This window comes from Gymnoscopelus microlampas, assembly GCF_963454915.1.
Source record: "Gymnoscopelus microlampas genome assembly, chromosome: 12".
NCBI lineage: Eukaryota > Metazoa > Chordata > Actinopteri > Myctophiformes > Myctophidae > Gymnoscopelus > Gymnoscopelus microlampas.
The window spans coordinates 20,134,131-20,192,698 of NC_139949.1; the positions used below are offsets into that span (position 1 = coordinate 20,134,131).

At 41.7% G+C, this 58,568-nt stretch overlaps 3 protein-coding genes across 5 annotated transcripts; 1 reads left to right on the forward strand and 2 right to left on the reverse strand.

The window, feature by feature from the left end:
• Positions 1-7,729: 7,729 nt before the first annotated feature.
• On the reverse strand, positions 7,730-17,134 carry sod1 (superoxide dismutase 1, soluble). The gene is made up of 5 exons (XM_084074963.1): positions 16,975-17,134; positions 13,361-13,457; positions 13,175-13,244; positions 9,681-9,798; positions 7,730-8,187 (listed from the first exon to the last, which is right to left on the reverse strand). The coding sequence occupies exons 1-5, from the start codon at positions 17,044-17,046 to the stop codon at positions 8,080-8,082; spliced, it is 465 nt and encodes a 154-aa protein (XP_083931089.1). The 5' UTR covers positions 17,047-17,134; the 3' UTR covers positions 7,730-8,079.
• A 1,805-nt stretch (positions 17,135-18,939) lies between these two features.
• scaf4a (SR-related CTD-associated factor 4a) lies at positions 18,940-40,478 on the reverse strand. 3 transcript variants are annotated; one of them, XM_084074961.1, is made up of 19 exons: positions 40,334-40,478; positions 36,201-36,284; positions 35,999-36,043; positions 35,267-35,428; positions 35,000-35,141; positions 33,661-33,800; positions 30,445-30,675; positions 29,816-29,904; positions 29,135-29,225; positions 28,518-28,694; positions 28,125-28,198; positions 27,501-27,691; positions 26,767-26,867; positions 26,141-26,251; positions 25,559-25,715; positions 24,685-24,788; positions 24,225-24,375; positions 23,692-23,841; positions 18,940-22,894 (listed from the first exon to the last, which is right to left on the reverse strand). In XM_084074961.1, exons 1-19 carry the CDS (start codon positions 40,361-40,363, stop codon positions 21,729-21,731), a joined length of 3,396 nt encoding a protein of 1,131 aa, XP_083931087.1. In that variant the 5' UTR covers positions 40,364-40,478; the 3' UTR covers positions 18,940-21,728. The 3 variants fall into 3 exon arrangements, with proteins under 3 accessions (XP_083931087.1, XP_083931086.1, XP_083931088.1); XM_084074960.1 differs by having other exon boundaries at positions 24,225-24,384; XM_084074962.1 differs by lacking the exons at positions 35,999-36,043; positions 36,201-36,284; positions 40,334-40,478 and having other exon boundaries at positions 24,225-24,384; positions 35,251-35,350.
• Positions 40,479-42,645: 2,167 nt separating this feature from the next.
• On the forward strand, positions 42,646-57,663 carry hunk (hormonally up-regulated Neu-associated kinase). Its single transcript, XM_084073734.1, has 9 exons — positions 42,646-43,237; positions 46,603-46,895; positions 48,579-48,634; positions 49,034-49,169; positions 49,798-49,925; positions 52,447-52,573; positions 53,478-53,646; positions 54,412-54,565; positions 55,686-57,663. The coding sequence occupies exons 1-9, from the start codon at positions 43,007-43,009 to the stop codon at positions 56,438-56,440; spliced, it is 2,049 nt and encodes a 682-aa protein (XP_083929860.1). The 5' UTR covers positions 42,646-43,006; the 3' UTR covers positions 56,441-57,663.
• Positions 57,664-58,568: the final 905 nt, after the last annotated feature.

Sequence of the window (58,568 nt, forward strand, 5' to 3'; positions counted from 1 at the left end):
AACCAGCCATAAAGTCAATACAACTTACTTCACATGAATTTAGACAAACAGGTTATATTGGCTTGGAGATCAGACCAAAAAACACTGGTATGAGACAGTGACATGCCATCTCTTACACCTGTCTGATGTATGCGTTGTCAAAGGTAAGCCAGTCTCTCCATTTTATTTAACCTCTCAGCTCTCTTTTAGCTTGACAGCATCTCTCTGAGAGTGTGATCCTAAAGGTGAGAGCCAGTGAGTGGTAGTAATACTCTGTCACTCCCTCACTTCCTCTAACCAGTAGCTCCCTGCCAGATATTTGCTTAGGTAGCATTTGCGTAACAGATTCTAAAAACTGTCACACAGTCAGGAGAATGTGTGTGTGTGTGTGTGTGTGTGTGTGTGTGTGTGTGTGTGTGTGTGTGTGTGTGTGTGTGTGTGTGTGTGTGTGTGTGTGTGTGTGTGTGTGTGTGTGTGTGTGTGTGAGAGAGAGAGAGAGTGTGCGTGCGTGCGTGCTTGTGCATGTGCGTGTGTGAGTGAGTGAGTGAGTGACAATTCAAAATGAATGAGCCCATCGCTCGTGCTTAGCTGTGATCTGCATCAATTTGATCTGCCAGTGACTATTCAGAGTCATTTGTATGATATATAATTATGTACAGTAGCTACACGGAATCAATGTCCAGCCATACCTGTCTGCATTCCCTGATCTAGCAAAGAGGAGCCACACACTAAAATACTCTGTAGCCATATGTTTTAAAATTAAAATAAATCTCAAGTATCTCAAAGTTCCTTAATCATAATAAAATACATGGTCACACATTGAAAGGTGTTAGCTTGTTTGTTAACATCCAAAGAATATTTAATGTAGATCATTTTGCTTAGTTTTTCAAACAGTGGCCATCTCATTTGATAATCAAAGGGAAAAAAAACGAAACAAAAAACATCTAAAGCTCACAGCTTAGAAAAGTTAAGTGCGTTATTCAGTGTGTATACAAGAGTTATGAACCAGCTTGTTGTTCAGGTCGCTCTAAGGTCACCGGTTACCTTGGATGTGAAGTGAGATGGTAATAGGAAAATAGGCCTTAATCCTAAATTATGCTTTGTTGTACGATGGTGTCACATGGAAATAGAAGCTCACAATGCGTCACAATGCCGATTAGTTTCTCTGCTATTTTCTATGTGTGGCACTGTCGTACAACGGAGCATAAATTGGCTATTAGAGACCCTTTGGGGATGGGGCATTCCAACATGGTCTGCATACACACAACCTATTGTGTAACATGGTTGGAGCTAAGCTAACTTAACTTAACTAACTCAGTTACTAAACTAAACTATCTAAATTAAATTAGACTAAGCTGTAACCTCAAATCATCTGATCTCATAATACATGACTCACTGTTCCTGTGAGTTCTGTATCTGCAGCTTGCAGGAAATATTGGACATTGCGAAAACATACAGAAGCATAAACATGAGATGAGAAGTGTAATGTCAGACGATGAGGAACCAGCACTGACCACCTCAACCTAACGGCCCCTATTCCGGGGGAACATTCGCCAGAAATAGCCGATCTACAAGCTCACAACCCGCCGCACGCTACTTTTGGCGAAGAGATTTTGGTGTAAACGCCAGACGGGAAAAGGCGGTACAGTACAGAGCCAACGCCGGTCCAGTTGACCAAATCTAGAGGGTTTAAGTGGCTAAGGGGAATGGGAAGTTTGGGAGCTCTAGCTTTATGCGGCAGAGCTAAGGGGGATCAGAGGTCAGGTCACAGGGGCCTTGTAATTAGCCTTTCTACCCATGTCTGTCCAGCCACCCGTGTCACGCAGCATTGGCACCATTTATGGCATTTCACCCCTGACCTGTGACCCCTGGTCTCTAAAATATCCGCTCAATGTCTGCAGCGGCAGTGGCGGACACACCGGAAGGTGAACTTTCACCCCAAAGCATAGGTCGTAGGGAAGGGAGCGTGAATAAGTGACCCAACAGAAGCATTCAGTCTAGATTTCTGAGTGTGTGTGTGTGTGTGTGTGTGTGTGTGTGTGTGTGTGTGTGTGTGTGTGTGTGTGTGTGAGCGAGCACCACGGTTGAATGGTGTCTGGTGGCTGAAATGTTCTCAAATAGAAACTTCAACCAAATCTAAGTTGTTCAGATTGATGAGAACATTTTGCACAAACCATCGTAATCGGTGGTCTAGGACTTTCCAAATCAGGATCGGCATCGGACCCAGAAATCTGCCATCGGTTGGGCTCCACTTGAAAGAAAAACTTTATATTTCATATAAATCACCTTTATGGATAAAAGATGCGCGGATGAACAGTGCATTACGGCAGCATCTGTGGAAACAAGTGAAAGCCTGTCTGATCGCACTGTGGCTGGGCCGTAGCCTCCCTGTGCTCCCTCAGGGGGAAAGCAAGCGGGCCTCCTGCTGAAATGTGACCACACTGGTTCATGTCAGAGGAGCTTTGGAGCACAAGTCTTGATGTAAACAGAAAAAGACAACCCCATGACTGTTCACCAACAAGCAAGAAAAACATTGCGCACATGCGTGTGCACGCACGCACACGCACACACACACACACACACACACACACACACACACACACACACACACACAGCAACATTACTGAACACTACGAGCAGAAAACACTCTCTCCCACTTACGTAACTTTGCCTAAAACAGGAATCACCAGTCTTGTCCTCTTTCACTGAACATCAGGGGCACATCAGGGAGTGTGTGTGTGTGTGTGTGTGTGTGTGTGTGTGTGTGTGTGTGTGTGTGTGTGTGTGTGTGTGTGTGTGTGTGTGTGTGTGTGTGGCAGTTTCTGTTCAACTTCAGTTAATTGCAGGTGCAAGGTCTCCTGCCCTTTCTTAAAAAACACCCACCCACACACAACTCAACAATGTGTGTGCGTGTAAATAAGAGTGAACCCTGTGTGACTGGTTCACCAGTAGGTGTGGAAGGATTGGAATACACATGTACTGTACCTTACTGTAACTACACAGCTACAATAATGATAATACACATTTACTGTACCTTACAGTAACTACATATTTATTGTCCCTTACTGTAACTACACAGCTACAATAATGCACACTAAACTGCAACACAATGACTTCTAAAGTAACATAACACCCAGATCATTGCCTTAAACAACTTCCCATGACGTTTAATCACACCAAGACACATCTTGTCTTGTTAATACACTGCTTAGTTACAGCTCAAAGATATATAGGTTATTTTGTACAGATGTAAATACTGGTGGTTAAAATAAATGAGGGTGATAATGGTCTATAGCTGGTATAACTACTTAAAGGGATATTTCACATTCAAAAATGTTTGAGGTCATTTTAACATCAAGAATAGAGTCTGCACACTGGTAAAGTTGCAAAAAGCTCCACTTGGTAATTCATTGCTTGTCAACGTTTTGGCCTGTTCAGACCTTCATCAGGACATATACATACATATATGTCCTGATTATTATAATTTTTTTCATTATACTTTGTTTGTCTTGCACGTGGGCCACGGATGTGCGTGCAATACCTTTTTCATTTTAACATCAACTCAGGCTTTTGTGAACACCCCAGACCGTTTTTAGTTGCTTTAAGGTTTGATATTAATTTTATCAGACACGTGGCTTTTCAAAAAATATTAAATCATAAATAAAGATAAAATAAATGAAAAGCGTATTTGAAAAAACACGTATTAGAAGGACAATATCAGTCACCAGAACCAAGGACGGGTGTTTTCGATGAATCTATCATGGCTTAAATAGTTTGAAATTACAACGGGGTTGTATAGTGTCTGATAAAATTAATATCAATATCAATCTCTATCTATCTAAATATTGAATCAAGCAACTTAAAAACTACCAGGGGTGCTAACAAAAGCCTGAGTAGATGTTAAAATGACCCCAAACATGTTTGAAAGTGAAGTATACCTATAACTATATTGTATTGTATCATGAACTTGTGCTCTCCCTCCCATACATGGAAGCAGCTTTGCTTGTCTGTACTATACTGTCACGACCTGTTTCTCCCCTCCATTCCCAGTTCCATTGGTGATCTCTATTATTCAACAACTCTACTGCCATCAGACACTCAGGCTATTTATATATCAAGCTTTTACACTCAGCCTGTCTGCACGCTCCACTGGCTTCATCTGTCCACACCAATACAACCATTTCAACTCTTGCACGCTCACATGAGTGCTGCTTATGAGTTCCTGGTCCACAGTGCATCACTTTAGGTGCAGAAAGAGGCCGCAAAGACACTGCAGATACGCACACACGCTTACACAAAATACATTCTGCTCACTGACTGAGTTCAGAGTTGTAGTTTACTGGATAAAGAGGATCACTGATGACTACACACCAAATCCAGTCATTGTGAAATGTAATTCATATGACTCCCAACCACATCTGTTCAAACAGTGAGACAGTGAATCATCACAGTCATTCTTGATTTGCACTTCAAAGGCTGTCATGTACAGATGGAGATGGAGGAAAAAGAAAGCTCCTGTTTGCAGTTTTCAATGTAAACAAATTAGATTGGAGGTCCAGAGCTTTGCTAAGAATGTTATTACAATATTACACTAGCAGAATTGTTCCAGCACATATTTCTGATATAAATCAGTTGAAAAATCCCCCATCTGCAAATTCCATCTGTGTGCATCACACACACACACACACACACACACACACACACACACACACACACACACACACACACACACACACACACACACACACACACACACACACACACACACAGTATAGCTGGAACAACCTCTCTGGGGTATTGTTTCCATTGAAGAGGCTCCAATCTCTCATTTCCCCTGGAGAAGAGGAACCAGTGCCAAGCTACTGCACATGGGGGCGTCCTCCATCCATTCCCATGAAAAGGAGAGGGCTTTTGGAGCATGTAATTTCAGCAGACATACGCAGACCATCTGTAGTAGACACAAGGGTGTGTACTTGAGTGTCACTGTCAGTAAAACGTGCACGTGCGTTTCAGCGCGTTGGGTTGGACAATACAGGCCACAGCTGTTTGGTCGAATATCACAGATGAAGAGCAAAGGCCATGATTCCAATTTCAATTCAAAACTTCCAATCATAAAATGTCATTTATTTTTCATCACGTTGGCCACCATGCACCTTTTTGATATGGTCATGACAGCTCATGTTTTTATTAATGGATTTGACTACATTATGCCTTGGGAAGAAAATGCTATATTTGTTCTAGGAAACTGACTAAATAACCTACACTTAAAGGCATTGTAGGGAACATTAAGCCTAAATTTAAAAAATATTTATATATATTTTTTTTGCATTTTTTCCCCTCTATCAGCCACTATATAATGATGCTGGGGTGTTTTCCTTTATTGAAACACAGTCCTCCTTCTGAAATCCGTATTTTCCCTAATGTTTATGTGTTCTATGTTTATGTCCGGGACGTAAATTAACGCACGCATGTGCGCGTCCGTGCGCGTCCGTGTCCGTATGAACGTTTACTTTCGGTTTTAAAACGCTCTCAAACTTCGTTTTTGAGGCACAGAATTTACTTTTAAGATAGCGTGTGGATAGAATTTAGTTGTTTAACTTCATATATGTGGTCAATTTATCATGAAAGAGCCTATTTAAAAATAAAAATTCAGAGAACCAGCAGGGCGGGAATTTCCGCATATTGTATCCCAGTAAAGCAACCTGTTTTCGGGCACCATTCCTTCAAAAAGTACCTCGCTATGGAACTCCCTCCTGCGTCACCCCCTGGTGGTCGGGGAAAAGTACTGCTGCTGTTTATTTACCTCTGAACTCCCTCGTATAAACTTCAATAAAAAAAAATACACACTCATACATCATAAAGACTAGAAAACAGGTTGGAAAAAAAGAAGAAAAAAAGCTCATGGCGAGTGAAAATATTGGAGGGAAAGAATGATATTGCTGCTGATGGAACAATGCATTTGTTTTAATTTGTGGTGCAAAGAGTTGTACTACCCTCTAGTGGGAGATGCCAAGAATCACATCAAAACATAAGAGTTGTCTCACAGCAGCCATATTATGAAGACGTTCACAGGTGAGGTGTTACCAATGATACTAATGAAGGCTCTGTTCCATTTAGTCTAGCATAGTGGTTTCCACGACCCCCATAACTCTGAGAGTGTACAAATGGAACCAAAACGGGTCCATTTGGTTCCATTTATACACTCTCAGAGTTACACACCTGTAAGGGGCCATTTGGAAGCCAATAGACCATATTCACACGGCGGCCATGTTTCTATGAAGTCAATGAAAGTAGCCACCCCGGGTGGCGGCACCATAGTTTCTATATCTGTGGGCGGCACTTTCAATGTTAAATTCCAATATGGCCGTCGTGTGAATATGGTCTATGAGGGTCCCTGGACCCCAACTGTAGACCCACTGGTGTTTCCAGTGGGCCAACATGCACAATATTGGCACCCTGACTTCTGTTTGACCAGAATGGAACAGAGCCTTCATTAGTATCATTGATAACACCTGTGAATGTCTTCATAACATGGCTGCTGTGAATAGAGCCTATTCAACCATGGCTCTTTGCATCACTTAGTTAATTGCATTCACCTGGTGTCCCAGGCAGCTGATTACACAGTCAAGGATGCATTTGCAATAGTTGTTGGATGTATTTTAAGTACATTTTACTGACATTTGTATTGTTATTATTATCCATTTCTCATGTTGCAATGCAGATGAGTCAACCCCAAGAAATGTACTCTTACTAGGAGTAGGATAATAGGATGCAACGTAAAATAATCATGTATTTCGTAAGATAGGCTAATACATTTTAACTCCCTGACGGAAATAAAACAAGTTTGTTTCCCCTTACCTCTCCCGTTCTACCCCGCCTCTATCTTCTCTCTTCTCACGAAAACCTCAAAAAAGATAGAGCAGGCCGGCCAGGTCCACATCGAATTGCGACCCGACCCCCTATGATCGCGACGCATTGTGAGCTTTTTCTGCTGAATGTTCCCAGCGCAGTCCATAGAGTTAAAAATAAGGGCGCAGTCCCACTGTCCCAGAATACAGGGCAGCATGGTTAACCTTGAAGTATAAGAATTCCACCCATTTCTTTACACTTGTAAACCGGTAATGTGACAAAGCTGAATAGAATATTGCAACATAATAGTTATTGGTTCCTGATTTCAATTATGCAAAATGTGGGTCCCAGTACGAAACCATCAACAGACCACTGGCGAATTTCATCAATGTTTGATGACATGTGTAGCTTATAGATTAGTGATATTTTTTGGATTTGTGTTCCAATAACACAAATGTGACTGCCACCATTAAAGTTCAAGTCGCTCAAGGGTAAAAATTATTATTACTATGCAGTCACAACACAGTGGAATGCATTATAAACAGCACTAAAATTTCTAAATTCCCCATTAAAGTTTGAAAGCTGACCTGAAGTCATGGCTTCAACTAAATTATAATTGGTCTTAGTCTTCATTAATTTAACTGAATATTTTTGGTATAAATGTTTTGTACCGTTTGTATGTTGCATTGTTGCCTGTATAGATGTTGAATGTTTACATGGACCACAATGCAAACAAGCCCTTGGCTTTTTAGTGATTTATCGATTAGACTTGTGCGATTTGCATCGCACTGCTGTACTTTTAAATTATCAATAAAATATTCAAACAATTATTAAACCCCCAACTAATTCAGAATACTTTTCTAGATAGACATACAGTATGAAATTTACACAAAAACAGTCATAGTGTACACAGAGCCCATTTATTGATTTTCATATATTTTACAACTGCACATAACTTCACAGAGTACCCTACCAGTTATTTGGAACAAAACCGATAAGTGAACTTACAAAACACGCATACAGAGACATTAAAAGAGGAATGGGAATAAAGCAAGGCCTCTAAATCTCTAAGTGCTTTCTTCTGTGGTCAAATACAAGGACATACACAGCAATCTAAGGACATTCGGTTATGTGAGCTTATTCGGTTACGAGCTTCGTGGCAGCAGTGGTTTCCAGTGCCAGTGGATTGTGCGCAAGAGAGCAGGGTAGGGTGGGTTGTTACTGGGTAATGCCGATGACGCCACAGGATTGTCACTGCGTAATGCCGATGACGCCACAGGCCTGACGTCCTCCGGCGTTGCCCGTCTTCAGACTCTCATCGTTGCCTCCTTTTCCCAGGTCGTCAGCCTTCTCGTGGATCTACAGAGCGAAGAGAATGAGGGCAGTGAACCAGTGGTGTTAAGTAACTAAGTACATGTACTCAAGTACTGTACTTAAGTAATTTGTGGACTTTTACTTGTAACAGAGTACTTCTACATTGCAGTATTGATACTTTTACTTTTTCCACCACTGCAGTGAACACAGGGTCTGGGGGACAGACGGACACGCTATCTGAATGCAACAGACTATAGAAATGTCCTACCACTGTACATTTTCATAATCATCATGACTTCCTCCTAAGATACTATAACAATCAGTTTAGTCAAAAAGAAGGAGAGAGAAGCGCTGCAGGGATCATTCAGTGGCTCTGAGATAGGTGCTCTTTGGTGTCACAGGTAGGGATAATTAAACAAAGAGGATTTCTAAAAAAGTACTGCTTGCCAAAAAGGTGTGAATTGCAGACTTAAAAAGAAAAGAATTCCAAGGCACTCCGTCTCATGTGAAAAAATGTGTAGATTTATTAAGAGCAAGGCAAATGAATGTGACCCAAATGTTTGGTCACATTCATTTGCCTTGCATAATATATTATAAGTTATATTTGAATAAGTTTATTGGTGCATTCACATGGATTTAGGCAAGCGGTAGCCGGCAACACCTTCTGGAAGGCACAGGAAAGATAAACAGTCCAGATACATTAAAAAAATGTGATTTTGATGACATGACTATTGAGATAATGTGTACTGATTTGTGTGATGTTTGGACAAAATCTGTAGGACCAAGTCTGGTGAAGTCAAAGACAGACCGAAGTGGCCGTCCCAGGACAACACCCCAAGAAGACCGGTTCCTCATCCTACTGAGGAACCATAGGCTTTCTTCGAGAGATTTACAGGCAGAATTTGCACAATGGTACCACAGACAGATCTGTCAGGTGCAGGACCCATCCTCTGGTGCCAGTCAGACACACCTGTGATTGTGCTCGCAGGTCGCTCAAAAACGAGAGTGAAGAGCAACAGAAGCATATTGGAGGATTTGGCCAATTTGGGGGGGGGGGGGGGGTGAAACCTACACTTTTAATTTTTTTTACACAAATGTTCCTATTTTCTGCTCCTGCAGCATATGACTAACACACAAGCCTCGTTGAGTCAGAATAAGGACATGTTGTACCACGCCTAGGAAGGGAGGCCATCACTGAAAACATAGCGCCCATGGTAACGTGGACGAAACCTACACTTTTAGCTGTGTTGTTTATTCCACACTCCTTACAAGTTGTACCTCGTTGTAAAGGTGACTAATCAACGATAATGATGTAAAACACAAATCGGTATTATTGAAGGGGAGTAATAATCGACCAAAATTTAAGTTCCCAAACTTTTGAGGAGTTTATTTAGCTTGGACCACTCATTAAAAATAGCAAAGACATTAATAATATCATACAATATCATTGCAATTGATTTTGAATTTATTTCATTCAACAACTGTAAACTAAATAAACACTAATACAGAGAATGACAGAGGGAGAAAAGGTTCCTTACCACCATAGTTCTGCCGATGATGGATAGCGGCCCATTTAAGGTAAGCATCTTGTCTGTGATGCTGATTTTAGCAACGTTATCATCCCCTGCGGTGACGTTCCCCAAGTCTCCTACATGCCTGTTTGAACCAAGACAAAGGAACCGTTTTCTTGCATGACAAGTCTGGGTTGACACTTACGTTAACATACTTTGACCCCCGATCTAGGGAGAACCGAATGGCAAAACAGACTTCAATTGATTAGCATTTATAATCAGCATCAGTTATTTTAAGCCAGATTAAATTCCAATTGTTTGGATATTTTACATAATTTCGCTGTCTACGTCAGCAGTCGTATAAACAAATATTAACTTCAACTCATGCCAGTAAGGTAGAAAATGTTTTTAAAATATCACTAAACTAAAAGGAAAATATGACATTTCATTTCGACATCTTGTTCCAACCACAGCAATCATATTGGACCACAATCTTATCAAATGTTTCAGATATAGAGGATGATCTTGTACTTGGCATGCAAAACACAGAAGTTAACCACTTACGACCAACCATACTTTGTAAAAATGGACCCCAGTTGCACTGTGCTTGGTGCACCCCTTTTCCGATGTACACCAAATCTCTTGCCTGAAAATAGCCGATCTACAAGCTCACAAAACACGTCGCAATGTGCTGCGTTGTGAGCTTGTAGAACGGCCATTTTCGGCAAACGTTACCCCCCAGAATAGGGATGGTGGGGTTCAAGTGGTTAAATCCAGTTACTAGTGCCTCAGCAAAGTAGCTAAACACTGCACCAAAACTAATGAGACAGCCATCTCTAGACATATTTCCATTGCAGAACGATCATGCCCAACTTGTAACGTCTACAATGCCGGAGGTGTAAATTGTATATTTGGTTTCATATGACACAATGATGCTTTAATGATACCACAATGGCATAATGCAGTTGTGTTTTCCATCATGTACGTGACACCAACCTGTCACAAGCCCTATACCATCACAGGAGTGTCTGTGTGTACTAGGGTTTAACACCGGGATTCCCGGGATGCGGGAATCCCGGGGTTATTTACCGTCCCGGGAACTGACTTCGGTTCCCGGGATCCCGTTTTTTTTTCCTTGTTAGAAATGAATACTAATTAGTAGAAAGGCCTATCTACAGCGCGGAGGAATTACTATTATAATTAGGCAAGTTACTTGCCGCGTTGCCGACCAGGGCAGGGTCCCATCGTCCCGTTGTGAATGTGAACCAATATGGGACGCACTGAATGTAACAGTAATGAACAAATAAAACACAAGTGGCCGTGATGCCCCATGCCTGCCCTGCGCACGCTGATTTCACTGTTTCCTCTGCTGTCAATACGGTAGACACACCAGTTGACTAGTTGAGATTCAACATCAAGAAACGCTGCATAAACAGTGGGTAGGTTTGATTTCGAGCCTATATTCCAGCTTAAAATGCGTGCAAGCCAAGCAATGCTTTTGATAGAGAGAGAGGACAGACTGGAGAGCTGGAGAGAGAGAGAGCAAGAGAGCGCGTGCGAGAGAGAGAGATAAACTGTGACCTCACCGGCGCTCTGATGGACAATAAATAAATAATCCTTTTGCAAATTCTCTTGTCAATAATGATACAAATGGAACGTTTATTTCAGCAGCTAGAGTTTGACATTGTTTGAGTGCACAGCGCAGCTCCTCGTTTAAGTTAATTGTCTTCACCCGCTGCTGCGCAACAGGGCAGATCTCCGCCAGGGCACTATATTATATTTATATGATTTTAAAAATCAACTTAAGTCATTATTAGTGCAAGTTCATAGGTGGACACAATAGGGACATTTGGGCACCTCAATGTAAAATTGTCTATTTAAGTATCTACATATAAATGCATTTTAGTGGGCACTTTTTTTTTTTACCCTTTAACGGGAATTCCCGGGAAGCCCGGGAAAAGGTCTGAAAATTCCCGGGAATTAAAGTTAGCTATTTCCCAGAAAATGTTAAACCCTAGTGCGCACCCACCACCTACATCCTCCCCGACGAGGTTCTTGTCAAACATTTGAAAACCGTTTTATTTTGTTTGTTGTCCGTTTTTAAATCGACACTAATGAAAATCAAGGTAATCGGCTTGCCAGTACTGCACTAATTTACTTGCAGTGTGCAGATTTATGATCTAGGAAAATATAAATATCGGATCTGGAGACATCCCAACTGCAATCGCTTCCATCTAATCTCACAAAATGTGGGCCGTCTCTGACATGACCATGAGCAACCCACATTACTTACACATGAATTGCTTGCTAGGACTGAAGAAGTCTTTCTTTCCTTGTAATAAACACAGAACCAGAACAGATAAAGTTGGAAGCTTAATTTTGTGTGACCAACACACACAATACAGTGTTGTGACTATAAATCTAGGGCTGCACAGATTCTCAGGCCTACAAATGAAATGCATTGTCAGAGGAACTCATTCAGTTAATTAAAATTGAGCAAATTCCAACCATTACCATTTCCCCTCCACAATGTTTTAACAGAGCATTTACACAGAAAGCAGAATTTACATACAAAAAAAAAACATAAGTCTAGGTGGCAAATACCAGACATACACATTCTCCTGTTAGAGCATAGGGCATGTGACAGGTTGGTGTCACACACATGATGGAAAACACAACTACATTATGTTATGATGTCATCATTAAAACACACTTTATGTGACCAACAGTCATGGTGTCACCAAATTACCCAAACAGAATATCTTCATGGTGTCACCAAATTACCCAAACAGAATATCTTCAGGATTAAAGTACCAGAATAATTCAAAGCCGTCAGGTCAGGTTACTAAGTAGTGCTAGTGTGTGTGTTTTTAGTGTGATTACAACTAGGGCTGTGCATCGTCTATCTCACGATTCGATTCCGATTCTTGGGGTCACGATTCAGATTTTTTCAAAACAAACGATTCTCGATTAAAAAAAAAAAATCGATTAAAAACGTAGGATTTCAGGATCTACTCCAGTCTGCTGGCATGAAAGCAGAGTACATTTACGTACCTTTTATAATAGTAAAGGCTTTATCAACTGATAATAATGTAAACACACAAAGGACAACATGTCTCATTTATTCATGCTTGCACACATTTGAACTTGTACAAAACTTATTAACTTCTGAATCTGACACTCAGTTACTTCTCAGTTCCCAGAACAATAAAATGAAAGTAATAAAACTGCTGTAACATAAATAGAATTGGTAGGCTTAAGCTATCTGCCAGCCCAGAACTTGCCACTTCTCAAACATTTTATTATACAAAAATACGGTTCTGTGTAAAAAAAAGAAAAGAGAATAGATTCTGAATCGTCCAACATTAGAGTCGCGATTCGAGTACGAATCGATTTTCTTCTCCCACACCCCTAATTACAACCTATAGCGAATTGATTTCACCACTTTAGACTGTTGAAAATAGCAGTATCATCAGACATAGTTTGCTAACAGACATAGTTATAGAGTGGGCACAACTTACCTGTCTGCATCAGTAGGACCAGCATGAGTCTTGTTGTGGGGGTTGAAGTGAGGGCCTGCACTGATGCACCCTGGGAAAGGAAACGTTTTATCATCCAGGGTGGCATCATTTCTCAGAATGGATGCTTCGTTTTGGAATCATGACACCAAAAGGAAAACCACACAATGAAACTGACAGAATGCTTACCATTGGTGTTATCCCCAAAAGCATGGACGTGGAAACCATGTAAGCCAGGCGCAAGACCCGAGATCTGTCCAGTCAACTTCACAGGGGCAGAATCACTCTATACATAAAGATGAGGAGAACAGGGGGAAAAACACAATTATATAAACCATTTGGAAAGTGCATGCTGAAAATGTGCCTTTATCCTAAAACAAAGAAACACCTACAATAATTTAAAACAAGCCAATACAAAAAGAAAAAAAATGTCACAGTGAGTCAGCATATAAATAGGTTTTAAAGATCAGGGCCAATGGACTGATCTTAGAAGTTTTCAGTGCCTAAGATTTTGACTAAATAAACTATGCAAGATGTTCAAGTCGTGACTTTTGACAATTTGTTCTAAAGCCTACGGCTTTGATGGGAAAGAAAGAACATCACATTTATTGAATAAGCAATAAACACAGACATATGACAGAGAGCAGACAGAATCAAACCCTTGACAGAAAACAGGGTTTCATCTGTCCCAGTCAGCAAGATATGCAATGTTCAGCTGTACAACAGTAGAGAAACCAGACTCCATATAAACTCCAATAGGGCGTGGGAGAGAATTACATTCAGTCAGCTATTCCTCAAGATCAATGTGATCGAGACATTGACACAAACAAGTGGAGCAGAAAAACAGTATGCATACTTTAATTTGTATGCTTGTCCTACGCCTGTACACCTCATCCTTGGAGAACAACAGCCACTCAGAACCACAAGCATGGTGGCTTTGTGTCGATGAAACCCGTTTTGTGCTCCAATGGCCCACCTAGATGTCAATAAGCCAACAGCTACACAAACTAGCGTGGTCTGCAATGCCAGTATAAACATCAAGGTGACTTTTTTAGTCAGTGGACTAACTTAACTATACATCTAGGTAACCGTAGGAATGTCACAATTATTACATGGTCGCCTGATGGCAATCATCCGAGATAAATCTCAATTATTTAGCATTATCAACATAACATTTTCATTCATCTGTAAAAGTCAACCGTTGAAAAATGAGAGCTTGTAGAGCAGCCCTCTTTAAGATTTAGGGTATAACATCAAATAAATATGGCCTGTTTTGGCCGTAGTACAGTATTTCTATTATTAGTAACCGTCAGTCAGTCTTTTGTACAGTATATATGTACAACTACAAGTTAGTTGTCATAGCTGCCCTATGTACATTTTGTTTGCAAAGCCCAACACCATTGTATCGTTTTTGTTCCAATGTTCAAGCCCAAATATACAATTAGAACAATCATTAATCGTGATTATTTGTATGACAATTAATCGTCAACTAAAATGTCATGATCGTGACAGCCCTTGGGGAGTAGGGGCTTTATGTACTTCACATAATGAAAGTTACAACACAGCAAGATGACCCCAATCCTCATGTAGTGAAAACAAATTTACATCCAATACTGTACTTATATAACTTTTTTTTTTTTAAGTAAATAAAATATTTGAGAAACAACTTAAAAAACGTTCAACACAGATAACAAGCAACAAAAGGGTTATGACAATCAAAGAATTTGTAGTTTGATGGTTAAACAAATCTGCCTTAAGATGATTGGGCATAATTTTGCACTTCAGTTTCCACTCCAGCTCATTCAGTCTACATAACGTCAACCGATTGTCATTGAAGCCATCTGAACAATGAAAAGTAAGAGTCAGTGTCACATGCTTGCAAGTTGGCTGTTGACGTTGTTGGCCATAGCTAATGTCAGTAAACAACCAGCAGTTCACAGTGAAATCCTAAGTTTTTATCCCTGCCAAGCTGGAACGTCCAAAAGGCAAGGGATTATCTTTTCTGCTCCCTTGAGTCTGTCACTCCCAGGTGACCAAGGAAGAACCTTCAACCCACATTTTTCAGGCTGTTATAGTGTGGGCATGAGGCCTACTATTACAAATATTTTTTGTATGCAGAATGGGTCAGTTTTGCACAGAATAGTCGTGAAACTTTGTACGCACAGTCCCACTAGGCCAAATAAGAACTGCCACCATTTCCCCCCCCCAAATAGGCCTCATGATGGCGTGATAACACGTCACAACAAAGCCCTGGGTAGCCGTAGGCAACCTGGCCTGGCAGGGAACTGCGCTCCAAGGAGCTCACTTGTATAGTTGACATAAGTTGACATAATGTACACTCTGAGTTAAATGTCTCATATGCTACAAGGGCACTGTCAGGGGAAATCAACTAAGGTTAGGTAGGAGAGGACATCACAATGACTCAGCAAAACATATACTGTAGTACTCATAGGTTAAATGGGGATGTTTAAACCCTCCAAAAAACTGCAATAAGTAACATTAGATAAGAGCAGCTTGTGCTTCATAGTGTCCCCTTATCAGTCATAGAAGGTTCAAATAAAACCTACAGCTTGAAGCAGATACATCCTTATCTTAAATTGCAGCCCATTCATTCAACTGAATCCTCCTTGTTTTACAATCTACTACAAGTACAAACTTTATTAGAGCATAATATAACAAATAGAAAATTGTCCATAGGAACATAAAATGCCATTTAGATATTTGATAATGGAAAATAACAAAAAACAGACGATGATAAGAGGATGAGACCTAATATGCGGGGGCCGGGGCTATATGAGGACATGCTTGGGGAAGGGAGGGGGCTGACCATGGCTTGGCCATGGGTTCATAAGTTCATGTGACCAATGGCCAATGGGACAATTATTCTCTAGTGAACATTAGGAAATAACTCACAGACGCATTATAATAGTAAATCATCATGTGATATAATATAGTTATGGTTAACTATGTTTTTTTTAATCTGATCAGGGATGATCAGGCTATGACGTTATAGCTGGCAAGCTGATGTAACGTTACTGAATGTAGCTTATGCAACAGGCGATTTCAAAAGTAAGGTAGTATATTAATCTGCATGTTTACGTTAGGCGTCGTTAATAATTAATCAATTGACGATCAAAGGTGCATGCGCAGCCTTGGCTTGTTTAAAAGGTGGTGAGGTGACATTTATGTTAGATAGTAGTAAGTGGATTACCTTCAGCTAACGATACAAACATGACCGTTATAACGTTGACTTTTGAAGCACATCAGTGGTTCCGTAAGGACATTGTGTGTGTAAACATTTAAAGAAGCGCATTCATTTAGCCAGGTCGGTGACGGTGCACCGTGCTATAATCCGTGGTCGTGAGCGTGGTGGTGGTGACCAGTGAGGTCCAGCCACGGTAACCGGAAAGCTCGCCCCAAAACACGCTCGCCCCCATTATTTTCGAGGATGGGAACAGTCGGTTAGAAATAAATGTAGGGTTAGGCATAGTTTTACTTAGATTTAGATTGGGAATAAGGTTAGGTTTTAGCACCATTTTACTGAGGTTACGGTTAGGAATAAATGGAATAAGGTTAGTTTTAGGCATAGTTTACTCAACTGAGGTTACGTTTAGGAATACCCGGTGGCGACCATTCCGAAGTCAACAGATTTGCCCCCGGGTGACAGTGTTTTGGGGCGAGCGTTTTGGTATTCCTCCCAGCCACCGCGCGGCCCGCGTCGACTCGAGTAGCGTCGGTGGCGTCAGAAAGCGTGTTCGTCGTGACATTACTGGAGTTATTAGAAAAGATAATTCACACATTACCTCCTGTTCGAAAAACACTGTTCCGGCGACATCTCCCGCTCCCTTCAATACGCACACTGCTTTCAGCACCATGTTTGTTTGCAGAAATCCTCACTTGACTCAGCGTCTATCTAAGTTTCTTGTTTCTTCTTCTATGCCGGGCGAGAGAGACAACCAACCTATGTATCTGCTTGGTGGGCGGGCTTATCGCGCTGCTGTCCAATGAATCCAACCGATACCAAACAAGACGAGAACACTAAATACGCGACGTTTTGATTGGCGTATGTATGTATTGCGTTAGCCGCCCTGAAACATGACTGTCATATGACAGTCATGACGAAACTTCAACCTGGGTTTTGCACGTTCTTTATTTACAGCCCGTAGATCATACATACACGTTCAGATTTCAAATATAAAGTTCTTACCCCATGGCCACGGATGTTACAATTCACGTTGGGTGGGTGTAAGTACCCGTATCTTTCGTATTGTTCAATAAAAAGCATTTTAATCCGATCGGCGGCCATTTTCTCATAGTTATATAATGTACCAGAGTGCAATACACCTCCCAACCAATAGGGTCGCGTAGTTGAAAGCATGTGGAGAAAATTCGGAGAAAATGGCCACCGATCGGATTAAAATGTTTTTTATTTAACAATACGTAATATACGGGTACTTATGTGGGCCACAGTATAATTGTAACATCCGTGGCCATGGGGTAAGTACTTTATATTTGAAATTTGAACGTTTATGTAGATGTACGGGTTGTAAATGGAGAAAAAACAAAAAACAGATTGAAGTTCAGCCATGACGCTCGTGACGAACGAGCGTCGTGTGTGATCCATGGCTAGTATTGCATGTGTAGCTTGTGTACTGAGTTGACCTCGCATTATGAACTGACCTTACACATTTGAAGAAAAAAAACTGCTGTTATTTGTGTACTACATTTTAAATACAATTTGCAAAAGTGCTGTTATTTGTTTAAAAAAGCTTTACACCTGCAGCTACCATTGCCTACATATACCTATTATTTCTAATAGCAAATTAACGTTTTTGTGGATTTGTAAGAGTTTTTCCAAGTTGCAATGTGACATAGCCCTGAAACATGACTGTCATACAATCGTGTGAACCATGGCTACAATGTGACATAGCTCTATTAACACATTTCTTTATTCCCTTTAATTGTACAGACATTTCTCAGTTTTGTTTGTTTTTACTTGACACTTGCATTGGCAATGTAATTTATGTAAACATATGTTTTCTCATGCCAATAAAGCTCCATTGAATTGAATTGTTCTCAAACCAATTGTTGCATGTTGAAGGTGTACACCAGTAAACCCAGAGTAGAGGAGTACAACAAACAGGTTCTCAGACTTTTTAATTTCAAGGACCCCAGTTCCATATGCATTATCCCTGGCTGTCCACTTGCCCACAGATGCCCAGTCACTGTAAAATCATCAGCGTTGTTAACTCCGAGAGTTAGCTTTAGTCCTGGGGGATTCAGCCTTTACCCTTCCTCTAACTCAGGATTCTTATCATTTTATAATTAATCTGCTCAGGAGACGAGACACTAATTGCAACTCTCACTCCATTTCTTATTTGTAATTGTAATGTTATATTCTTCAAAAGGTGGGTTATCATTCATTCATATCATATGCTAGCTATGGTTTTCTCTTGCAATTTTCTAATCAAACGTCAGCTAAAGGGAGTAGGATTAAAAAATCTGGGAAACTGACTCAAAAAAAGTTTGAGAACCACTGATCTAGATAGCATGTTGTTTAGACAGATGCTAGGCTAGGTTCATCCTTTACCTGGTATCCCAGTTTCCGCTATACAGTCATTTACCTTGTCTATTGACTAGAGCTCATGCTTACTCTGCTTATTCCTGTTTAACCCTTCAAGTTGCTCTGGGTAGAGCGTCTGCCAAATGCCTAAATTGTAACCAAACAGACTTTTAAACAAACACATACATTTAAAAAATGAAACCAATTTGGTACAAAAATAGTTTATTAAAACAATTTACTATGGCTGAAGTATTGGACATGTCATGTTCAGGGCATTTGTATTAATCTTTTCTTTTTTAACAAATCATACAAACATTTTGTTAGCCTTCTAAGTATGATGGTTTAAAAAACAGTTAAAGTAAAGGAACTCTTAGTTTATCCTTCTGTGACCATTGGTTTCTCTCTTTGATAAACAAAAAAGGGGATTATGAAGAAAATTAAATACACCTTGGAATTTCAAGTGATGAAAGCATATTTACAGCAGCGTGTCATAAGTTACACTCTTTCTTTCATCTTATTCAATGTGCACTTGGTTTCCTCGTTTTAAAACAAAAAAAGTAAAGAAAATAATCCAAGCATTGCCATAGCTAGGTGAAGTAGGGCGTTATCCGATATCAAGTGGTTTAAACCAAGTAAGGCTTGCCGAACAATGTGGCCCATAGGGTAGGAGCCTATGTCCTGTTTTTGTAGTAAGTCTTGAGTTTAAACCAAGCTTACCAAACATTACACTAAGCATCGTGTCCATCAGAGAGATATCCTTTGTATGTTAAATTCTGCTATGGGGTATAACTTATTTTTTTAAGTGAATGAAGGGGGGATATATTCCAGCTTTATCAACCTGACCAACCCAATAAAGTACTCTGTGTTCACTTAAATCCAGTTGCAATAGAAACAACATATTTGACATGTTTAATGTGGGTTGTTTTCCAATTATGCTGTGTGGTCATAAAAAAAATCATATTGGTTTGAAATACATTGTTTGAGATTTTCACTCTTGGATCTACAATACAATCTATGTTTGCGATAATTATGGAGAACACCCTGCCTGGCCTACACATATTAAAATTGTTTTTGGATTTTATTAAAAAAGTTTAAATGTCATGATGTATTCTTCACCTTTGTATTTATTTAAAAAGGGCTTAACAATGTTTCCCTGCAAAACAAAAAATCATACTTCTTTATCTACGGCTGCACAGGAAACGGTGCAATTTTAGCCATTTTTAAACAGCTTGGTTGGGTACAATTTTGAACTCAGTTAATTAGAGACTGAAATGGCTAAGCTTGGTAGCTTGCAAAAAAAACGTTTGCTCTGTATCTCCATTAACGGTTTAGACATGTCAGAATTCACCTTTGACATACAACCAAATCAAGTAGTCAGAATACAGCCATAGAATGGCTGTATTCTGACAGGTATAATGCCATGAAAACGGAACCTGGGAGTGGCAGCTTCCACTTCCTCAGGCTAGTTGCCCTTAAACAACAGCGACAATAGTAATTTACACACTATAGCAACATAAACATAAGCTCTGACAGTCCACTCACACTAGGTTGATAGTGCCACAGTGCCATGGTTATTTCCATTTCCATTCATGTTGAGATCAATCATGTCATGAATGTCTCTTGGTCAATCAGTGGGAAATGTTTCTAAAAATGACTACATGCACCTTGTGACACACTGAGCTGTGGTAATTGTACAATATGTCTTTCTTTGTGTCCATCTAGAAGGAAATGTTAAAATTGAAACTTTAAAAACTAAATAAAAATCCAGCATTTTCACAGTCGACCTCAGTGAAAATTTGGAGATGTGCATGATATCCTTGGCGAGTAGCCTATATTATGTTTGTTTTTGGAATGGAATTACATTCACGTGGAGTGTCAAGTCTTTACAGACATTGGACATAGGCCATCCAATTCTTTTTGCTAGATTCAGTGGTGTTGCTGTACCAAGATTTAGGCAAGATAGTGAAAGGATTTAGAGTACAGTAGATGTGGTCCAAACTGGTCAGAAATTCAGACCTTAAAACTAACAAAACAGGGAACTCAACAAGAATTCCAGGGCAGACGAATACCGGTAGTTATAGTTGGATACATTTCCCCTAAAACTAAGTGGAACCATATTCCTATGTATTGTATAAAGAGAAATCTCAAAAATGAGACCACTCTCAAACCAATACGATTCTGGATAAACTGATACAAAAAAAAGTGGGGAGAAAAAAAGGCATTCATGGATTTCATGACCACACCAATACTTTCAAAGGATACAAAAAACAGATACAAGACAACTGGAGGAGTGGGATCTCAGCTTATTAATGGGATTTCAGAAAACCTAACATTTCAGGGTCAACTATGGTATTGATGTATACGTTATTGAAGATATTCAGTGTAGATGCAGATGTGAAATATTGGTGCACTTTAAACATAAAATAAAATGCTGCGTTGTTGGAACATTGGAGAGATCTCATAACACAGATTAAGGTCCATGAGTGAATGTTTCCTATATGCACACTAGGTCAAAGGTGGAAAACATAAGTAAACTGCATTGAATTAGGGGACAGAACTATGCTTCCTGCATGCATTCAATTACCTCACTTGTGTTCACCAATAGCTCACACAAGAGACGCAACCGAGCCCTTGCACCTGACAGCAGCCCCCCCCCCCCCCAAATCCAACTCTTGATTCTCATGTGAGCCTGTGTTTCTGGGTGATGATAAGTCAGATCGGCATATTCTGTAAGCCACCATTTTGTTGTCCCCTTACCCGCAAGGATTTTCAACATTTTCATTAAAATGTTCACTGTTGTCATTTTCTTCATACTTGCCAGAAACCGTAACATATCAACTAAGGCAAAGTCTGAATCAGGATGTCCTACAGTACAACAAAAAAAATCGTTTCTCCAAAGGATTGGTAAATATCTTCCAAGTTATCTTATATCTGTGGTGGGGGGGGGGGGGGATTTCAAGACAGTTTCTAGAATTAAAGAACCGTGTTGAAAGCCTACGACTCTGCCTCCTGTTTTGTCTCGGTGAGGTCAGTTTGGGGTGGAGCTGAGGGGTTAGAGGTCACTGACTCTGTCACAGCAGCAGGCGTGGCTGAATGTTCCAACTCCACCTTCTGGGGAGAAGGCAACTCCACCTTCTGGGGAGAAGGCAACTCCACCTTCTGGGGAGAAGGTTCCTTGCCGAGTCCCTTATTGGTTTGTGAGGGCGTGGCGGGGACCTCTTGAGGTGGCTGTTCTGCACCATCAGAGTTCCTCAACTTGTCAATGTTCTCCAGTTCAGCCAACCGGTCGTCCCTGTCCCACCGCGTGCTTCGCTCTCGCCTTTCCGAGCGCCGCGGCTTCTCTGTGTCTTTCCCCTCCACTACGCTCGACCGCCCTCGACTCCCACCCTCTCCCCTTCCTCCTCCTCCACCGCCACGCTCCTTCTCTCGCTCTCTCTCCTCGTCCTCGCCCCTTCCCCGCTCCCGGTCACCCTCCATGCTGTTACGTTTCTCTCTCCAGTCCCGTCGATCTCTGTCCCGGTCTCTCTCACGATCTCTGTCTTTGTCCCTCTCTCGGTCTCTCTCCCATCCTCCACCATCCTCCTGCCATCCTCCGAGCCGTTCCCTCCCATCCATCCCTCTATCACCGCCTCCCCCTCCTCTCCCTGCTGGATCGCCGAATGGCCGCCTCCCTCCTCCAAAACCGCGGTCCCTCTCTCTGTCTCTTTCTCTATCCCAGTCTCTCTCCGGCTCTCGGTCCCGGTCCCTGAAGCCAGGCCGGTCTCCCCTGAACGAACGGCCGTCCATTTCCTCCGGGCCGTCCGGCCCCCTGGGGCCCCCTGGTCTCATGAAGGGGGGAGGCGGGCCGTGCGGACCGGGGAAGGGGCCCCTAATGCCATGAGGAGGAGGGGGCATCCCAAATCCGCCGGGAGGCGGTGGGCCATCGTGGTGCATCATCTGGGGGTGGGGGCCCCTGTGCATCATCTGGGGATGCATGGGGGGCATGTTGGGAGGGTGGGGCGGCCGCGGGCCATGCGGTGGTGGGAAACGCTGCATGTGTGGAGGGGGAAGGACCGGAGGACGCTGGAGGGGGATAATGCCGGGCCGTGCCCCCAGCAGGCCACCTGAGGGGGGCTGCATGGTTCCTGAAGGACCCCCTGGTGGTCCACCCCCCTGGTTACCTGCAAGAGAACCAGAAAAAGTCATATTATGTTAAACGACAATGTAATAAAGATAACGTAGCATTCAATTTTACTTGAGATTTCTTTCTTTGCCATGGACAGACAGATAAATTAAACCACTGGATAATATATAATTTATATCACCACTGGTAATGTTCTTATTGTACTTAATGTTTTTGACCTTCTTCTTTTTACCTCCCTATTTACCTTCTTTTAACCTCACTGCTTTTAATTTCTGTTTTCACAAAAGCCCTTCTAGGAACACGAGTTTGTCTTTAAATGATCAGTATAAAAATGTTAGTATTTTAAAGGAAATCATGAGAACTAATTCACCCAAATCATCTCCCCTGTATCTCTTTGTTGCTTCCCCTTTAAGTATGATTTCAGTAAACAAAGACTTAAAAACAAGTAGGAAGGAAGGAAGCCCAACTGTAATTGCATTGAGAACATTTTATAAATTGCACAGTAAGTGATGGCCTATCTTGTGTAATTGATACAAAATAAAAAATAACTTCATTATTATAGACCCATTAACAGACAACGTCACACTGATAAGAACCAGTATGCGTGCAACCAGTATGCGCACAATGAAACCCATTCTATCAGGTCTCGCTAGGACGCGCCTCACCAGCCAACACACAAGAGGGGGTTGGGGTGCGCTGAAACCAACGCACCCCGAAACAACAGGTTGAGAATTGATTGCGTGAAACAATCACCTGTGCGTCCAGTCTCAATGTTGGTAAACAAATAATTGGTCTATAGGGCAGGGTTTTGTGAAAAGGAGTGATCTGACTGACCCATGGGACCCATCTGGTTGTTGAAGAGTTTGGGCCCCTCAGGACCATCGTCGTTTTTCCTGTTGGCCAGACCGGCTGGATCCATTGATGGGTCCTCAACCCCACCTTTAGATGGAGGAGGGGGCCCCATGGGCATGGCACCAGGGAACCCTGGGACAAAAGATAGGAAGGAAGAACGGAAATGAGTGAAAGAGAGATCAAATGTGACATGCCGAGTGTGTGTGTGTGTGTGTGTGTGTGTGTGTGTGTGTGTGTGTGTGTGTGTGTGTGTGTGTGTGTGTGAGAGACAGTGAATGAGTGAGTGAGTGTGTAATTAGATGATGTTGCTGTGTACAACATTGGTTCTGACAGCCTTCAGAAAACTCATAGAGCATTCGTAGAGCCAGACAAATAGAGATGATGTATTTTACACAACACAATCACTGAGATGTTTTCAGTATGCAACTGAGAAGCAGGGAGGAGCAGAACCGAAAGATAAGTGAGTTTAGTGTTCGGTTTTGAGTTGTCCGATGGCAGGTGTGGGGAGGAGTTACCTGGAGGCATCTGCATGGGGTTAAAGCCAGGTCTCATGAAAGGAGGGACTCCAGGGGGAAAGGAAGGTGGAGGAAGACCCATGGGACCAGGGAAGACTGGAAGCTGGTGAGAACCCACACCAACCATTGGCTGCTGCTGCAGTGGGGGACCCTGCGAGGGCTTCGAGTTAAAGGAGTTGCAAATAATCAAATTGAGTTGATTTACTTACTTGCACAATAATGACATAATAAATTTGGTTTTGTTAAATAAATGTATAAAAGGGAAACTGTATAATTCAATGTTCTCTAATAGAATAACTGCAAAAATGATGAATAAGTCTACCTAATTAAAGTAAAATAATGATACAAATTGTGTGGATAATTTCCCAATTTCTTTTCCAGATGTAAATAAGACAAGTCTCATATAACATAACACATTGTCATAATGCATGGGACATGTGTTCTGAGGAACATTCCCCACCTGTGCAGGTGGAGCTCCCACTGGTCCACCCTGTGACTCGTCACGCTGCTGGGACTCTGAGCGGCCATTCTGGGCCAGTTCCTCTGGTTTTACTCCCTTCCAATCTAGAAAATGAGATACAATGATTTAACCTAAAACATACTAGACATGATTTTACACTCCAAGGGAAGTAATTTATCAATCACTGGGTATAAATTGACTGTCTGCAGGCAACCCATCCCAACTATTAGGTGTAGTGAGCAGTACCGATGGACCAGCTCCTTGCAGGTGTATGTCCCCAACATGCATGTCTTTTTGTGTGGAAGGAAACGGGAGCACACAGTGGGGACCAACATGAACACAGGGAAAATATGCAAACTCCACACAGAAAGGACCCAGTTAGGTTCGATTGAGGCATTTTGTTACTGCACATTTGTAGAAGAATCTCCATTGTTTGAAGTTTATACTGTTAATTGACTTAACCTGTGTACTGCCACAGCCTTTTACGTAGTACATGAGTTGTACTTTCTTTTATTTCACGCTATGCACGGTTTGTTAATGTATTGTTTAGTATTTTCAGGTACAATATAAACCATAGTTCTCATGGAGTGCCTGAGAGATTTATAAATGAGAGAAGGATGTGCAGAGGAATGCCAGCACTCAGGAAAGTGTCATTCAGGTACTATTTATTTAGGTAGGTACAGGCCCGTGCCCATAAATAGATTACTTGTGACTGAGCTGTGCTTGCATTCTTTCTAGAAGGATGTGCAGCCCAAAGCAATAAAGGCCCATTTCAAGAGCTACAGTGTCAATGCATACAACCAACTGAACACTAACGTGTTTCTAACAATTGCACTCTGTGCTGTCATTCGTCCTCGCGTTTTTCCTTTTGTACCTGGTGACAAGGTGTCCATGTCCAGCATGCCTCCCTCTCTCAGCTCCTCCAGCTGCTCCTCTTTGAGCTTGGACCAGGGGATGTACGTGACCCCCAGCTCCACGTCCCAGAACTGCTTGAAGTCCGCCTTGATGCCCTTGTTCAGTGCCCACGCGATCTGTCACAACCAGAGCAACCGTGATACGTAAATAAGAATGCAAGGATGAAACCAGGGTACGATTTGTAAAAGAAAAAACACTTAAGCCCTATATGTATACTCCTTCATACGCAAATAGCAAAAATAGCCGATCTACAGGCTCTCAACGCATTGCAATCCGCCACGTTGTGAGCTTTTAGATCTGCTATTTCCAGTATTTGTTTTTATTAGTTTGTTCAATTTTGATATTATCAAACAGGCAAAATTTGTCAAAAGGAAATGTATGTACCAGAAGGGATAAAACAAGATAAAAGCAGATGCATGGATCCCCCCCCCCCCCCCCCCCCCCCCAAGAAAATTGAACCCTCGATGCAACCAATATGCAGCCCTCTGAGATGTTCAGAGGAGCAGTCGGCTGCAGAATGCACTTTGTGGCGTTGCCTTACCTTGATTGCTTTCTGGTTAACTTTGTACCCTCTGCTGAGCTTCTGCAGAGCCCTGAAGGCGTCCTGCCTTTGCGTCATGACAATGTAGGCACAGCCACGTGGCGGAATCATCTGAATGATGGAGAAGCGGAAAGAACGCAGAGGACCTGAGATCAATCCTTTTACTGGCTGATGATTCCTTGCAGCAGCACTGCTATTGTAGTGAAATCATTAATATTCATTCTTTGGTGTGGTTTTGTCATCTCAACACCTCAATCTATCCTAGTGCTACTCGTAAAATGCTATCCACAAGTTTCCTAGGGCGTTGTGGGCATCACTTCCTGTCGATTTGATCCCTGATACCTGATCAAATCGACAGGAAGTGATGCCCACAATGCCCTAGGAAACTTGTGAATAGAATATATTATAGATTACAGTTATTGTCATCAATGAGTAAAGTCTTAATACTTTTCTGATATTTCTCAGCAAGACAATAGTTTAAGACACAAGTGTGGTTGTGGCTTGTGCTTGTAACACAGTTGAAATGTTATATATCGACCTTTAACTTATGCAAGCACAGGATTTACATAAATGGTACATAAATTATAGTGATAAAAGTGATCTACTGTATGTATTTGCTCACATACATTGATGGCGTCTATTTCTCCAAACTCCTCCAGGACACAGGCAACATCTTGCTGTTGTGTCCTCTTATCCAACTGGCCCACCCAGAGAGTTGTACTGCAAACTTTAGACAAGAGAGTAGAGAAATTCAATTCAATTCAATAACTCTATTGCAGATAGTACTAACCACTTGTTGGTTGTTTTCTTCTTCCAAAAATGCAAAAATATGGATACCAGGTTTGAACCTTATAGACCTGAGGCCGATTCTAAAAACTCTTAAATCCAGAATTTTCTAAAATAAATATGTTGCTATATACAGTATATACGTAGCAACAGCCAATGCTACACAGAGATGTTCCTGGATTGAAAAGTATAACAATGTATAGGTGTTCCAGGTTTAAATGGGATAAAGTCGTATATATAAACGCAACAATAAAAACAAACAAGACATACTGCAGTCTTATAACTGTGTGTGCTCCCTGTCTAATCTATAGTTACTGATAAGTGTGCAGTAACAGTTTGTGAACAAAGCTGCACAAATCACAATGCAGTGATTAGTGGTGAAGCCGCATTATACCTGCTAGCTGCTTGTGTGCATGTACTAGTGCATGTCCTTTTAAACTTTTACCACACACACACACACACACACACACACACACACACACACACACACACACACACACACACACACACACACACACACACACACACACACACACACACACACACACACACACACACACACACTATGCCTCACCACTTAGCGTATCGTTCTTGGGTTGTGGGAGACCCCTCTGCCTCCTGTCCTTCTCCTTCTCTCGCTCTCTTCGCTCCTGGGAGCGTGATCGTGGGGAGTGGTGACGGCGCTCTCTGGAGCGCGAGCGCGATCGTCTGTGTCGAGACCGACGCGTGCGAGAGTTAGAACGCGACCTCCTCCTCTTGGGGGACCTGCGGAGAAAAAGGAGGAGGAAACAAAGATAAAGACAAAAAGACAACAGAATATGTGGGTGTGAGTGAAATGAATTAGCAAAAAACAGGAAGAGAAGCTGCTCTTATAGTACAGCAGCTAATGGGGGGTTTACTGTAAGTAAATAATCATAAATTGACTTCATGTAACGTTATTTTCTAGCTAGCCACTGACAGATTTAGAGGTCTTTTCCGTTTACATATTTATAGTGCTGTGTTACGACCCAGGCTAGGGGTCACATAAAATATAAACATAAAATATGCCGGCAAATATTCCACAGAACAGATGTTTAAGTCTGCATCAGCAGCTATTCACCATAAAGTGCTGAGCAGCTCTTGAGACAAAATGTAATAATGAAAATTTAAAAACAAAAATGTCCAACTTGGAAGTAATCTTATCCTTCACCAGTTTTACCTGGAGCCAGAGTGTGACCTGTGACCATGTCTGCCATCCCTCGTGGACGAGCGGTCCATGTCCATAGACATGTCCTGGTTAGAACAGGGCAGGAGGTGGACAGAACAGATTGTAATTATTACCCCACACAAATTATTGTGAGATAACAAGATTCTCTTAAACGTAACATTTAATAGTGTTTAGTAGAGTGCAATGATAAAACAGCATGACTTATGCTGGTGATCTAAATGGCATATTTGCTAAACAAGTAACATTGGAAACTGTGAAATTATCACTCAATTGTCACTCAACTCACTCAACACGTCTTTAAAATGCCATAGAATAGCATCAAATACCTGTAAAATGAACTTGTTAAAATGCTGCCATCTTACATATCATGTGTTAGTGAGTCACCTGTTGTTGCTGGGTTGCATTGTGTGGAGGGTACCCCCCTGGGAAGCCTGGAGTCATGGCAGAGCCTGGCAGTGGCTGACCTGGCTGAGCCTGCCCCAGAGGAGGCATCATCCCTGGGTAGCCCTGCCCTGGTGGCAGCCCATAGCCTTGTAGCTGCCCATTAGGAGGGAGAGAACCCTGGCAGAGAGAGAGGAGCATTTTATATACATGATTTACAAGCTTTTGATATTCTGCACATTTTCTTAAGGAGTATTTGATCATCTTTCTGAATGAATTAGCCTACAAAACTATTCAGCCAATCCCACACATCACTAGCCAAAACACAACATCCCGTCAGTTGTTTTGGAATCACAAACATAGTTAAGTATTGAAAGACACTACTGTATATTGATACTTCACCTTTGCTATTTTACTTGTCTAGTATGTTAAAATTGTATGAAAGTTAATGAAATTATGGATTATATTTTTTCTGTATGTCTCTGCTACCCCCCCACCCCAAACAACACAAGACATCGGTTTAAACACATTTGCACTCAAAGGACCACACTGGAAATAAGCCTTTTACTTTGTTCTAAAGTTGGTTTGTGTTTATGTGTACGACAACACATCATCATTACCTGTTGGGCGGGGTCCTGTGGTTGGCCAATCATGTGTGGTTTAAAGTGCTCCATGTGCTGAGAGAAGACTGGAGGCTGTGGCTGCTGCATACTGTCACAAAAAACACATACTGTCACCTAACACAGTCCAGGTCAACTTTTGATACACACTGTGTGCACGTCACACACTCACACGCGTGCACGTCTCACAAACAAGCCACACACACACACACACACACACACACACACAGATGTATAATGTAGTTGTGCAAATAATTTTAGTTGCTGTAAGTACAGTATATGAAGGATCTGTTGTTCTCTCTTTTAATGACACTGATTTTATTTAGCCAGTCCTTGCTCTTAAAACCAGTTGAACACTAGCATTCCTATTGAAGGGCTAACATTCGGCATAAATAGTCGATCTACAAGCTGTGGGCTTGTACATGGGATACTGGTGAAGATATCTAGTGTATAGCGAAAACTGGAGGAGGCCTAGTATAGAGCTCTTGGAAATCCGGTGAATTACGTATAGGTTTTAAGACAATTACATTTGTTTTGTGTTTTCTCAGTTTGGTCTTTTTGTTTCTGCACTGGAGCCGCCTGCAAAGCCCTTTGAACAGCAATCTATGTATGAAAGGTCTTATTATAATTATTTCCATCTCTGCATCAGTGTGATGTTTTTGAGAGGCATGAGTGTCTTACAAAGGGGGTTGGGATGGCACAGGGTCATCCTTCTTTGTTTCCTCTCCACCTTCTGGCTCATCATCATAGTCAAAACGGTCGAGGAGTTTCTGACAAAGGGAACAAGGTTTTAGAAGATTGAATAATACCAGGTGTACAAGTTTTTCATTAGCTGTGTTTCTGTCCAGCTGTTTTCAAGTCGATTTAAGGCCAAATGTTTAAAGAACATCCAATATGAATTAGTAGCGTTCCTATATCAGTTGGCCTGAAAATAAATAGGATAAAATAGGCCCTGACTACAGAGTGTAGCGATGTCAGAATATGAATCCATCACAGTTATTGTTATGATGCATTGTCAAACTAGTATTACTATGGCGAAATGTGCCATAGCCTGAAGTTACAAAGGTACTATAGAGGTAATGTTACTAGTTTGACAACATACAATTCTGTCTACTTTAATGCAGTGCAATATTTACCTTTTTAACCATTACCGTATATTAAGTTTTGTTTTGCATTTGAAAATGATGGATTATATCTAACAAAGGTGAAAAGAAAAACAAAACAATGTATCCTTTAAAACATTGTGCTGAGGCATTTCCGAACAGTTAGACAAACAGATATAAGACGTGGATGGTGGGAAGGTAACTCACTGTCACTTTGTCGAATGCCGGCTGCTGCTGGGTGTGCTGGGTGGACAGGGGAAGGTGTGGAGCTCCCATGCCCAGGCTAGGGGTGACACTCTGGGCAGGGGGCTGAAGGTGGTGAGCTGGGGCCTGAAGGTGGTGGGCTGGGGGCTGAAGGTGGTGGGCTGGGGGCTGGGGGTGTGTTTGGAGCTGGGGCTTCACAGGCTGATCCTGAAAGTTCTGGAGCATTTGTTGAAGCTGGGAAGAAGATCCAGAGGGATAAGGAATAAATGATGTGTTACAGATGGCGGGGCAGCCTGGCTACAGGAGAGGGAGTGGTTAAATGCCATGCCCTTACTAACCCTAGGTATTGACGTTGATACTTATCTAGGAAGGAGATGTACACATAAGTTACCATTAGGAGTAAAACAAAAAAAGAGAAGCTACAAAGGGATCATTCTAAAAATCCTGAATAATATATTAAAAGGGCCACGTCACCCATTTTCAACATTATCTTCACATCGTTGGTCCTCACTAATGCTCATTATAAGATGCCAATTTATGTCTACTCACTCTGCCTCTCATTGACAGACTATGGACAGTTCAGAAATCTGACTACCAATGACATCATCAATGGGGATTCCAAGCTAATTGAAACTACAGCCTCTCTCTTCCTGGAAAGTTAGCATGCTGAAATAAAACCCATTGTTCTTGCATTAATACAAAAATAAATGCAAGTTTAAAATCTTGTTTGAAATTACCTAAACTCTCAGCACAACTGCCCTAAACATGTAGTGCAGTGTTGTTAGTTATTTATTTTATATGAAGATAGGTAAAATTAAAAATAACTTATATAGTGCTTAAGGGGTTAATGCATCTTGATACTTGCAAGGTCTCGTTAACTGTCAGGTATTAATGCTCTAAAGTGGGATCTTGGCTGCATTGAGATCCGATGAGTCACGCCACCTGCCGAGGTGGCCTGGCACAGTGAGTTCAGATCTCAGTGAGGAGTGGACTGATATGTGGCCACAAACTGATCAAACGTAAGCCTTGTGTTATCTTCCTTTCACACATTTCCCCAGCATCCTCATGGTAAATTATGCCTATGAAGTGGTAAACATCATGGGCAAATCAAGAGATTTGCCACAAACTGCTTAGTATGCATAGCAGAACAGAGGAGTAGGATATCATTCCCCTGTCGTGCCCAACTGTAAAATTACAAGGAGATCACTGCACTCTGCTGGCTGAATGTTTGGAGGTGCATCATGTACAAAGCAGAGCAAAATTTAAGTTTAGTTAACCAAAATAGATTTCTCCCTGGGGTAGCTTTGCTGAAGTTCAAGTTCTTTCAGTATGAAGAAATGTGTAAAGCTATGCTTTCAAAGTAGCTTCCCCAATACTGACAGTACACTGAATAAAAAGACAAAATAGGATATGATAAAAATAATTTGCAATGAAAATTGATTTATGTATAACACCATGCATGAAGTCTGTTTTGGAGAGCTGACACTGATTGAAAACAAATAAAGACAAATCATAGTGCAAGATGAAGATATTCTCTCCTATTAAGATATGCACAGTTGCACACAACAACACTAAACAGGATGGCATTGTGCAAAGAGTCCATATACCGCACAACATCGGCTGTGGCTCAGGAGATAGAGTGGCCGTTATGGAAATGGAAGGTTCCCGGTTCAATCCCCGGCTCTTCCTGGTTTTGTGTCCTTGAGCCAGACACTGAACCTCTAACTGCTCTTGATGACGGTGGTACCTTATATGCTTTGCTCCACCATCTGTGTTTGAATGTGTGAGTGAATGGGTGAATGTAAATCACATTGTAAAGCACTTTGGATAAAAGCGCTTCAGAAATGTGACTATTTAAGTCACATTTCCCACTCATTATCAAAATCAATAAAGCTGAACTGCGATGAAGACCAATATTGGCATAATGAACATTTATGTGGTATCAATAAATCAGAAGGACACAGCATTTTTGGTATGAGAATAAGGATCCTTTATTATCCCTCTATAGTATCACTGATGTTTGCGTTAATATGAGCCCTGTGCATTCTAGCAACATTTGAACCACTTATTTATTAGACTACAATTAATACATGGTTCCTACATAGCAAAACAAAAATCAAGAATTAATACGTAAAAAAAGAAAGCTATGCAGCCTAGGTATATCCTCCTAGTCATATTTTATGGAGTCGAGTATTGAATATGGATGTTTTTGAGCACACATCTCAGACATGACTGCAGACAAGGACATTATCTTGTTTAGGAGAAGAGATGTCATAATATCAGATCTGTGAGACAGAGCAGTATGTGCATTGCCTGAATCAAATCCAATCCGCTATTTATCTTATAATTAACTGTTTAACTGATGAGACTGATCAGTCAGCCACTAAAGAGTATGAGCCGTTTCTGCTGAGAATTCACTAGTGTCCTCCAAGGGCTTAATTAGGATCAGATTGCAAATCTGTAAATGTGGACACACGCGGACAAACCTGAGTTTCGATTTGGCACATCTGATCATTGTGTTGAAAAGGTGTAACCATGCTCTTAGATACAGCGTGCTGTTAGCTCCCATAAGCTGTTACAATAATACATCAGGTAAACATCAGGAACATCCTGTATTAACAACTATCGTGTAACATTGTGAGCTGGTAGAATGGCTATTTTATGAGATTTGTTGAAAATATTTTTTTACATTTTGGAAGACTTTTGAAGATTATCGCCTATCATTGCATGCCCAAAATAGGGATGCCAAGGTGAAAATGGTTAAAGGACCACTTCAACCATTTTTAAGCTATCTTCATCATATAAGGTACTGAGGATTTTAAAGTTGTAGATTGGGGTCTGAGAACACCATATCAAATGGGGGACCATGGCCTATATCAAACTGGGGGTCCTTGAAATTAAAAATGTATGCATACCGTATTGCATTCACAGTGAATTAGTTTATTTATATCCCACGTTTTTTTTATTTCATAATGATTTGATCACCTGAATGATTTTAGTCCCTCTAACTGCGCCTCTGGAGCGCGTATTGCATTTAGAGATTTCTTCCAGCAATGATGTCAGCTTTTATTTACCAAAATGACTAAAGAAATACATCATCACACCATTCATAGTATTAACAGACCATGTACTGCTGAACAATAACATTTCAACAGATTCAAACAGCAGGCAGAGCAATGACGCAAACATGAGTCCAAATACACGCGCACGCACACACACCTGCTGTCCCTGTGAGGACTGGAAGAGTTGAGCCACCGCAGCAAAGGCAGCATCAGAGGTATCCAGCTGAGTGACGGCTTGGACTGTAGAGTTTGCCATTACCTCTGCAACTGGCTCTTTGTCTGGAGACGTGGGAGAACCTGACAAGACAAGGACAGCATGACTATAACCCTGGCCACTAGCACATACCTCCACCTACTCCCCAAACCTAACCTTTACCTGTTCCTAAACATAACCCTAAACACAATCTCTGACAGTAAGACAGACCTTTGTAATGAAATACAGGTGTTGTCGTGGCCGAGCGGTTAAGGCGACGGACTCGAAATCCATTGTGATCTTCCTGCGCAGGTTGTAAGCCTACCGACAACGATCTCCCGTCACTCATTAGTTTTGATAGTACTAGCCTGGCATGACCAGACTAATATCACTGCGTAGATATTAGTCTGGAATCTCTGTGTGGAACCTGCATTTCCGAGGGGCAAATGAAAAAATGCCTCTGGTGATAAATCCGCCCCATATTTGCATACTGGGCTCTGATTGGTCCCTCACAACTTCGGAGGGAGAGAAATAAAATCTCTATTGAGAGGGGCCAGACCTAATCTCCTAATTTTTTTTCCAATGGCAGATTTGTCTGGAACCAGGCTATGATAGTACATCAGTGGGCTGGATGAGATCCTATCTGGAGAGGGGGGGGGGACAGGTGGTGGAGATGAACAGAACCCTGTCCTCCCCCCTCCCAGTGAGCTGCGGCGTTCCTCAAGGAAGCATAATAGGGCCTTTACTGTTCCTGGTGTACGTAAACGACATGCCATCAGCATGTGACTGTAATCTGTTCTTGTTCACGGATGACTCGGCACTCCTGGTCTCGGGCAAGGACAGATTGCAGGTTGAGGAGGCCCTTAGCCCTGAACTCGGTAGAATCTGCACCTGGCTCGCTGATAACAGACTATCACTACACCTAGGCAAAACTGAATCCATTCTTTTTGGGTCCAGAATAAACCTCTGCAAGGTCAAAGACTTCACGGTCATGGATGAAATTACCTACCTGGGTTGTATCTTAGAGGCCAACGTCTCAAGTGTAAAAATTGCAACAAAGGTAATCAGAAAAGGCAACCGACCAGGTTTTCTATTCAGGATCTCCCACCTGTTTACAGTACATATCTTTATTTCTTATTACTACTCGTATATATTTTTTTTTGCATATTATTGTTTGTCTTTAAATGTCTCGATGAATTGAATACACAGGACCTTAATAGAAACAAGCCCTGCCACCGTGCCTTGTTTTTGCAAACTGTTAATAAAGTATTCAATCAATCAATCAAAAACACATGCAAATTACCTGGCTCCAGTGGCTCATCTGTGGGTTCATAGGGAGCAGACGCACTGCTGGAGGCTGCAGCCATGTCTAGGAGAGGCTGAATCACTTCAATCTTGAACACACCGTTCTTCTGCCATAGGTTCAAAACCCGCACTATCTTACTCTACAGAGAGACAAAGGGAAAGACATATAGTGATATACCGTATATAGAGAAACTTGAGGATTTTGTGGAGAGGTAGACAGACAGAGACAGATACAGTAGTCGTCCTTACTGCCACTTTCTCTTACCCGGTCTTCCATGGGACAAAGACAGAGATTTTCAAAGCTTCCAGTGATGTTTTTGGTGAACCTTGGGCCAAACACGTCCTTGTCAGATCCAAACTGATGTCGGGATTGGCGGACAATGGAGTCGACCACATAGAGGCCTGCCACCTTGTACTCAGGCTTACACTGGAGAGACCAGGAGAGAGGGGAGGGCACAAGATCAGCAAGGAGGATGCCATGCCTAACATCACAAAATCTTACTTACTGGATGTTATCTGAATTGTTAGGGGCGGGATGGATTTAGCTATTCAAACAGAGATTTCCAAAAAGTATAACATATTTTTTGTTTATGAGAATTCCAAATTATAACATAGGTAGGTACCGTTTTATACAGTATTCGAATTTCCAGCATTTAAAATGATCTGTTGCCATTAGCAGATATGGTCATTTAATATCCATTATTTGGTTGTTCAACCAATCTCCATACTGTATACTGTACAGCCTGTCACTCTATAGATGTAATGCACAGTGCCTTTCCAAGCATGCATACAACTGCAAAACATTGTCATCACATGCCCCAGACAGGGCATGCCTCCTGGTGGAGATTTATGCTCTTCTGAGCACCCCCTTCTAGTTTTCAATTTGTCATGATTCATGGAATTCCTGCCAAACGGCTTCTGTTGAGGAAACCTGACATTCAGAAATGTGGAATGAGGTATTAAGTATGGAAATAGATTTTGAGATGGTGCTTCTCACCTTTTTGATAAACTTTTCGACAATCTGGACCACATGCTTGTACAGCTGAAAAAGATAACAGGCACACAAGGTAAACAATGAAAATAAATCTGAACAAACTGTGTGCTCAAACCAATACACCAGGCGAAGAACTTTAATGAATGAAATGCTACAAAATTAGACTAACTGCTGTGATTCAAAACAATGGCAAACTCATTCTTACTTTCATAGCTTTTATGGCCGATTTGGTGATGGAGATCATTTTTGCCCGAGAGATTGGCGGCTTGGAGTCCATCAATGAGAAGAGCTGCAGAAGACAGGAGATAGAATAACAGTGTCAGTTCCACTGGCTGCTGTGTTACTCCCAAGGTTCACTGTGCTGGCACGTCTGTCTCGTCTTCCTTTTAACTTTCAGCCAAAAATCATGTCACATTTGCTCAGCCTCTGAGTTAGTTGGTCCTCCAATCATATTTGATGCAACGTTCATGTAATGTTGTGCATTAACCACACTCCTGTTCTGTTAGAACAACTTTTTTTTACATTGAAACAGACAGCAGCAATGTTCCCAGGTCCCAACTACGCTGTAAGAGTACTGCACAAAATAAACAAGGCTCACACCAGATACATCTTGCCCCGCAATGCCACCAAGGGACAAGAAAGAAAAACTTTTTCCGGACATTACACACACAGAAGAAAATCTGATATTTTCTTTTTTTATGTTGAGATGCCAGTCTTCACCATCTGCTGATATCAATTCAGTGATGTTAGTGGCTGATATATTTCAGTATTGTCAGTGGCTAATATCAGTTCAATGTTGTTAGCAATTTGTGATTATGAAGCCTAAAAAACGTTTAATTAATCGTCAACTTAAATTTGTAATCGTGATTCGTGACAGCCCTAGCTATCTATAGTGACTAATATCAATTCAGTGTTGTTAGAGGCTGACGTCAGTTCAGGGATGTTAGTTGCTGACATCAGTTCAGTGATGTTGGTGATAGTCTGGCTGATATCATTTCAGTGTTTCTAGGGGCTGACATCAGTTCAGTGATGTCAGTGGCTGTCTGGCTGATATCAATTCAGTGTTGTTAGTGGCTGACATTGCCATCTCACAGATAATCTGTTATCATCTGCTGCATGTTCTCCATTGAAAGGCGTCTCACTTGCATTTCATTTAGTATACTACACATTTGTTTTAAATATCTATGCTTGAGGGACCTACAGTATGTCACAACACCATAGTCTAATCCAATCCGTTTTAGTGGTTAGTACTACGTTTCAATTTACTCTTTGAGAAACAACGTTCTTGGATAATTTCCAAATGTGCAGATATTTCTCACACACACACACACACACACACACACACACACACACACACACACACACACACACACACACACACACACACACACACACACACACACACACACACACACACACACACACACACACACACACACACACTTAATGAAGTGGGTAATCTGGGTATATCATTTGCCATATTTATTTACCAACCCATGTATTGGTAACTTACTCAAAGATATATAATATATTGGTATGGTAAAACCCCAAAAATCATGTATGTATGATGACACAATATGTTAGAGATTGTTTGATATAGAAGGCCTATATAAGGCTTGAAACAAATAAATACCTGTCATATTAGAGTTAAATTAATTTATATCAGTTTTTTTTAAATCCTAAACTTATTAATATCTTCCATATCATTGAATCCGTCTGTGCTATTTTGTGTAGGCTATCTTTTCTACTGAAGTCTAAAGCAAACCATAGTTGTGGTCAAAGGTACTCGTCTAAGCAGATATCATTAATTGTCAGCTACATTGGGTCAGCTAATGAAGAAAATTTTGAAGAATCATTTAAATAAAATACAATTCCCTCTCTAGTATTGTTAACTACACACTAATGAACCTTATAACATGTTAAGAAATGCCACCTGGCAGTCAGATTTACATTTGTAAACAAACAACCTTACATTTTCAGCCTGTGTACTGGGGGAGACATTTTGGTAGTTGAACAATATTCAAAAGACATTTCTAAATGAAGGACCAAAATCATATGTCTATAATCTAAATCAGACGTAAATTGTTAACATAAAATTGGCTTGTGTAGATTCCTACAAGCCCTATTTGTGTCAAATTGCTACATATTCCAAATTCAACTTAAATGCAAAAACTGTTTTGTTGTGCTGCAAATTCAGTACCACTTAAACCCTCTATACTTGATAAAACGGACCTGTAAAGAGCGCATTTGGTACGCTCTTATCTCCCTCTACACAAATCGATTCGCCAAAAACTGCAGACCTACAAGGTCACAACAAGTTATGCGTTGTGAGCTTGTAGATCGGCTATTTTTGACGAATGTTCCCCAAATAGGGATTCTGGGGATTCAAGTGGTTAACAAAAGTGGCATTTAAAGTTAAGCATATTCTGATGATAACGATGATATTGTTAATTGCAATTATTTTTGCCACAATAATCGTGACATGTAATTTTCATATCGTCCCATCACTTAACACTGATTCATTTTGACAGCAGGAATAACACAACCACTCTTAGTGGTGGTCAGTATGAACCATTTCAATGTAGCCTTATCTTTGAGAGACAACATTCATGGATATTTTCTAAACGTCCAGAATCCAGATGTCTGTCTCACTCACACTCACACACACACACACACACACACACACACGTACGTGGAAGAAGTACTCAAACATTTTACTTAAGTAAAAGTAGCAATACCACAATATAAAAATACTCTTGTTACAAATAAAAGGCCTGTTTTCAAAATATTACTTGAGTGAAAGTACAAGCGTTGTGAGCTTGTAGGTCGGCTATTTTCAAACAGCCTATGTAGTGTGTATAAAATAGGGCTAAAGTGGTTAATGTATGTTTTATAAAATAATAATTTAGATCTACAAAGTAACTAAAGTTTTCAAATAATTGTGTGGGTTAAAAGTACAATATTTGCCCCTGAGATGTAGTGGAGTAGAAGTAAAAGTATTGAAAATTGAAAATACTCCAATAAAGTAAAAACTTAAGTACTTGAGTAAATGTACTTGGTTAATTTCCACCACTGATCAGGATTTTGATGCAGATCATTATGGCAGTTCTGTATGTATTGACTTGCAAGGGCCAATTTGTGTGGAAATAAGAGTTTGTTCATTATCTATACCTGTGGTTCTCAACCTGTGGAGGGGGGTCCCCAGATGACAGTGAAGTGACCATTTGAGGACTTTAAAGACCTTTGTAATACCTCAAAAATAAAATAAAAAGGCCATTACTGCATCAAAAGCAATCAATAAAATATACTATAAAAACTGGCCTAATTGTCAAATAATATAAGCCAATCTACAAGCTCACAACGCCTCAATCTGCTATTTTTTTAAAACCATATTTATCTGTGGAAGCGAAATTTGAATGCCTCAACTCCTTCCATTCCAAGTGCTTGTCAGGGTGTGTGTGTGTGTGTGTGTGTGTGTGTGTGTGTGTGTGTGTGTGTGTGTGTGTGTGTGTGTGTGTGTGTGTGTGTGGGGGGTCCCCAGTTCAAATGCGATTATTTTGGAGGGTCACCGCCTGAAAAGGTTGAGAACCCCTGATCTATACTACCTGCCAAGCCAATGTTGTGACCCAACCACCACCATGCTATATGTATCATTAGCACATAACTTCATGCTATGTAACATGGAGAGCAGCACAAATCAAGCTCAGCCAATGTTAGATTATAATCTAGCTCATTCCTTTCGGGTTGTATAGTTTGTTTAACAGGTTGCACATTAATTAACGGTACTGGGCTGAACGAATGCAAACGTTAAGTTTGCTACCACAATCAGATTAAGATGTGGAAGTCTGACTAGCTGGCTAGGCCCTGCAAACACACAACTGCCAAGTGTGTTACACGGAAATCGGTCACCATTAAATTATTTAACACCAGAGGTCACTGTTTCTGCACTTTCGGCAATTGAATAAAAATGATCACCCTAAGAAATGGGCACAGTAGGTGGTCAGTTAAGATAATTTGCTAACTATATCAGCCTTTTGTAAACTACATCAAATAATGTGACCAGACTAACAAATTTTTGTGAGACTCTTATTTTTCGAATAATTAATTAAATAAACAAAATAGCGCTGACTTTCAGTGGGACTTTCAGTGGGAATGCAAAACCACGACCACCACCAGTCACACAATTCGATAGGTTACCGATTTGGCTGTGACACCCCGCCCTTTCTCGTGATGCTGCTGCTCTAACAGTGCTAACAGAGCCCACTATGCATGATCATCCTCACAAGACAAGGCTCGAAGTGCAGTAACTGTGATCAGCCCCGCACAGAGGCGCCTTACCTCATGGTTGAAGGCGTTGACGGCATCCATGATGCCCGGCGTCGTGAGCCTTTCCCTAGACACCCGGTTTCCCCGATCGAAGCGATGTTTATCTGGGACAGGTCTGGTACAACATGTCCGCTCCAGACGGCTAACGCTAGGTAGCCTAGCCTGGTAGCTGTCGGGTGTCGGTACGGCGGATGTTGGTATTTATTTTTGCCTTGTGTTGTTCTTGAAGGACGCATCACCCGTCCACAACCTTTTTCCCCAACTCCAAGAGAAGTTTAGTGCTCTGAATAAGATGGAGTTTGCGAAGCCGCAACCCGCAAGCAACTCTACTCTATATCCTATTTTTAATATCTGGAATCTAGAGTTACCAACCCTTGACAGCCCATACGTTCAAACAAAAAAGTCCTATCTGATTGTTTTAAAAACTGACATATTTCAACTTTAAAGCTAGCATGATAAACTCATAGTTATAATATATCGGATAAACTGCCCTGCTTGCATATGTGCACATCAGGAAGTATTTCATTATTATTATTATTATTATTATTGTTATTATTATTATTACTACAAGTGGCATGATTGACAATGGTTTCCATTTTTATTTAATTGGCTGCTTGCTAAAATGTTCTTTAAGGCAAAATAGTACCCAATGAGACCGCGGGCAGCCGGGCAGACAGCAAAGCATGATGGGAATTAGTGTTCTATATGTGGTTCTAGGAGGCCTACAGTTCTGCCGAAGCATGATATATAGTCTGAATGAATGAAAAATGTATTTACTTAATAAAGAATGCCGAAGCTGCATAAGAATGTACAAATTGCATTGCAGCCTACAAGTGTGATATCTTTATTTATTTTCTTGTCCCCCCCTTTTCTTTTTTTTAGCAATGAACGCATAATTCGTGATTAGGTTAAATTTTACATTAGCCTACTGCCTTGGTGATAGAGGACCGTTGACAATATCTTTAAAATAAAAAATATAGGCTAGCGTGTTCATATTTAGAAGCTGAATGCAACTTTGGCAGGTGATTGCCCGCTCAATGGCCCTTCTCAATCTCAACTGTGAATCTTCTTGCTGTACATAATAATTCCAATAGATGGTGCTATAGGCTTCTTATATTTCTGTCTCCCTAATTGTCAGCTACTGTACGTGCCGTGATCCAGTAAGCAAGCAAGGTAGCCTGAACATGTATGTGCATGTTTGCAGGCTATGTTAAACAATGGATCTCTTTCTCTCTTTCCAGAAACATGATTAGGGTTCTGTATATCAGGGAATATGTGTGTGTACGACCTGATGCATATTTGTCACTACCCAATATATATGAAATTAGATTCAGCACCAAGTGTAGCCTATACCTGTTCAATGAATTGTCCATACAGGTAACCTAGCTGAGGTAGACCATCATCCTATAATTGAGCACCGTCGCAATTAAAGCATTTATTAATAGAACATTTCAAAGTAGCCCAAAAGTCTTTATTTAATTCTAATTATTTAAAGTCATTCATGTCTTAGCAGCTGTCGGCAAGAACCCAATTTATCCCATTTTGACAACACATTAATGACCCATGTATCAATACATTCGGCATAGTTGTCAAGTCTCATTGAGTTAAAGCAGATTTTAAATCGGAAAACAAATCAATTTTTGATCACAATTTTATGATTTACCATTTGGGCAAAACAGATGCTCTTATCCAGAGGGAGTAGCAAAGTCAGAGTAGCTAAATGGCTGCATGAACCCCAGTCAACAACCAACAGGTTTAATGGTTAAATAATACAATTAATTTAATGTCACTTCATTATTCTATCTCTATTCTATGTTAGGGAGTAAGATTTAGACCATTAAACCTTAACCAGCCACTACTCAAGGGGACGTGTAGGCTACAGACATCTAAATCTCAATTCTAGCCTATTTAAAGTTTCTTAAAATTGCGAAATGTGTGAACGGATTTCTTAATGAAGTAACACATTAATTGATTGATTAATCAATTAATTAATTAATTAAATAATTAATGAATGAATAACAATAATAATACTGGGGGTGGAAATCTCTATAAGATTCAGTCAGTCTCGCACTGCAAATATTGCCGTCTTTGTTCAGCGCTGCGAGGGGTTCGAGCGCACCGTGGCGAGACGAGTCTCCGCCCCGCCGGCGCCCATTGGATGAGAATCCACGCGGGTTGCCAAGTCAATGGTCTCTCTCTCACAACAAGAAACGCCCATCCAGACGAACCGGGAAAGACGCTTCAAACTGAGACAACACGCTGCCGTCCAGCAGAACAGAACACAGTAACACACTACAGTAGATGGTCATGTGTGAGGAGCAGCACTGAGCACTGGAAGGAGAAACCCTTTTATTGTCTTTCATGCATTTAACCAAGATTGCGTCACTTTGGACTGTTGCTAGGGATATAGTTTGAGCTTTTTTCCCCCTCTCTGTTAATTGTAACTGAGAGGTTGTGTAAACTAATTAAGTGACTGTTAATGAATATCCTGTACTGTACTGCTGAGTGAGCTCACTGTACATTCTTTGGGAGAACAGGTGGCGCTAGCTCCGGTCCGGTTTCCATTAGTGGCATAACTGGACGTATATAGGCTTCTTTAGATGACCGTTATTCACCGGACAGCGGACACGTTGTTGTATTTGAGACCCAGCACCCAGAAGTTGACAACGACACATAACAGCCAAGATGGTGGTTGACAGTAGCCGTTTAAATGAGACTAATAAAGCTCCGAGCCAGGAGACCACCACCGCCGGGAAGGAGAACGTGATCCCGCCGTCGCTCGGCAGCCCGGCCGCGGACATCCTGAGGAACTTTTACCACACCAAGCGGGTCGGGAACTATCTGATCGGGAGGAAGCTGGGAGAAGGATCGTTTGCGAAAGTTAGAGAAGGTCTTCATGCGCTGACGGGAGAAAAGGTACGTTTTGGAAGACTGGATGCTTGTTGTGTTTCACATGGCACATAGATAGGCTGATTTTGACATTGACGTTCATAACGGGGGAGACTGAATAAATATTATTAAATAATATTAGGCTACTAAACGTACATAGGCTACTATTTACAACATGTGTTCATGTTGAATGTTGACAGATCCACATGTCATGGCATCATGTAAAACCCAGTGCTGAGAAATGCACACCATAATGACATTTGTTTAAACCTGCATAACAGGAGAGGCATGTTCTCTCACAATGGTCTATAAAAAAAACACATACCTCGACAGTCAATTTAGCTGTAGTATATACTGTAGGCTACGGGCAGTCGGGCAATAGTTGGTCATTAATCATTGCTTATTATACCTCAGAGAAAGTGATGAACATCATAACTGATATTGAGAATCATATTAATGAGCTCATACGGAGCATCACCAGATGTTGGACTCAACTAAGCACAGCGGGGCTATTTTCCAGCCAAGTTCTACTGGCAATATTTACTGTGTGTGTGTGTGTGTGTGTGTGTGTGTGTGTGTGTGTGTGTGTGTGTGTGTGTGTGTGTGTGTGTGTGTGTGTGTGTGCACGCGCGCGCATGCATAGCCACATCATGTGTGATGTATGCTCGTGAGCGCTCCACGCACAATTTTTCAAAAATAGCAGATCTACAAGCTCACGATCTATGAGCTTGTAGATCTGCTATGGGTAAAAAAACAACGTGCTACTTTTTTTTTAATGTATGCTCGTGAGTGCTTCACGCACGCACGATTTCTGGACGTGTGCTTTGTCTGGCTCCTGGCTGGCGGTGATCTCACTGCTCGTGGACGCGCTTGCATGTGATAGGTGAGGTGAAGGAGATTGCCTGGCCTATGCGAGCGCAGAGCTGATGCTTGCATATGGAATGGTGTCTTTGATAAATGGGCTCCCATCTCATTAGGATTCAGTGGGGCTTTGATATGGACCACCGTTGGCCACTGGCTGCCTTTGTCTTGCCCTAGGCTCTTTCTTTTTGAGGGGCAGCCAGAGGATTTGCATATTATGGGAAAAACAAGCACCCCATTTTGCAACGGGCCTATATGTTTAGATACATGTGTGAATGGCTATGTATGTATTATGTGTGAATGGCTATAGTGTATTTGCATCCACGTGTGTGTTATGGCCCATGTGTTTTCTCACAGTGCATAGGCTACGCTACGTGACATGAAATTCTGATTCTGAATTAATTCAGGATTAGCTCACCCCATAGCCCCCCCCCCCACCACCACACACACACCCCACCACAATATGCCTTTCACTGTTGCTGTGAGGAGAAAAGAAAGCACTCCTCTTCTCTGCTCTCTTCCTTCCAGCCCTCGCTCTCTTTGTTGCGGGATGATGCAAACCAGAGCAATCACATGATGGCAATGCACAGCACATGGCTGTGACTCTCTCTCTCTGTCTCAGACTGAGACACACCACGAGGTGCAGCAGGCAGCCATGCCGCTCAGAGAGGGAGGCAGCCAGTTCATCAGACAGACTGCGTTCGTTGGGGTGGGAGGTCAGCGGCGGGGTAAATGATGGTTCCCTGATCATCTTTTACCATCCCTCGAAAGACAGGGATGAGTGGTCAGCAGGAGGTGTGTGTGTGTGTGTGTGTGTGTGTGTGTGTGTGTGTGTGTGTGTGTGTGTGTGTGTGTGTGTGTGTGTGTGTGTGTGTGTGTGTGTGTGTGGGGGGGGGGGGTACAGTACATGATGTGTAAAAGGAGGTGAGCGACAGGGTTTTGGGGGTCACTGGAGAGCCCGGGGTCATTGTTGTAAGACAGACTTGTTTTGATGTCTGTGTAACCCACTTTCCCCTCTGTGCCCCAATCCCACCCCCCTCTTTGTCTGTCTGAGGGGTTGTGGGTAAACAACAGAGGCCCCCTGGCGGGAGAGGACCCCCTCCCCTCTCCAGAGCCCCATCCCCCCTTATCCCCTATAGCTTACTGTACATACTGTGCCCCATCCCCCTACACACACACACACACACACACACACACACACACACACACACACACACACACACACACACACACACACACACAGTGAACCCCTGGCATAAACAGTGGCCATATATTGTGAATGGCTCAGTGCGCGCACACACAGGCAGACAGACACACAGCCCATCTGCGTTAATGGCTATCATAAAACGTGTCAGAGGTGTGTCCCCTTGAAATGAATTATTGGAGACGAGAGGATAAGAAGGACGAAAGTAAAGTCAGGGGAAGGACAGAGAGGAGAGAAGAGAGACCCTGTCCCCCATCCCCATCTATAGTCTGACCCTTCAGATTGACCTCCACTACGCCTTAATGGCTGTATGTTGATTGGTTCTGTGGGTGATGTCTTTTACTGTCTTCGTGAGCTTGCGTTGAGGTGATTTGTGAGGTAGTGTGTCAGGACTAAAACATGCTCTACGCATGTTAAATCAGAGATGTGGAGGCGTAGGGTAGAGGTAGGTGGGTAATGGGTATGTATTTGTCCTCTGTGGGTGGCAGGCAATAAAAGGCTAATTTATACTCAACAAAAGTGACATTGTATTTCCATTTGAGAGAAGTGTCATTGACACGGTTGGAAACGCAGATGGATGGTTCTGCGTTGAGAGAACTCCTACAATGTTGACCCACCTGCCATCTTCCAGAATCAACTCTTTGCCTTCCCTTGAATCCGGGAGGGGAACATGAGAGGAGCCAAAGTTCAGAAAGCCTTCTTCGCCGTACATTTGTCGCTGCCCCCCAAGTGTGTGTTTTCTTTAAGTGGTTTGTGGCAACTATGTGGCAATAGGGGGCGGGTATTAACCGTCCATTTGGCATGGCCCCTCCATGAGAGATAGAGTAACATTTGCTTTTACCCAGTTTATGGTGGCTTTATCCCCAACAAACACACACATACACACGCCTCCCCCACCGTTGTGAAAGCGGCTGCTCCACATTGGTAGCAGCTGTGAAAAGGGAGAGGCCCGTGTCGACTCATATAGCCGCCACTGGAGACCAGCTACTCCATCACCTGTTGGGCTAGGGAGAACACAAAACCACAACTTTCTCTCTCAGACTATCTCTCTCTCTCTCTCTCTCTCACTCTGTCCCTCTCTCTCTTTCTCTCTCTCACACTTGCTGACATTTCTCCTTTAAGCTGCAGCAGTGTTATATTCTCCACGGATATTGTTAACAATATCACATCTCACAGAGGTCATGTGTCAAACTGCCAGTGCCTGCTGCTCTGAGCTCCATCTAATGAAGCCCCATCTCTTCTCGTCCCTTCCCTTCTCCTCTGCTCCCCTACCATCCCAATTCCCTGCTCCTCTTCTCTCCTCTCCTTCTCTACCCTCCTCCTCTAGGTGGCGGTGAAGGTAATTGACAAGCGAAAGGCCAAGAAGGACTCGTACGTGACCAAGAATCTGCGTCGGGAGGGCCACATCCAACAGATGATCCGCCACCCCAACATCACCCAGCTCCTGGACATCCTGGAGACGGAAAATAGCTACTACCTAGTGATGGAGCTGTGTCCCGGCGGGAACCTCATGAACCGCATCTACGACAAGAAGCGTCTGGACGAGCGCGAGACGCAGAAGTATGTCCGCCAGCTGGTGATGGCTGTGGAGCACTTGCACAGGGCCGGAGTGGTGCACAGGTGAGAGTGATGGCAGCAGCAGAGACTCAAAACATCCAGTGTGGGCATATGTGTGCAAGTGCACGCACACACACACACACACACACACACACACATGCACGCGCGCGCGCGTTACACATAATGTGAACACAAACAATGGAATTAATGTCTAAACAAAGGACATATGCCAATGATAACTTCAGAGTTAATACAGCTTTGTGCTGTTTGTAGGTTAAAGCTCATTGCAAGATCTCATGGGCAGACATGATCCTCTTTCACAAAGTGTGGGTTAAACCCGTATTGTACACATTACTGTAAATCTGTGCATAACCCAAACCCATTTACTCAATGATCGCACTGGAGGGAGTTTATTATTATTATTATATACTATATATACTATATTTTATTTGGAGAACCGCTGAGAGTTTTTGAATACCACCACCAGGCATGTATTGGAGGATTACACTATCGCGGCTTACCATCCGCAACTACAACTTTAACCTTATGCTGTCATTCTAATTCATATATCTAGCAAACACATTGCCCTTGCCCCCATAATTGAAAACATTCAACCTTTGCCTAATACAATTTTAAATAAAAATGATTTATGTCCTCATCACCGTTTTAGTTTAAAATAATTATCTCCATCCATATTAACACGCATGACCTTTCATGTAATCTGGGCAGATCAAGGTGAAATCCAAAACAACATTTATGGTGAAAAGTCCAAATTAAAAAGACAATAAGGAGAGCTGCAGGAAGATGAGACTGATTAACTTGGTTGGGATGAAACAAATAATGTTATGGGCAGGGCTAGCAAATGCTCTGGTGACTGTTGTCAGGAAAATGGTGTAAGTTTAAAATCTTCGAACAGCATCGAAAGGGTGGTTTAATTTGTGAGATTTCTGTGTCAATATTAGAAACGGCAACGGCAATGGACTGGCAGAGCTGCACAATGAGACTGACGGACTTGAAGAAAAAAATCAAATTTTAAACGTTGCATCGCAATTGTTTTGTTTGTGCAGGAAGTCAGGGACTACTTTCTTCAAAAAAATATTATTGTATTTTATTTTTGAAATAATTTAAATTTATAAAGGCAATAATTCACTCCAGTCCAGGCATCATCATTTTCTGAAGTCTCAATTCTGCCCGTCCAGACTTAAACGCAATGCCGGAGTTTTCAATCTAAATCAGGGTCAGCAGCATTTTCAAAAGTCACCATTTTAGGGTTTTGAAAATACCACAGTATGCTAGGCATAAATATAGAAAAAGTTATGCATTTTAAAATGAAAACATATTAGTGGATATAGCGTCAATCAAATTTCGGACAAAAATATTGTTCATTCAAAAGCGTCTGTTCCCAGGAACTTTTTCTATTCTTCGTAACTCTTGGAACATGAAAGGCACATTTGTATGGAACGTGTGGTGAGATGGCCTATGTAGATTACTGTAAAACAGGATTTATATAAGACCGGAGAGACAAGCATTGAGACATACAATAGAACTTGAAATCAGTCAGTGTGACCCACATTGAAAGGGTTTGTGTGTGCAATTGTGACCCCATCCCTCCCAGTTTTGTCGGGTGTTGTTATGTTATCCCCCCCTTTTGTGTGTTTGCTGATGACCGGTTTGATAAGCTATCTAATGTAAACCGTGTAGCTGTGTAGGGACTGACATCTCTCTCTTTTCTCCTTTTCTCCCCAGGGATCTAAAGATTGAGAACCTTTTGTTGGATGAGCAGGACAACATAAAGCTCATAGGTAACTTGATACTGACAACAAAGACAGACAGACTCAACCAGCATAGAAAAACAATGAATATTTATATAAAAGAACAACACATACAGTAACAGGGAACACTGGGGACAGTCAAATCTGGACCGTTACGGGTCAATTTCTATAGTTAAATGAACACTCCAGAATTTGCTGTGTAGTGAGTGTTGTGTTGCTCCACATGTGGTGATGGGGTTGAGGGCAATTAGTCATCCTGTTAAAACCTAATGAGGTCTCACCTCAGAGTAAGTGTGCTCTTGTTTGTGGGTTTGTCTTTATGGTAAGGGTGTCCCTCTCATTTTATGAGCTGAAGTGTGACGCAGTGGCTGGGCAAGGTACCTGAGGGTTATAAAACACGCTCATCTCTGACCTTTGCCTCTCTTTCAGATTTCGGCCTGAGTAACTGTGCCGGTATCCTGGGCTATTCCGACCCTTTCAGCACCCAGTGTGGGAGCCCGGCATATGCCGCCCCAGAACTGCTCTCCAGGAAGAAATACGGACCCAAGGTGGATGTCTGGTCCATGTGAGTTTACGGTCTCTTTGCAGCGCAATGCATCACGGAAATGAGCACGTTTGTTAGTCTGTCATAAATTTTAGTGTGGAACATTTTCAGTTTTCCAGCTGTACAGTTTCACAGTGAGCGGCTTCATTAAGGTTTCTGTTTTGTTTTGACAACTTTATTTTGAAATTATAATTGTAATAATATAATGGCAAAAAAACAAAAACAGACTAAGCAAGGGGAGAAAAGGGGACAGAGACATCATATGAACAAGACAATAAAGAAAAAAAAACAAAAGAAGACCAAGGCACTCTTGTGTAAAAGTTAAAAAGCCTTTAATAGTTTGACTAATGCATAGCAAGAATAACAAATGCACCTACGCGTTGCGGCAACAATGCCTAACGCAACGCGTAGGTGCATTTGTTATTCTTGCTATGCATTAGCCAAACTATCAAAGGCTTAACTTTTCCACAAGAGTGCCTTGGTCTCATCCCTTTTTTGCATCAATTCTGTCACCCAATTGTACCAAAGAGCTCCTTGTTGGAGATTTTTACTCTAGCCAAACAGATGCGCTCCTTCTTCTCTTTTTTCTCATACAGTATATAGTTTGATTGTATCTTTATGTAACGTATGTGTGTGTTTGGTCCTTCAGAGGGGTAAACATGTACGCCATGCTGACTGGAACGCTCCCCTTCACCGTGGAGCCCTTCAGTCTACGAGCTCTGCATCAGAAGATGGTGGATAAGGAGATGAACCCTCTTCCTCCTTCTCTCTGTACAGGTACGGACACACACGTGCGCGCACACACACACACACACACACACACACACACACACACACACACACACACACACACACACACACACACACACACACAGCTGTCCATCACACACATTATTGTGGTCTGTGGTTACATTACAGACAAAAGTAAACGCTCCAGTTACCCTCCAGGCCAAACGATAAAAGACAGTGACGTGAGGAGTTTAATTTGCATATAAGGAACGTAGAAGGCATGTTCAGATAGCAGTGCCGTTGTACAGCTGCAGGCTGCACCCACTGAGTTGAGATTAGTCCCTGAAACTATTGTATAAATGACAAAGTCGTCAGCCTTCTCTGTGGCTGTAAAAAGGCAACAGATTGCTCCGTGGTGACTCATGAAGGCAGACCTTGTTTGTTTCCTTATTATAGTCCCGTGTCTATTTGTCTGCCCAGCTGGTTAGCTGTAAACATCTTTGCTAAGACCTCTCACTGGATCAACAACAGTGCCTCGTTCCACTCCAGACGTTTGGTTCTGGAGCTTGGCTAAATAAATACGCCTAGCTGAAAGTATAGTTCTGGAGGAGCTTGGAAATGTGCAAACAGTTAGCCAGCAGTCTCAGAAACGGAACTTTCACTTTTGTCCATGATATTCATTTTTGGAGGGAAGCTCAATTCGACCTTAAAACATGGCCCATGGCAGGAATACAGCAAGTTATGCGCTCACACCATTACACTATGAACGGCGTGTCTTTGTTCTCGTATGTCCTGTCGTATGTTGCCGATATTTATCAATATTTTATTAATATAATATTACAATTGAACCAGTGCTAGCTACTGTAAGTTGCTCTGGTGGACCAAACATTTTGACTCCTGATTACCACGACAGGTTCAGGCAAGCATAAAAGTAGCTAAAATGTTGATACAGAGAGTCTTACTTGGTACTTCGATTTAGGTTGGATTTAGATAACACTGAGGAGGTATCGTTTCTTCAGATTGAAGGATCAAAAGGTTAAACAAAAGCTGATTAGAGGAGGGAAAATAAATTAGTAGAGAAACCAGATGATAGTCAATTTTGAACTTGTTTGGGCATCTGTACAATGAGTAACCTACAATTACATTTTTACAATCAGTTGATTGTGAAGAACCGGTTATCTCAGTTTGAGGTTTACAATGAAAACAGACTTGGCCTACATAAAGTCTGTAGGGCTGTGTTGATGAAAGTAAAAAAAAGTTACCGTTGAAAATCTGTTATTTTCGGGTGAACAATCACAAATTATGATGTTGATATTGATGTAAGTCTGTGCCGTAGCTATTGTGCAAAGAAGACATACACAAATAGTTGAGCTCAAGTTTGCTAGAATTATTATGAATAATTATAATAGATACTTGACTAGGGATGGGACGATATGAAAATGACACATTTTTCTCTTTTTCTCAACTATTTGTGTATGTCTTCTTTGCACAATGATTAACAATATTATCGCAATAATCAAAATATGCTTAAAACTTAAAATGCCACTTTTCTTAACCACTTGAACCCCCACCATCCCTATCCTGGGGGGAACGTTTGTCAAAAATAGCCGATCTACAAGGCCACAACACGTTGAAATGCAATGCGTTGTGAGCTTGTAGATCTATCCATTTTTGGCGACTCGATTTGTGTTCAGTGAAATAAGAGCGTACCAAATGCGCTCTTTGCAAGTCAGTTTTATCAAGTACAGAGTGTTTAAGTGGTACTGAATTTGCAGCTCAACAAAAGCTAATTCATCCTAGTGTATGACAGATGACAATTTCTCTATAAATTAAAATCTCTAACTAATGATAAATAATGATTATCGTCCCATCCCTATACTTAACTAATGTGTGTTGGCCTGCAAGTTGATTGCAATCTCATTCATTGACAGCTTGTAGTCTTTGAGAGCAAGACCACTGTGGAATAGCAGGTGGTACTTGCCTAAGGTAATCTATTGGCTATGTTAGTGTATGCCTAAACTATTTTCAGCATGGGCCCCACCCAAGGCAGTTATAAATGCAAATTAGGAGAGGAGGTGGTGATGGAATGTAAAAAAATTAATAAAAATGTTTAAAGACTTGTGCATTATGTTTTCAAGACTATGTAGACAGACAGGAAACTAAGGGCAAGAAAGGGAGGTGTTAATACAGACTCAAACTGGGGACGTTGTGCGTGATCGGTGCACTACTGGTGTGCACCCTAATGCCTAATTCATAATGCATCACATGGTGGTGTCGGCCGTCAAAGATAATGGATGTTCAAGCGGGACACACAACACATGTAATTTGAACATTGGTTATTTTCCTCTAGGGTTAGTCACATCTGAGCGGTGAGCGATACAAAGGGAAGATTAACTTAAACGTTCACAAGCATAGACCAGTACAGATGATTCTGTGGGGTAGCTTGCTCGAGTCGAATGATTCTGTGCTTTCTGGCAATTTTAAGTTGCGTATCTTTGAATAGAGTTAAATGAAATTAAATGAAATTAAATGAATGAAAACATATTCTCTCTGTTTCTCTTCATCCCAGCTGCCATCTGTTTGCTAAAGAAACTGCTTGAGCCTGATCCCGCCAAGCGGCCCAACATTCACCAGGTGATGGCTGATTCCTGGCTACAGCTGGCCAACAAGAATACGGGAGCACCCTACCTTAACAGGTGAGCCCACGATCTCATGCACATGGTTATACACGTAGGCTTGCAACATTCAAGAATATTCAAGGTGGAAGCTTTCAATGGGAATGAACAGGAAATAATGGAAATAAAATATAGTGGTAATTTGCTCAGGCTGTAATTACAATGTCATATGCAGATACAAACTCAAATAAATCCATTAATTAGTCAAATACATACAGTGTGAAATGTGGCATCATGTGGTGTGTTAACTACCTAATTTATACAATAAAGAATGAATGGAAAAAGATTAATTACTAGAATATTTTGCACATTTCCAAAATGTACAACATGTTCTGACTTTGTAACCCTACACACACACACCACATCAGATTGGCATTCTATATAAGAGTAAAATATTACATTTGTAGAATTAATTGCAGAGGTTCAATGAGTCATATTGAACAACTTTCTGACTTTCCTTAAAATTACATTTGTGTGTGTGTGTGTGTGTGTGTGTGTGTGTGTGTGTGTGAGGGGGGGGGGGGGGGGGGGGGAGTCCATGCCTCTGCTTTTGGTCATGCATTCTTTATTTCCGTTGGGGATATGTTTTATTACTGATAAGTTTGATATAGATTTTTGATAATATCTCAATATAGCAATTTAATTAAAAATGTATGTTAACTACTTTAACAGTGGTATCCCTATTTTGGGCCAATCTTTTTCAATTTCCTTTTCAATTTCAATTTCTTCAAATTGTTTTTAAATGATTTATTATGTTTCAAAATGTTTCACATATACTTAAAACAAGTAACAATAATAGCCAATCTACAATCTCACAGGTAGCGATGTTGTAGATTGACTATTTTCGCCATTTGTCGTACGGCAAAGTATTATTATTATTATAAGTGATTATAATACCCCGCCTTCTGTTTTTTTCCTGTACCAGGATCCACATTGAGGAGATCAACCACACGGTGTTGCTCCACATGACAGAGAGGATGGGTTACAAGCACAGTGAGGTGCTGAGTGCTGTCCTCACCAACCGCGCCTGTCACACACTCGCCGTCTACTTCCTCCTCAACAACAAGATGAAGAGGCTGTCTAAGGAATACAGAGTAGGTGAACCTGTTAAAGGAGTGTTACATTTCACTTTAACACACTTCTGGGGTCATTTTAACATCTACCCGGGCTTTGTGTGCACCCCAGACAGTTTCTAAGTTGCTTGAGTCAATATTTAGATATCCTTTATTCATGTTATCCCCACGCCCCCCCCTCCTATTGACCAAAACACACATCCCTGGTTATAGTGACTGATATTGTCCTTCTAATGCCTGTGCGGGCCATGTATTTTTCAATACCTTTTTTTTCATACTATTTACTTTAAAAAGTTACAGCCCCCGCACTCATTAGAAGGACAATATCTGTCACCAAAACCAGGGATGTGTGTTTTCAATCAGTCTAACATGGTCAAAATGGAGTTTGAAGTTCAATGGGTTTGTATAGGTTTGCATTTTCTCTTATTCTATTCAAAAAAGAGAAAGGCATATATGATTTAGTATGTAGAGCTCAAGCGTAGCTGGTTGTATTTATGTATGGCGGTAAAAGAAGACATTGGAAAAGAGCATTAATTGATTCTATAATATGATGCCATCAAGGAAGATGGAGCAACACATAATCTCACAGGAAACGGCATTACAAGCGCAATTGAACAAAGTTTATTGGCCAAAAAGGGGCATGTGTGTGTACACGATTCAGAAGGTGTAATCAAATGAGTTGGTTCTTTGTAAAATTCTCAGGGTTTTCTACTGTTATTTGTAGGTTTTATGATATGTTTTTATGTCTGTTGTAATCTTCTTTTTTTTGGCGTGTGGCTGTTTCAGGAGATGCAGTATCAAGAGAAAAAGGCAGAGAAGAATGAGTACTTCCAAACGCAGTGGAGGAAACACGTCGACAAGGTCACTATCCCACCCAAGCAGACACCCGTCTACCTAGCGGTCAGCAAAGGGCCCAGCAAGGAGAAGAAACACAGGACAGGTGAGGAACCACCAGAAGCATGAACAGACAGAGCATTCAATGTGTGGGGTGGGTTAATTGGCATTAATTAGTTAAATTGGAAGAAAAAAGGGGTAAAACATTATTTAAAAGAATAGAAAATAAGAATAAGCTAAAATAAACAGACTTCTGTACCTGAACCCCAACCAGCCCTGCATACACATTCACAGTACGTTGCTTTGAATGTGAATGCTAGTTAAATGTTTGTCAATTGATTGACAATATGATTGCAGGGCCCCAGAGGTTGAGCCATCTTTCCATGGCATCATCTGACTGTATTTGCTATGGAGCCCATAAGCCATTCTTGACATGGCATGTTATAAAGTGCAGGCATGTCCTCACCAAATTAAACCAAGACAGGAACACGTTCCCCAAGATTGGCATTTTAGTTGTGTGACCTCGTTACACAATCTATCTGGGACTGGAACATCTTTTGTGTTTCGCAATGTTCACTATGTGCAACAACAACCACAAAATCGAGGCATATAACCGCAGGTGGGAGTGGAAACTTTGCAATGGCACAGAAGAACAATAGGAGCTTGTGCTAGCGTGATAAGAGCCATACCTTTCATTCAGACCAAATGATTGTGTGCAAGCAGATAATTTGATTTAATTAAGTTTCTACACCTGTCTGCCTGCATAATCCAATTTGTTTCTGACAAAAGAGATGGCAAAATGATGGATTACTATCTCTCTCTACAGTACGTATCTATTTATCTGTGCATTATGTATGGAAGTAATTAAGTATAAATGTGTATCTTGACTGTACTGTAATTATTATGACTTTACAATCTCTCAAAAACAATAGTCATGTTTTATAATATTGGGGTCATTCTGACTAAAATAGTCCTGGCTCCTGACTATTGCAAGAATGCAAAGAGAAAATGTTAAGAGGGGAAAAAAGAGAAAGATTTACTATTCTCTGTGGGTTGAGAATAATATGACTACCCCAGGAATAACGGCAACCATTAGGATTATGTGAGGAACTGCAATCACCAAACCTAGTTTCATAACAAATATGACTGCGGCTATTTCATGGAAATATGAGTGTCAGATGGCCTTATCTCTCATGACTAACATTATGACGACCATTTCCCCTCAGGTCTTTTGCGCGCTATAACCGGCGGCCACCGTAACTCCCCCCTGGCGGCCCCTGGCACTGTGGCGTCATCCTCCATGGAGTACCTGGACATCCACCCTCTCTTCCCTAACACGCCGCAGCAACGGAGGCGCTTGGCAACCCTCCCACAAGTCCACAGCCCTACCAGCCCAGAACACAACATGCCTGCCCCTCCAGCACCGTCCCCCATCGGCATGCACTCCTTCGGCTCCCTGTCCAAAGCAGAGCAAATTGATGACACCCCTCCCACGCCGTGGTACAAGCTCACCAACGGGACTTTCTCGCCACCTCGCCACGTCTCCGCCTTCCATCCGGACTCGTCTTATCTGAAGAAGGCCACCATCCCCAGCCCGCCCGTCCTCATTGTCAACCCCCAGCCCAAGAAGAGCACATCGAGTGATTGGTGCTCCGACACTAGCGGTAGTCCTCCCAGCACCGTGGGGAGCCCCCCCAGAACTTCGGCCTTCAGCCCCCCCAAGGCCAAGTCGGCCTTCCACCCTCTCAACCCCACCTCTGCGTTCAAACCTCCCTCCACTGGGGGCAGCAGTGATCCTGACAGCCCCACGCACCGCAGTAAGTTTCCGTCCATGGGCATCGGACAGCTCTTAAAGAAGAAGATCCAGCTGCAGCCGTTCAGCTTCCGAGCAGAGCAGGTGGTGGAAGAAGTGGTGTCTCCTCCGCCCTACCCCATGCAGACCCTCCTCTGTGCCTCAGGTGCACTCAAGACCCTCTGTTGAGGGGTCCAATGGACAAAAGAGAGTAAGTGAGACTGGTTTTGAGTCCTCTCCGAACGTTCTATGTAAAGTTGGAGTGGTCTTTCCGAGCGGCCTTCTGAACGGTGAACTGTTCCTTTATTTGTGACTGAGTCACTCTGAGTGTCAGTAATTGTATGAAAAAAATGTCATGGGTTTTGCTGAGATTAGCAACAACTTAAATGAATGATTATCTGTTGTCTACTCGCATTGTGTAACAAGAAACGATTGACACTAAGATGAGATTTGAAACTGAGCCCTGGGTTTTGACTAAACCCCACTGTATCCCTAGTGGACGGGGAACATTGTGTAACATAGGCCTTGAGTGCGAGGTGTACATACTGTACTACACTCACAGGTAACATGCACACACCAAGAACACTGTATCACAGATTACTTGAGGGATATCCCCTCTTATATAATACTACTATAACTGATCACAAACTGAGCCGTAGACGTATTCACACCAGTCGAGGGACCAATTTAGGTGTATAACCAATTACCATAGATGTGAATGCTTTTCGCTTTGTGAAACTCTCAAACATACCGACCAACTGCCAACCACTATACTGTATATCCTCAATGCTGTAACTTGTGTAAAAGAAAAAAAGAAAGAAAATGTTCACTGCACTATCTTCTGTAAACCAAATCCTAGAAGAACATCAGGGTCTGTGCTCCTCTGCTTGTTACCTCACTGCATTGTTTGTACATTAAAGGTCCAAGCAGTTGATGGTAACAGGGCTTGTGTGGATTTTTCCATATAGCGTGCAGTGTTTGAGCATATAGCGCCTTTAAATTCACAGACAAGACACGAAATAGACGATATAGAAGTAGTTGCCATTAAACAAATGGTATGTAGTTACTCTTGTGCACCTCTTTTATGGAGAAATGTGTCACGTTATCAATCATTCAACACCTCAATAAATCATAGCGTCCACTTGTTTTCTGTGCTACCTCAATGACCCACAGCTTGTTGCATAGAATGTAACTAAAGTGTCAATGTTTTGGCCATGTCCTGCTCAAAGCAAGGCATTGCGTGTCCATGGAGAGACGGTAAAGTCGAAGCCTTATTCATCTTAGCAACCTTGCCAGTGGCTAAGATCATGGCAGTGGAGAGAGAGTGTCATTTTAACATCCATTAAAAGAAAAACAACGTCATTCATAATATTGTCTTAATGCCGTAGTTTGTGCAATAGTTCTAAGTGTTAACTGGAAACGCATCGTATTTGCCAAGAACTTGAAAGTGAGTTGGGGTGGGCTGGGCGGGGTCGTGATGTGAAGTTTGTAACTGTAAATACGATTCCATTCTACTTCTCTCCAGTGGTGTTCTGTATCAAGGAAAGTGTCCACTCAAAAGAAAAAAAGAAAACATTTTCACTTCATTAGGTGTCATAAGACTATTGAGGCTTCCACGTGCACACAAGGCTGCTCACTGTTATGATAGAAGCTCTTTCTGTCAAACTTAATCCTTGCATGCACATTTTTAGGTATTGACATTTATTGTCAACATTTGAAAGAATGTCTTTGTAAAAGTTTTTTTTTTTGGTTGATACTGAGATTGATACAGACTCGGGGGGATCTTTTGTACGCTTTTCTAATGGGTGTTTTTTTTGTCTGAGTGTCCAGAGATTTTATGCTGTATAAAATATTTTAAATATTTATACCGAATCCATTATGTGTCTGTCTGCTCTTTTAGTCACACCTGTCACTGTCTGGTTTCAAACCTATATGTGTGTGTGTGTGTGTGTGTGTGTGTGTGTGTGAGAGCGCGCACACACACACACACACACACACACACATACACACACGCACGTGAATTCCAATTTTCCTGTAGCTCAATAGGAAAATATAAAAATATTTCACTAATTAAACAAGAGTACAGAGTGGCAGGCCCTGCGGGACCTTGTGAAGATCAGACTTGTGGCTACAGCATGGTTCCAGTTTCAGGTCCCATGTATACAGCCTCACCCAAAGTGCCAACATGCCACTCCATTCACATTCCATATACGTTTCCCAGGGGACACCTGTGGTGGTAATGAAACACTTGCAACAGCTGAATGACCCTTTGCCACTGACACACATGCACACATCTAATCTACTATCCACCGAGCTG

Coding starts and splice junctions, on each gene's coding strand:
- hunk (XM_084073734.1), top strand. CDS start 43,007: ATGGTGGTTGACAGTAGCCGTTTAAATGAGACTAATAAAGCTCCGAGC. Junction 43,238..46,602: donor ATGCGCTGACGGGAGAAAAG/GTACGTTTTGGA, acceptor CTCCTCCTCTAG/GTGGCGGTGAAGGTAATTGA. Junction 49,170..49,797: donor AAGGTGGATGTCTGGTCCAT/GTGAGTTTACGG, acceptor TTGGTCCTTCAG/AGGGGTAAACATGTACGCCA.
- sod1 (XM_084074963.1), bottom strand. CDS start 17,046: ATGGTGCTGAAAGCAGTGTGCGTATTGAAGGGAGCGGGAGATGTCGCC. Junction 13,245..13,360: donor TTTTGGGGATAACACCAATG/GTAAGCATTCTG, acceptor TTCCTTTCCCAG/GGTGCATCAGTGCAGGCCCT. Junction 9,799..13,174: donor GGTCCTACTGATGCAGACAG/GTAAGTTGTGCC, acceptor TGGTTCAAACAG/GCATGTAGGAGACTTGGGGA.
- scaf4a (XM_084074960.1), bottom strand. CDS start 40,363: ATGGATGCCGTCAACGCCTTCAACCATGAG. Junction 30,676..33,660: donor AGTCCTCACAGGGACAGCAG/GTGTGTGTGCGT, acceptor TCTTCTTCCCAG/CTTCAACAAATGCTCCAGAA. Junction 27,692..28,124: donor AGGTCACACTCTGGCTCCAG/GTAAAACTGGTG, acceptor TTTTCTCCGCAG/GTCCCCCAAGAGGAGGAGGT.